Below are 71,777 nucleotides of genomic sequence, written 5' to 3'. Positions count from 1 at the left end.
ACGTGCATTTCCTGCGGCCTATAGACCTTTTCTGAGACTCTCGTCCCGAGCCACCCAATAGGCGTATCCGGTATGGGCGACGAAAAAATACTAAAACGTTTCGACACGTAACTAGTAAAAAATAAGGGGGAGGCAAAACGATAATGTGTGACGGTTACGCTTATATCGTAAGTGTCTTCTATTGGCGTATACCGACTGCAAAACAATGTTTTCGCCCATACTGGAAGTGACGACAATTCAAGATGGCGGTGCCCTTGAAGAAGGGACGACTTTTTCAGAGGTCGATACGGGGCAGAGCGAGGAGACATAGTAGTAATTTGATGTCTGTGACGTCACGAACAGTTTTCGTCAACATAGAGCTATTTGTACATACTTTGTTACCCTGACATCTTCACCTCCTTACTCCGCGCACTCGTCCGGAGTATGCTCCCAGCTCGTACCTCCGAAGTCAACACAACTGTCATAGGTAAAAGACGGCCCGTGCCAGTCGTTTGCAAAGCTACGTAGATGGAGACAAATCGGCGCGGCTTTTTTCGCGGCCTCGGAGATGCAGGAGCGAGCCGACGTTGAAAAAATATACGTTTCAACTACGAGAGCAACGCGTGTCAATAAGAGCCACGTAAACATACCTGTGCACACTCGGAGCGGACGCGCGCGTTTGATCGAAGTGCTTCGAGACCCATCTTTTACGATTACCACTCGATACTGACGTGGCACTCGGCAAAGGAGGGTGGGACCGGCATTGCGTAGCTCCCACGAGCTGTTATAGCTCGACAGTGACGTACAGTTGTCAGAATAAAAATGGAATACTAATAAGGAGTTTTCGTAGATCGTTTCCGCTGTCCCGCAACGCTCTCCGCAACCAGCTACGCTAGCCGGAACTCTGCAGTCAAGGCCATCGGCGCGCCGGCGCAGTAGCGGCTGCTTCGTTGCGGAGGGCTTAGCGGAGGGGGAAACGCGGTCTACGAAAACTCCCTATTAACAAAGTGTATGAACATACCGTGTTGCGAGGGTAATCCAGACGGCGTTTATTTGAGCTCCATATGACACAGAACAACGAGATAGCATCGGTGAGAGTCCCTTTGCGACGACAGCGTCCGTCACCGATGCCTCGAAGACAAGGAGATGGCAAGGGAAAGAGATTGATTTCTTAATCTAAAACTGAGGTCAGCGATCAAACTATAATACGGAAAGGATCGACTAGGGTCGCGCGGGCGCGTATTCCGTTCAGCAAGCCAGCCGGTCGTGGGCAGACGGTCTTGGCCAAGGACCGTCGGAGCAACGCTGCTCCGAGTCGGAGTGTCTGCTAGACCTACATTTTGCCGAGCTCGCTCGGTCGGTGTCACCGTTGCCGTTTTAGCTTTTCCGGGTGTTTGTGGATACAGCGTTCGCGTTCGTCGTGGCTGGTTTCGAGTACTTCCTTCTTTTTTCTTGCTGCTTGAAATCGGGACCCGCGAGAAGAGCACGTAGAAAAATAAATGTCCGTTGGTCGTCGCGACCAAGTAACTGAGCGACGTTGTCGGTCATGTTGATCGTAGAAAAACGGCTCCGGAGCTGCTGTCGTACGTACATTTTTGGAGTAAAATCGTTTCGTGAATCTGGCCTCTGTTCTTTAGCGCATGGCGCTGCAACAATAACACGCCGCGACCACCGCCTCCCCCAGCCCGAACACTGGACACAACAACCTGCAGAAAGCTCTCCACGAAACGTAAAAAAAAAAAAAGAAAAAAAAAATAGATAAAAATATTTTTTCGCTTCCTTTTTACGTTCAGTCACTTCAATCCGCTTGCCGTTGCTCGAAGCGCCATCTAGATTTTCGTTTCATAACTGTGCGTTCCAAAGAGCTAAAGTTCCTGTATATAGGCAGGCTCTCTACGGGAGCCAGAGTTGCGCGTTCATCCCCGTAGTGTCGTCTTTCCTGCACGGCATGTCGATCCCGCTCCTCACGTGACTGAATTCGGCGAATTCGGAGAGGGCACGGGAGCGCCGTAACGACACCGACGCTCACACACGAGATGCTTCCCTTTGTGCAGGTCTGTAAACGTTTCTCGCTACATACCAAAAATTCAAGCTACGTATTCATCTTATGGTTCCCGTGCCCCAAAGTGCTGTTTTGTTTTGCTTGTGATTGTTTTCATGTTTTTGGTAAATTACTATTACTCTCTGGTGACGTCGAAACCAACCCCGGCCCTCCAAAGGTTGATCCAAAGCACATTGAGGATATGCATGTATTGCTACTAAGACTTGACACCAATATAACGAGCCTGGCGACGGGCCAGGCTGCTCTAAAAACCGATGTTGAGAGGGTACTTCATAAGCAGACGCAACTCGAGAACTCGGTCTCTGCCCTCACCACCAAGCTCAATTCTCTTGAAAAAGAACAGGCCGGTTATTGAAAACAGGCCGGTTATTGTATGCTTTTCCTCTTACAAGACGAAAAATCAACTACTTCTTTGTGGGCCTAAATTGCGAGGTACACCCATTACTATCTCTGAGGATTTCTCTGCGAATATCCGCGTCGCACGAAAGAAACTTTACTCGTTCGCGAAACCGCAGGGTCACCCATTTAAACCTCGGTTTGACAAATTGCACATGGGCCCTAAGACCTTCAGCTACGACGCACGTTTGGATTCCGTGATTGAAACTCCCCATAGGACCGGGCAGGGAGTAGGAGCAGAAATGTTGCCGCTACTAGCTCCCCCATTGGTGTTGTTGCCGCTGTTACATCCCCAATTGTTGCCGCTGTTAGCTCCCAAATTAGTGTTTTATAGTTAAATGCGCGTAGCCTAATGCCAGAACGAGAGGAACTTTGTTCTCTTATTTCCTCTTGTGATGCTAAAATTGTACTCATCTCCGAGACTTGGCTTCATTCCGGTAGACAGCAATAAAATATTGCCGAGTCACCCTGAGTTTATCATTTATAGGCGAGATCGATGCGGCCGTCGTGGTGGTGGCGTTTTAATATGCGTGCATGAAAGTATTCAAAGTTCCCTTCTTCGATAGTGCTCGATCACCATCGAAGCAATCTGGGTATCAATGAAATGCGGTTTTAAATCAATCTTGCTTGGCGTCTGTTACAGGCCACCCGATGCGTCATCTAATTTTGTGCCTTCTTTGCATGACGAGCTGTCCGCTTTATGTGTGAAACTTCCTGGCCATCCTGTTCTTTTATTTGGCGATTTTAATTTCCCCGATATTAAATGGAATTCACCTGGTCAAGATTGTGTTCATGGTACCAGTGACTGTCGTGAGTTTGTTAAATTTTGTTTAGATTTCAATCTGTCCCAGATGGTTTCTTTTCCAACGCGTGTAAATGACGTGTGCTCAAATATATTAGACTTGGTATTAACGAATCAACCTGAGTGTGTCTCGTCGCTGTCTGGATCCGAAGGCATAAGTGATCACAAGGCAGTACATCGTGACCTAGCATTTGAAGCGCCTGAACGTATAAGACTTGTTAAAACGATAAGGCTATATAACAGAGGAAATTATGAGCAGTTTAACATGGACCTCTCAAATTACTTCTCAGTCTTCTTAGATAAATTTGATAGTAGGGATGTGAACGAAAACAGGTGTAAATTTAAGAACAAATTATTAGAACTTGTTGAAATACATGTCCCAAGCACCGCCATAAGTTCCCGATCTTCTAACCCCTGGTACTCGCGCTCGCTGAAAATACTCAACAATAAGAAGAAACGCCGTTTTCGGACAGCCAAAAATAATAACACCACTGAATCTTGGGACAGGTATAATGAATGCGCAAATGAGTACAAGCGCATGCTTGCGGAACAGAAACATATTTTGGACCAGGAAACCCTCCCATACCTGCTCCTCATTAACCTTCGCCAATTCTGGCAAGTTGTTAACCATACTCCACGCTCGCCACTTAACCTGGAAGATGAATTTAAAAACAAAACAGAGGTGAGTCAATGTGCCTCAGTTTTAAATAACATGTTCTCTGCTCAGTTCACCATCCCACGTCCTTTAGCATTGTTACCAACCATTGTTAACAACCTCCCTTATATGGATCCAGTATATGTTGATTTTGACGGTATTGTAAAAATTATTAAATCTATGAAACTGTCTTCATCCTGTGGCGTCGACTACATTAACTCTAAAATACTGCAGGGCACGGTGTGTTCGTCGAGTCTTGTTTTAACCAAAATTTTCCAGCAGTCCTTGAATACAGCGGCAGTTCCTGACGATTGGAGGATCGGAAAGGTCATTCCGGTTTACAAGAGCGGTAATAAATCACCTCCCTTAAACTATAGGCCTATCTCTCTTACTTCTGTACCGTCAAAAATACTAGAGCACATAATCCATAAGAATCTATCCATTCACCCCGATTCTATTTCCTTTTTTAACAAGGCACAGCACGGCTTCCGTAGAAACTTCTCTTGTGAAACACAGCTTCTTTGCTTAACCCATGACCTTTTTTCTAACCTCGACTCCGGTTTACCAAACGATGCTGTATTTCTTGACTTTGCTAAAGCTTTTGACGAAGTACCGCATAACCAACTGCTACTAAAACTTTAATCGTTAAACCTTGACACCAACGTACTATCATGGATTAAATCTTTCCTCTCGCAACGAAACCAGTTTGTTTATGCTAACGACTCTTCATCTGCCTTGGCCCCTGTAACATCCGGTGTGCCCCAAGGAACAGTCCTTGGTCCCCTACTCTTCCTTATTTACATCAACGACCTTCCACTTCAGGTGTCTTCATCAATGAGTTTGTTTGCAGATGACTGTGTCGTTTATCGTAAAATAGCATCTCCCTCTGATTATGCAGCGCTACAAGATGACCTTGACTCTATTAATAAATGGTGTAGTTATTCGCAAACGTCCCTCAATGTTAACAAATGTAAACACATGCGCTTCTCTCGTTCCATCTTCCAAACTTCCTCTCCTCTTAATCTTAATGATGTTCCTCTACAACGAACTGACACATACAAGTATATTGGTGTTCTTCTAACTAAAAACCTCTCTTGGGACAGCCATATTAATTCAGTGGTGTCTGCTGCTAACCGAAGCCAAGGTTGCCTCCGTCGCAACTTCAGATCTGTCCCAAGTAACCTAAAGTGACTCCTTTACATTTCCTTAGTACGATCGAAATTAGAGTATGCATCCTCCATTTGGCACCCTCACTTTTCTTCACTAACAGACAGTATTGAGGCTGTCCAAAAACGTGCTGCCCGGTTCATTGCATCTGACTACTCACGTTTTTCTAGTGTTACTCGAATGAAATCTGACCTTTCTCTTCCCTTACTTGCTACCCGACGGAAAATGTTTCGTCTGTGCCTAATGCATAAAGTCTATTATTCCCCCCTACTACATCAGACTCTTCTCACTCCGCCAACCTATTCGTCTTCTAGACTAGATCATCCTAAAAAAATAGCCCGGCCGCGATGTTTTTCCACAGCATATCAAAGCGCCCTTCTCCCATTCCCGGTGACATCGCAGCCATCGAGGACTCCGCCGCATTTCGCGAAGTGATTCAGCAATATTGTAATGCCCACTCCCCTCTCTAACGCCTCACGGCCTTGAGGGTATTGTAAATAAATAAATAAATAAATAGCGGCGCCGCGCGTTCGAGGTGTGCGGCGCGCTCAAAAGCTAAAGGCGATCACAAGGCCGCCATTTCTCCCGCAGCGCCCACTCGAGGAACTGCACGTGACGTCTATTTTGGCTTTAATCGGCCATCTCGGAGCCGAAACAGATACGGTGGAAGGGTGCCGGCGGACGCGCCTCGAAATACCACCGAAGTTAAGATGCGCCTAGGTCGGGACGCGCTACCTGAAATCACCGCTGAGGCATGGTTGTATAAAAACAATAGTAATTGTGCTGCAAAACCTTGCACACTAAAAATATTAGAAAACATCACGCGCCCCTCATTTTGTACTGAACTCCAGTAAAGGTTACTCGTTTTCTTTTTTTCCGTTGGTTTTTACGCAAAACATGCTTTTTAAAAGCTCAAGGTTATTACAGTAAAGACAAATGATAAAGAGTGGCGCTGTTGTCGCATTTTGCTTGGTCTCGGTGGACGCCAGCGGCAGAGGTTTCAACGGTAAGTTTCCCAACTGAGGGTTCTAGTAACGTTTGAAACCTGCGTATCCCGATTCCTTTAGAATACACTGCAGTTACCAAACCAGCTGTCCGGCGGCGCGTCGGGCGATATATATATATATATATATATATATATATATATATATATATATATATATATATATATATATATATATATATATATATATTAGAGCTGGAGAATTGATCGATTAACCTTCCGATTAATCGATTAAGGCTTTAACCGCGGTCAATTTTTTTAACTGGTCAGTCGGTTTTTTATTCGGTACCCAAAAAGAGGTCGATTGGACGCACGCACGCACGGCTCTATCCTGGATGACCTGCCCTAACAAAAAGTTTGGGCAGGTCGTCCTGCTCACACTAAAAGTAACGACACTTGTCCATATTGTGTCTTAAAATCATGGTTGCCAGTTATCTGAAGCTTTATCTGAAATCACAGGAAACGCCTTTTCGACATACACAAATGATTAAACAGTTCGTGACACAGCAAATCAATATTGCGTGACCTTCCTAACACCGAATCTGATGCTGAGAAAGTAGCACTTTTGAATCATGACGATCGGCAGTTGCGTCTGCTCTGCACAAGCGCCAACATGGCGCCCACAACAATGGCGGGTAACAGAGTGGTGATAATCTAAGCGCAGCTCATTTAGTGGCTCTAGGTTGAACTATATGTATCATCAATTGTAAACGTGCTTTGCGTCGTGTACCAGAGTGTAAAATAAGTCTTCAAAGGCAAGACGAGTTGTTGCATTCTTTTTAATTTATCATAAAAATCAACGCAACCGATTAATCGATCAATTAATCGATTAAAGGGTGGCGATTAATCGGGTTAAAATGTTTAATCGACGCCCAATATATATATATATATATATATATATATATATATAGGACATCTTGGGGCTAAGTAGGCTGTAGGCGTATTTTTATAAAAGTAGAAGCCACCGAGGGTCAAACAAATTTGGAAGGTTTAATTCAACATGTATAAGTTAGACAGAAACCGCGACGTTTCGAAGGGGGACCCTTCTTCCTCAAGCGGGACTTGAAAAGTGAGACCTCAAATGTTCTATGTATATATATATATATATATATATATATATATATATATATATATATATATAGATAGATATATATATAGATATATGAAGAGCGGTCCCCGCTCGAAACGTCGTAATAAACTTCGAATTAGTAACTCCGACAGTAGGCATCTTTGACTTATATATATATATATATATATATATATATATATATATATATATATATATATATATATATATATATATATATATATATATATATATATATATATAATATTTCTTTTTCACATCGTTTAGCACGGTATATTGCAAAATCGAAATACCTCAAGAGCTGTGCTCTAGTTTTGCATCACAGAGATTTGTAAACGTCTTTAAATATTTCTCTGGCTTATTTTTTTACGGAAAGGGAGCTTCGCTTTGTATTTTTACAAGATAAAACCGACCAGTAAAATACATCCTTGACAAAAGGTTCAGATTGCTTTGTGCAGGTGCCGATTTTTACGGGTCATTTTGGATCGAACCTGGTTCTTTCATTCACCCTACATATTGTCACGAATAAAAACATAAGCTGTATTAACAAATCTTGAAATGAACGTTTAATGCCACGAGCTTGTACCGAGAAACAAAGTAACAAAGACCCTCTGACGGCGAGGGAAGGACGACTGCCTCAAGCAGGCCATGCGAGGCTACTTTTGTACGCGCGTGGGTACCTAGAAGTTTTCGGGATAAAAAAAAAAAAAAAAAAAAACAACAACAACAACAACAAGATTCTCAAGTCATCGGGAACATTCCAGTCATCCAAACAAAAGAGAGATAAAAAGAATAACCACTAGCGGGTGATCAAACCCCGGCCAGCGGTGTGGGAGTCGAGCGCACTGCTGACTCAGCTATCCGCACGCGGAAATAATAGCACCACAGGCTTCAAATCTACTTAAAGGGTACTCTTTTGTGGTGAAAGACTTGCATATTATAATTTCAATCTACGACTACTGGTACTATCAGGTTAATATTCTACGTTCTACGCCACAGCTCCATTCGCGACTCCAGAAAAACGGACGGTTCTTAGCGGGAAAACACGGAACTGTCCGCGGAGCAGGTCCTTTCGCAATCTCTGCTCGTCGCGTGTGACTGGCGTGATTGCGTGCTGTCGCGACAGCACGCAATCACGTCGCAGAGAGCCCGAGTTGAACCTGAGTTGGCGCGGCGGTTGGCGCGATGGACACCAAAGTAAACCAGGGGAAGTTGGGTTGTTTGTACCGCAGCAACAAAAACAGCAGCAACGACAGAGCCTCGAGGACAACCGCGGGGAAATAGCCCAAAAGAATTAGGCGCGTCTTGTACGGATTCTCGTGGTTATTCTGTAGAGCGAACAGCCGCCCCGGTGAATCTGTTATTACTGGCGCATTGGTATAGTGATGGAACGGACAAGTGGTGTTTTGGAGCAGCTCTTGTAGCAGGGAAAAACGGGTTTTGGAGCGGAGATTCCCACTTTTGAAGCACACAATTTTCAACTTTCATGTGAAAACAAAAAGATTTTTTTATAATCTCTTTGAAAGTTAGCGCCTGTGGAAAATACTGCAGTTGTTGGAGTGTCGGGAGACTATTTAATCGAAGTGTCATACCTACACGGTACCTGGCCGCTACATATTTATTCATTTATTGAACAATCATAGGGTGGTAATTTTGGAGATGTATCAATTAACCTGTTATGAGCACCGTCGGTTGCAAGCTAAGAAAAAACCGGAAATGCCTCTCAGAGGAAAATGTAATCCTACGCCGAGGAACGCCAGCCAATCGTTTTCTTGACGTCACGATTCTGTGGACCAATCGCGATCCTTTTGAAAAAAAAAAGCTCAACATGGCTGCTGGCCTTAGCAACGCGACGCTAGTTTCTCGTGACAATTATTCTGCTTTTTTGCACCGTGTTTTACGTGCCCGAGGTTACGCCACGAAATCTTAATGGTATCGGCTTGCGTTTGCAGCAGTTTTTGCGCGACAACGTGAGAATCCAGCGACGCTATCGCCAACGAAAATTTCGAAGCGGGCGCGAGACTTAGCACTGCCGAGAGGTGAGAAGCTACGCCGGACGTCGTCTGCTTCGTTGGATTGTGCTTCTTGAAGAACCGCTTTGGTGTCGCCGGTAAGGCTGCACCAGGCTGTTTCGTCCAAGAAGAATCAGGGGAATCGCTTTCCGATGTCACCTCAGTGGGATCCATGACGGAAGACAAGGAGAGCGGGGCGCGGTGGTGGTGTCGATGACTTGGGAGGGTGCCGATTTGTCAAAACCCGAAAAGTATAATTATTCTTGTTTTCTATTCATCCAACAAAATAAAGGCACACATTTCGTGCGCAAAGCCCACAAAACTAAGTAAATCACTAAATATTTATTATTTGCAGGAACTATAAGTGCTTCGCTTTCCCCAGCGGCTTTCCCTCAATCGAAGGCGCTGGAAGACGGTATGTTATACCCTAGTAATACCCTTGTTACACGGGCACACTTAACTGCGGTTACGCTAAGCCACAGTTAGCGCACAATACTTGCCGACAACATTCTGCGGCGATGCAGTCAGAGCTATGGGCGAACGTGCGCTCGAGCATCTTGAGCACCCATCAAAGCAGTGCACGCGCTCTCTTCACTTCTTTTGAAATAGCTGTCCGAGGGTATAGTGCGGCACCTGTGCTGCCACGTAACCGCAGTTAAAGCTGAGTTAACCGCGGTTAAGTGTGCCCGTGTAACAGGGATATTACACGGGCGCTTTCAACTGCCATTGAGTCAACGACAGTTGACTCAATCGCGATCGGCCGGAGTTACACGGCGGCGCCAACTGTCATCGAGCCGCTAATGACAGTTGAGTTCAACTGAGCTCCCCTACCTCAGTTCAACTGAACGGACTTCCCCAACTGAGGTAAAATGGCGCCTGTCCGCGGGACCGCTGCCGCCGACCATCGTTTCCGAGGCACTTACTGTTTCGGAATGCAGGGGGAGGCGTCTAAAAAGAATCGTCGCAGCAAAATATCCGGGAAGGAATGGATTTAGGCGTCCGAGCTGCCGCTCAAACGATCCCGGCTAGCCGGCAAGCCACCAAACGAGCGAAGATGGCGGCGGAACCAGCTGTGTGAATGGACAAATAGTAATGGGTGCACCCATTGTAGCGGGTGGTAGCTAGCCCCACCTAGCCTAAAATATGCGCAACTTAGCCCTGAGTCTGCTTTGGTACTGATGTAAATGCCGCTAAAAAACAACAAGGTATTGAACATAATGTACGATATAGTTATAGTAAATAAAATATGTTTCTCCGAGTAGATTACTTTAACAATTAGACTGATCACGAGGCACAATAACTAGTTTCGTTTTAGCTTCAACTGGGTTCTAGAGAGCCGTGTAGCACCACCTCAGTTCAGTTCAGTTCAATGACAGTTGGGGCCGATAACTGTGATTGAACTCAACGACAGTTCAAAGCGCCCGTGTAACTAGGGTATTAGACAGTATCTTGGACAGGAAATGAATTGGGAAGACGGTACATTGGACATGACTTTCTTTCTTTACTAAACAGCTATTTCGTTGACAAAAACGTATTCTAACTTATTTAAATGTCCTGAATGAATTAAATAAATAATGTAGTAGTTTAAGACACGTTTCCTGGAGGAAGAAAAAGCAACGTTGCTAGCGAACTACTCTCTCGACGGCGGAGGCACTTCAGATGGGCGAATGCGCTTGTGGGTGGAGCTAAAAGATTGTTCTTAGGTTGCATCCGACTATAGTCTGTTCGTATCACGCTGCTTTCGCTCATATTCCACCTGCTACTGTTCGTAGAGCAAATAAGCGGAGCATGTAGCTACTCTAACTGATCACAATGAATGGCGCTAGCTATTCATTGCGATCGATTTGAGTACAGTTCGCACAGAAACCGATGACATTCGTTAGGCATGTGAAAATAAGAAATTTTGGGTTAGAAGCAAATTCAAAGTGAATAGTGTTTTCGCCGAATATTTTTTTATCAAATATTGAATAGTTGCTGCGCCTTTCTCCACACCTTTCCTACTGTTACACATGCCTAAACGAAAGTTCAGCTGAACTCGCGAAGGTTGGTCCCAGGCTTGAAATTGCCCACTTATGAGCTCATTTACATTTAATATAGCTATATTTATAGTCTGCGGCCTCGGAAAGTCCAATACCTACATTGGGATGGCAAGTAAACGACACACTTGATATAAAACTAAACCTATAAAGGAGCCCAGTCATACTTAATTGAGGGATATCATATATCTTCTTGCAATATGCAAATCATTTTTTATTTTCTGAATTAAAAAAGGAAAACAATCACTATTAATGAACACAGGTTGTTAGAACATCGGTGCCTAACATATACCCTCGCATAATAGCCACAGTAAAACTTGAATGATTTTACTGCAATATAAATATTAACAATCACAACGTTCCCTGATAATTTTTTTTTATACACCAGGCGCGCGCGTGCACAAGACCACTTTGAAGGTACAGTGCGCCGCAATATGAAAGACCCACTGGGAGCGCGTGGCCGACGCGGTGGCTGGCGGGGGCGCTGCAAGCTCTCCGGGCACATCCCGGCAATTCCATTCCGCTTCGAGGGGAGGACGCTCACTCCTACACTCCGTTTCACCTTCTGTTGTACCGCAGCGAAGGTTAGAAGCGCGAGCTCATAGCGTTGGCAGCTGCCCTTGGTGCGCGAGAGCATGTGCCGCCAAGATGTGCCCTAGAGCAAGGAGCTCGCGCATGTAGCCTTCCCTACGGTACATCATAAGGTGAAACAGGGTATAAGCACAAACTGGTAAGCGCGCGCTTTAGCTGCACCCCGAGTGAGCGTGCTCCCCTCGAAGCAGACTGGAACTGCCCGGAGCGCTCGCAGCGCCCCCGCCAGCCACCGCCTCGGCAACGCACTCCCAGCGGGTCTTTCATATTGCAGCGCACTGTACGTTTTTCGCCTAAGCGCGCGGCTCCGCTACAGCGAAGCGAGTCGCGAGATCGCGTTATGAGCACCGTGGCTATTGCTTCTCCGCAGTACACCGGTGGTTGACGAAAAGCCCACTCAAGAGGGCTAACCCGCCGCGATCAACATTTCTAAAAAAGTATGAATATCGCAGTTCATTTTGAAGAGAATATCAAATTGCATATTTATTTAAAACTGCTATTTGAAAATTCGAATTCTTGCTGAACCCTACTCTTCGCACATAGTAATTGGGTGCCCTTAAAAAAAAAACATCCGTGCTTAATTTCCTCATTTTCAGTGGCATTGCCAACGATATGACGTGCCAGACACTTTCAGTTTTCTTTTCGAAAACAACTCCCTTTCGGCGCAGACATGGCGCAAATTGTGCACAAATACGGCCTTTGGAGCAGCACGCAGCAGGTTGTTAGTTCTGGCCAAGTTTGGCGCAAATGTCGCAGCAGAACGCAACCCGTGTAGCCGTGTGAACCAGACATTGCGCATTTAGTAACGTTCATCAGCACGGTAGTTGGTAGTCGTTCCATCGTTTTCACAAAGAAGGCTAGGCTTTTGGAAGCTCGCGTACGCTTGCACACCGCCGCACGTTCTGAACGTTGTGGGGAAAAACCGGGGAAAAAACATTTTGAGGCCAACGCTCCCCTTTTTCAACCTGAGCGTTGAGCTGACACATGGCACGGCACGACCGGTTTTCGGCCACCATTCTTGTCAAGAATGGCCACCCCTTTATGTCGCTGGAGATGCGAATAAGCCCCCTTTTCAACAGAGAACGAATGAATGCGCTTGTGAATGTATGTAAAGATATTAGGTTGCACACACTTTTAACCGCATTTTTATTTCCTCTTTATTAATTTGCGAAACGAAGATGTAAATAGCAAATTTGTCCGGTAGCTAGGAAACCTGACGGGGCTTCGTTGCCGAACGAAAATTAAATGAAAGTTGAATTTCGTTATCGTTTATTCATTTTGAACTTACCGAGACATAAAAAAAAAAAAAAAAAACTCGTCCACTAGGCAACAAAATAAAGATACTAATATGCCTTTCTTTTTATTACAGGCAGCTAAACCTCTGTCGAAGTTCCCGTCAAAGAACCCGAAAAAAAAAAAAAAGGCCTTGTCACTTTAATGTTTTCGAAACAACAGTCAGACAGAGCGAAAAATGAAAATGGTTCCTAACCTGAGCTAGAGGAAACCTTCAGTAGCCAGCATGGCATCCGTATACACAACATCAGACGCGCCACATGTTTCAAACGCCTTACGCACTTGCCCGAGCGCACCAAAGCTGGAACACCTGCACGCACAAAGTGTTCAAAGGATCAAACCTTCCGGGAACTCAGTGGTCACGATGTTCGTCGAATTGACGGTGGGGATAGAAACATTCGTCACACCGCCTCCTGTAGCTTTCTCGGTGGTCGTCGGCGGCTCGGTCCTGAGCGTATTGGGTTTGCTGCCGGAGCTCACCGCTAGCATGACGACCGTGCCCAGCACAAGCGCCAGGACAGACACTGCCATGACGATCTCGATGACGATGAACACCCTGTTCTTGGTCCTGTACGCTTGCTTGGGGTCGTCATGCATCCCCTGACTCTGGTCGCCGACGTTCTGGATCTCGGACGTGAGCGTGTCCGCGAAGTCGTGATAGTGGCCTTTGACCGGCGGTACCGTGGTAGTGCCCACCACGGTGCTGGGGCCCTGGGTGGCGGCTCCTTGGCTCGCGGCCCGTTGGCTTGCGGCTCCTGGCGCGACGGCTCTAGCGGGCAGCGGCTTGGGGAGTCGCCCTGGAGGCTCTGGGGGTGCCTTGGTCCCGCGGGCCGCCGGCACCGCCATGACTGCTGTCGGCCGGAACTTTCGGTTGTCGGGATTTCCGCTTCTTTTCCGGGGACTTGCGAAGCCGCCGCGGGGGGTTTCGGTGGCCCGCAGCAGGCGATTTCGTCTTCTTTCGCGTCGATGCGAGTCCGCTTTGTTGGTGTTGATATGTAATATATATAGACCGAGAGACGGTTCTGACGTCACGCCGCTGTGGTGGCGCTGGTGTTGGTCCGGCGCATGCGCGGTTGCTTCAATTCATAGAAATTTCGTTTCTGCGCACGCGCAGAGCCCACAAAAGAAAGAAGCAAGAAAAAAAGTAAAAGTCGAAGATGGACGGGACCAACGCTTGTTCTGTCCAGTCTTCTACTTGTCCTTCCTTTTTCACGCTAAGTGCTTTGTGATGTTTGTATGAGCGGGGGACGTCCGGACCAGAGGTGTACTATAGGCAGATACAAGTCAAGGATGCCCCGAATAAAAACCACCACGAAACCAGTCACGGCATCGAATCGCTCAGCGGACCAACCAGGAATTCGGCAGCCAGCTGAACATAAAAGAAGGATTAGAGAGAGAGAGAGAAAAGGCATACACACTGCTGGACTAGCAACTGTTTAATAAGATGATCTTTCTCTCCATCTATATTGAGTTTCGCTTCCTCTTTTTCTTTATCCACATTTGATTTATATGAGGAACTTCTTCCTCTTCTTCTAGTCTTATACCTGAGCGTCTTCCTCGTCTTTCATTGGTCCGCCATGGGTGCGGCCTTTCTAAGATGCTCAACTTCCTTGTGGTGTAGCGCGATGGAAGGCGCACTCGCACACTTGTCCGCGTTTGCGTCATAGCAAGGGCCCCCAGGATTTCTCGAACGAACTTGTGGCGGTTTCTTGCCAGGATGTTTAGGCTAGAAAACTCTGGTACACACTGACACATATGACAATGGCCGGGTAGGTGCCCTGCTGCTTTTCTCTCTCTCTCTCGCTCTCTCTAATGCTTCTTTTATGTTCAGCTGGCACTATATATAGCAATAGGCCAACTAGTCCAGCCAACGTCAAAAGTCAAAGTCAAATTAGTCGTTAGTGGTTTATACAGCAGGAGGTTAGTCTGCCAGAACATGGCAACATTGTTACCCACTGTAGATAAGCAAAATAGCGAGTGAAGTACAACCGCTAGTCTGGGGTCTTTAACATGCACCACGCAGTAGTGATACACGACCGCTCCCTGGTACGATGCTCATCCAGATCGAAACGGGCAGGGGTGGGGATTGAACCCAGGATACCCTGGTTTTGCAGCGCGAGCTTTCGCTCCACGTGCTCCGAGCTGGTGTGCGGACTTTTCAGGACTCCAGCGACCTATAGGGGACGCCACTATCGGGCAAATATGGCGGTCGAATCCAGGTCCTGCCGTGCCATGTGCCAGCTGAACGCACAACACTGCGGCAACAGAAAGCAAGCATTCGACTCAAAATGGCTTGCCTCGCGTTTTATCTTCCACGTTTCGAACCTGCGGCGATGTGGTGGGATAAGCGAACTTCCAGAGACTTGACTTTCTTCAAGGAAACGAGGAAAGGACTGCCAACTGTTCTTCCACTGTGCTGATGAACGTTGAGAGACGCAGAATGTCTGGCTCACGCGGTTACATAGGTCGCGTGCAGAGCAACCTTGGTCACAAGGCGATACTACGGTTACGACACAGTCACCGGTAGAACTGTTCTGTCGCGCAAACCACCGACAACATGTAATCACGGAAGCCACAAGAGACGAGCAGAAATCGCAAAAGGACCTGTTCCGGGAACAGAATTTTTTTCTTTTTGAGAAGCCGCGGTAGGTAAACCTCTATCCTGCGGCTTCTTGATGTGGTGTTCCATTAAAGTTGTTTCTCTCTCTCTCCGGCCAGTTCAGTGTTTTCCCGCTAGGTGCCGTTCGTCTTGCTGGAGTCGCGATTAGGTGTGCGCCAGTGTGCGCTAACCCGCTCGACCACCGATCCCCCTAACTAGATCAGCTTCAAGCCGTGGCAGTAGCCATCACGCTTGGAAAAGAAAGACGCTGGCATATGGTCCACGGCTCGCGAAGGGAAAGTTGTTGTGGGGGATCGGTGGCCGGGGGAGAAAGAAGAAGACGCCGTTTCGAACGGCTGCGTTTTCATGTTCTCCGCCCAAGAAAACACATCGACCTCTGGCCGAGGTAATCCGTCTACTGCTGCAACTGCTACCGTTACTCCGATGAATGACTACCGAGTGCTGATGCCACGCCTGCCTACAGGTAACCTCGTTCTGAATTCAGTGTTCCTGCATGGAGATCTCACCGCTCGACCCTACCGAGCTCCGGACTTTCGCGACGCTCTAAGTGGCGTCATTGACCGAAAGGACATCATCGCCATGGGACAATACCAAATGTCGCATGTCTGGATGGTTGTGTGTGCGACTTCCCTCGCGAAATCCAAGCTCGTCTCCTGCGAAGAGCTGAAAGTGAAAGGCAAAAAATGCCTCGTTGTTGACCCAGAGTCAAAAGAAGTGAAGCTCAGGCTTTTGTGACTACCCCCCCACACGGAAAACCGCAGAGTCGTTGAAGCACTGGAACCTTTCGGTACCGTGCGCTCTATCGTACGAGAAAAATGGAAATGCGAAGGAATGGAAGGAATGGACACTCTCAACAGAGAGGTTCAGCTGACGCTCTGAGACGACATAAGCGTGAGCAAGATCCCTCACCTACTGACTATCTACGGGTGCCAGAGCTTGCTACTGATCCCCGGTCGGCCTCCCCTGTGCCTGCGATGCAACCGCGTGGGCCACATCCGCCGTCAATGTCGGACTCCGAGGTGCACGAAGTGCCAAAGGTACGGCGGACACAGCCTCGCTGACTGCGTCCTCACCTACGCCGACAGGCTGAAGATCGGGACAGTGGACGAGTCAGCCACAGAACACCTGATAGATGCAAGCGAGGTGGTTGAACCAAGTGGGGATATCCCCATGATGACTGAGCCTCCAGACCCTACACTTCAGCCACTCCCGCCAGAACAGCCAGAAGGAAGCCTCCCCTCTCCCGATGCGTGTACAGAACATCCCGCCAGCCCCCCGACCAACCCAAAAAGTACACTGAACATTTCTCAGACACCAGAGCACAGAGAGACTCTCACAGACGACCAACGGAAAACAACCACCACCGAGGTTGAGGATGAAGGTAACTCAACACAAGAAACTGACGATGCAGCCGATCCCATACTCACAATTGAAGCCCTTACAAACGCGAAATTGAATGACGTCCCTTTAACTAGATCAAAACTGTCCGACAGACGACAAGCTGGAACGCGGCACAAGCCGTATTCGAAGCCACTTTCTGGCCCTAAGCTTGTCGAAGACACCCCAGTGAGCGAAAACGCTCAACCATAAGCGATTGCATGTCCAGCGCCCCTCAGCTCCGTGTAGCTACCTTAACTGTGAGAGGTCTTAACTCTAAGCGAAAGCAGTGTCAGCTTCTTCAGCTCATGTCCCTACAACAGGTAGACGTGTTAGCTGTACAAGAAACAAAATTATCCGGCGAGGAAGAAACCAAGATCGCTTTGAAACCTTTTCTGAATGATTTCGAAGTATGTGTCACCCACGCAACGGGCACCTCGGCTGGGTGTTTTTTGTTTCTAAAACAAGGAACGGGTCTGACTGCTAAAGCTCTCACCACCGATCGGGAGGGGCGCTTCATCGTGTGCGATCTTACTTATGGCAATGACGAATGGCGCATAATGTGTGTTTAAGCTCCCAACGCTGTGAATGCACGTAATGACTTATTTTTACTTATAGAACCATACTTTAGCACCGATAGAAAATTACTGCTACTTGGAGATTTCAACTGTGTGTTAAATTTTAATGATCGTTCCCAATTCACGGCCAGATTTGACCCTAGTGCAGCGTTACTACAGTCCCTTGTCAACGAAAACAACTTAGCTGACATTGGAGAGCACAAAGGCAGCAGAGTTCATTACGCACATTTTCAACGCTCCTCTCACGCACGACTGGATCGAATATACATTTCTGGAGAACTCTATGAGGCTATTTCAGATTACACAGTGAAACCTGTATTTTTCTCAGACCACTGTCTCGTCTCAGCTATCCTTGGTGAAAAGAAACGGCATTCAGTACGTCCTGAATGGCGCCTATAAAAACTAAACACAACTCTTCTAGATGACGAAATATTTACTGACCGTATCCCAGAAATCCTTTTACCAGTGCAACAGATACCCTCACTACACATATTTTGCAAATGGGACATGTTCAAACAAGACGTTAAAAATTGGGCAATCGAACGCGCCAGTACTATCACATCTGAAAAAAGGCGAGAACTAAAGACTCTCTCTAATATGCTGTCAACGCTTTATGAGCTTGAAAGTAAGAAACCCGGTGAATACACAGAAGAAATAAACATGACTAAAACACAGCTCCAGCGATACGATGCTGAGAAGCATCGAGGCGCAGTGATTCGATCGCGCTCACAAACATTTCTACTCGGAGAGACGCCCGGACGGAGGTCCTTAGAGGATGAGCGAAGGTATGCTTTAACAAAAGAAATAGTTGAAATTGAACATAAAAATAGTACGAGAATAGATACACCAAATATTTCAGAAGCCTTTGTCGACTATTACACTAGTCTTTTTGGAAAGAGTATTCCAATCGAAGAAAGTACAGATATAGAAGAGCTAGTTCGCCTCGTGCCCTCCTTATCAGACGAGGAAAAACAAATAGTCGATGGTTCTCTGACCTTGCAGGAAATTCAAAGTGTCATAAAAGCTCTTCCTTCAAACAAGACACCTGGACCTGATGGCTTAAGTGCTGAATTCTACAGGAAATTTTCTGATCTGTTAAGTCCATTACTACTTGATGTCCTTAAAGCTTCATATGAGCACCAAACACTACCACCAACCCTTTATCATGGCCACACTGTACTAATTCCCAAAACAGAAGACACATTAGCTTTAAGAAAGGTCGAAGCTTATAGACCCATATCACTTTGTAATGTGGATTGTAAAATCTTCGCAAAAGTTTTAAACGAGCGCTTACACATCGTAATACATAATCTAATTGGAGAACATCAAACTTGTGGTATACGAGAACGAAACATTCAAACAAATATTCACGTAGCGAGATCTGTGATTGACTCTGTATCCGATGAGCAAGATCAAGTAGCTATAGTTCAACTTGACTTGTCCAAAGCTTTCGATAGAGTAAGCCATTCATTTTTATTCAAACTACTTTCTCACGCAAACGTAGGGACCATGCTTCTAGAGGGCATTCGGCTCTGTTATAAAAATAGCAGCACGAGACTAATTGTAAACAACTCTCTTTCCGATTCCATCCATATCAAATCTTCAGTTAGGCAAGGTTGCCCATTATCCCCGCTTCTTTTTGCTTTATACCTTGAGCCTCTATGCATGAGCATTATTACGAATCATAATATCCGTGGCTATACACTTTGCTTCACTGAGGTAAAGTTACTGGCGTATGCTGATGACGTGGCCTTGTTCTGTTCGAATAAGGAAAGTGTGGAAAAAGCCCTTCATGTAACAGAAAAGTATTGCGAACTAACTGGAGCGAGGTTGAATGCTGAAAAATCTAATGGCTTCTGGATAGGGGAGTGGGCAACTATGCCAGGGCGTTTTGCTGGGTTGTCGTGGAATTGTTGTCCATTCAAATATCTTGGCGTTCCACTAGATCAAACAAGATCCAATAATCTATACTGGAATTCTGTTATAACTGAGATCAAACGAAAATCCTTGGCATGGAGGGCGCGAGATCTTTCCATCTTCGCAAAAGCAGCAGCGTGTAACATTTTTTTTTAATGTCAAAACTAATGTATGCCTTACAAGTATTACATTGTAGCCGTTCAAAAGTACAAGCTTTCCACAGAATTTTTGCGACCTTCATCTGGAGCTCACCTTGGGAACGGATGAAGCGTGACAACTTATTCCTTTCGTTGGAAACTGGCGGCTTAGGTCTGGCACATTTATTCATTCGACAGCTCGTTTCGCGACTATTTTTCTTTAGGAATTTATCCCATCCTTTTCTGCTTACCGTAGTTCAAAGAAAACTAGCACATCACTTGCCCTTCATGATCATTTCAACAACAAATTCTACCCCAGGCAAACTCTGGGGATTTTGGAAGGAGATAGTCGATACCTTCATGTTTCTAAAAGTCCGCTTCTCGCTAGAATTCCTTTTTGAGGTATCAAGAAGAAGACTATCACAAGCCCTAATTGAAAGTGTCTTTCCTGTTCCCCTATACAGAACACGGTTTAGCGATTGTGAAGGACGCAATGTTATAAAACGAGTGAAACGAATGTGCGTATCTCCAAGTGCTAAAACATTTTTCTTTAAGTTGCACACATCAACGCTTCCAGTAAAATGGTGGCTCCAAGAGCGTGGTTTTTTCGTACCGTGGTCGGTTGATTGTCGTTTATGCCACCGACCAGAAACCATAGAACATTGCTTTATCTACTGTACAGATGCAGTTTTCTTCTGGGATGTCCTTCAACGAACTCTTAAAAAGGACATAGACTTTACAGACCATAGTATTCGCTTTCTATACGTCCCCACCGAAACAAACATTCCTTATGATTTATTCATGCTGATAGGCCTACACAGCCTCTGGAGATGCCGGATGATTGACAGGAATGCAGACACACCACGAACCACTAAATCCATTTTTCTAGAAGAAATATCTAAAGTAAGAAGTGTTTATGAAGCTCACCAACCGGTGCCTGACTGGTTTCCTCTTTTTGATGCGTGCTTAAGACTTCCAGATTTTCAATATCTGGAAATGTTTGAGACTATTGCGTACCTGAAACGTTGTTTGTTAATGTTTGTGAAGTGCCATGAGTGAAAATGTGCTCCAGGACTGTGGTTCAGAAAGACGATCACCTTAACTTTTCATCTCATTTCTATCACTGTGTGCATAGTCATCTTTTCACCTTATGCCCTTGTAACCTGAATTTTTAGCGCAACCTTCCATGTATTAAAGAAAAAAAAAAGGGGGATCGGTGGCCGAGTGGGCTAGCGCACACCAGCTCGGAGCACGTGGAGCGAAAGCTCGCGCTGCAGAACGCAGGATCCTGGGCTCAATCTTGGCTCAATCCCCACCCCTGCCCGTTTCGATCTGGATGAGCATTGTACCGGCGCGCGGCCGTGTACCATTACTGCGTGATGCAAGTTAAAGACCCCAGGCTAGCGGTTGTACTGCTCTGGCTAAATTTCTCATCTACAGCTGGGAGGCTCGTCACCCGTTGAGGCAGACCAAGTTCTAGGCTGTATAAACATACACACAATCCATCTTTTGGACATTTGTTGCTTGCATGTACCTGTTTGGATGAGGGTGTGTTCTTTCTGTGTCCAGCCTGTCTTGTACTTCATATGAATGTGGCGAAAAAAAAATATTCAGAAAACGGGGCTGTGTAAACTAAAGTCGAAAGAGAAAAATTATTTTTCAATGCCGCCAAGCACCGCGGCAGCATATAATGGCGGTACGAAGATGAACGCCCGTTTCGCCAGGGTGTGGATAACAAAATCTCTGTATGGAAAAAACTTCTCTATAAAGCCGTGTCACACTGCTGATACATCGTACAAAAAACAGCCTGCAAACAGATTCGAACGCGGGTGACAGCGAGATCCGTGCTTCGAACGCCGCATGGCAATGAGTTCATGGACGACACTTGGCATGCGGCATTCGAACCACAGACATTGCGGTGACTCGTGTTTGCAGACTGTCTCTTGCGTGATGTATGAACAGTGTGTCTTCAGCTTAAAGCTACCCGTCACCAGCAAATTTAGATCGTCTCACGAAGAATGGTAAAGTCAAGGAGGAACTGCACATTCAATAAACCAAAACGGCTACTACACGGAGAGCACGGCGGCACTTTCCCAGCATTCGGCGACTTTAGTGTGAACCAGCCTGTAGGGAAATAAAAAAAAAAATGATTAAAAGAACGAAACAAATAAAATAGATGTTTGTCGTTGTAGTGGGACGTCCACTACAACGGCAAACATCAAGGCACATGTAAGCGAGTGCTGTGTAATTCCCTTTCTTAGACCGCATTGCTGTAGCTTTCATACTCTTTTTTTACAAAATATTCCACACATATAAATTAAACAGTATTTTATCAATAGCCTACAGCATATGGCGCTTCGGTTAACTTTGACACAAAAGAAAAACTAATTAGCATTCATATGACTTAGGAAGACCTTAACATCTAATGATTCACAATCAAACCGGGTGTTCCAGTGAGGACTCGAAAATTCCGAGCACGAGGTTTCGAAAAAAAGAAAGCAAGAAAAAAAAAAATGAAAGTTGCTTACAACTGTCTTTAACACCGAATTAGAGCGCAGCTCTTGAGGACGAGGAGGGAAGAGTACTGAGGGGAGCGTATACCCCTCCTCTCTCCTCCTCACCTCCTCATCCTGCGTGGTACTCCTCCCTCCGAGCGGCGTTGGCGTCGCCATCGGTGTAACAGTGAGGTCACGTGACGCCGGCGACGTCACATGACCCTCCTGACCTCACGGGGGTCACGTGGCCTCACCGAAGTCAGGTAAGATCATGGGAATCACGTGACCTCACGGCGGTCACGTAACCTCATAGCGTTCACGTGACGTCACCGGGGTCACGTGACCCCCGTGAGGTCACGTGACGTCATCGTCGGTAATGACGTCAAACGTGACGATGACATAATCGTGATGACGTCATCGGGACGTCACAAGTGGTTACGTCACCAGTGACGTCATCGTGATGATGACGATGACGTCACTGATGACGTCATCAGTGACGTCACGCGTCCCATAATGCACCGCGCGGTTACGCAGACGCCGACGGCGACGGCGACGGCGACGCCGCTCAAGCCGGAAACGGGCGCCTAAAGGCCCGACCACACTAGCGTGAACGGCGCCACCGGGCGGCGCCGCCGGGCGGCACCGCCGTCCGGCGTCCAAACGCGAGGAGTCCACATTGGCCTCCGTTTTGCAGGCGTCACGCGACAGCACTGGTTCCCGCGGTCGCGCCTCCCGTCGGATGTCCCGCTCTTTCGTCGTCTGCTCTTCGTTACATTCTTCCGTTCCGCACTCGCTGCCACACATGGTAGGAATCCATAATGACCTGGTGATCAGCGTGAATGTGATTATCCTAGCCTGTTTGTTGATCTTGCGACGTCGCCGCGCTCTGAAGGGAAGGAGGCGCAGGTTTTGGGTCCGGCCGAGTTGGTTCTACCGAAACACCGCGGGACAGGACACGTCTGGCGCGCCGCCGGGGCTTTGCTGCCGCGGCGGCGCGCCAGAGATGAAGGCTACTTTCGAAAGTGTCACCAATTCAACACGACATCCGCCACAACACAGACGACATGCAACAAGTGCCACGGAGAAACTCACTCGTAATTCCGAATTCCTCTCCTATAATTTCCCAGCGGTTGTTCTTAGCGTCCTTACCTAGGTAGTCTGGCTGCGTCTTGTCATATAAAAAGGGAAACAGTCGCACAGTTTCAAGGAACCGCTCCGTTGGGGAAGGCATCGGGGAAAATAGGAAGAGCAGACGACGCGAAACACGTCCTTCGGAACGTGAAAGACGAGCCGAGGACCGGCTTGAGCGTTGCCATGGCATCGCGACGTCGCTATCTACGCCACTTCCATTGGCTCCTCTCTTCTGCGGCGTGCGGCGCCCGGCTTTGAACCGCGCACGGAGCGGTTGACTCTGCGGCGCCGTACGTCGCGTTGTTGAAGCCGAAAACTGGTTTGGGTCGGCAAACGGCAGCGCCGACCGCCGCGCCGCAGGCCTCCGCGACGCCAATGTGGTCGTGCCTTAAGAGCTGCGCTCTAAAAAATAGAGGAATTCTGTTTTAGGCTGTCACGACTCAGATCGTATCAAATGCGAAAAGCGGAGTGCGTGGCCTTCGACACATGCTGCGCTTCCCGGAGGCCTCTGGAAACTGATAAAATTACGGGTTGGAGAGTGAGGCGCTGCCAGCGTGTGCGTCGTATTGGGGAGGGGGGCCGACCGTCACGCCGTTAGCGGCCAAGTGGGGAACTGAAGCGATGGGTACAACAAAAACACGCCTCAGCCATTTTCAAAGGATTACAGCCATGGACGAAGGCGATATTCGCCTCGTGAAAGGTATGTCATCGGTATCTTTTTACTAGAACGTACATATTGTTCTCTGTCTTATCATAAATGCGTGTGTTGTAGCTGAAAGAAGAGCCCGCGGGGCTAGCTCGGAGCAACGCTCGGAGCAACGCCCGGAGCTTCGATTGCGACTGCCGGCGTGGCCGCCCGTGCGCTGCGCGCGTCGTTAATCGCTAGGTGTTCGCGCTTCAAACTTTGGCTTCGCTTGCACTTATTGCATGATGTAAAAGACATGCTGCAGAACTGCCGAAGCACCAAAGAGCTTGGTAGATTTGCACGTACACGCGCAGCGCGGGGCGGGTCGCACGCCTGTCCGTCGTCACTTTATTTGGACTGTTTACTTCGAATCTCTCTTACATACAAGGGGAATGTGTAGCGCCAGTGAAGAGTAGCTAAACTCGGAGCATGCCTCTTGGTGCTTGCGAAACACACGAACGGTCTATCGCATCAAATGTGGGCAAAGCGTCCCAGCGAAAAGGGAGGAAACCATTGCTGGCAGTGTTGCACCTACTATGTGCAAGCCCCGTTGTTTTACCGTCCTATAGACCCTTTCCGGAATTCAGTCTGGCCACTTTGATCACTATCATCATCATCTGAAAACGGCATATGTGCTATACTAATGGCGGCCTTCTGTTCACTGATGAAGGAAGAAGTTGAAGATGCTCCTAAGCAGATGATTCGAGGCCTGAACATTCTCGATGTTAGCGCGGCGTGAAGCAGGAATTGGACGTAAGAGCTGCGTAAGCGTTCGTTTCTAACTCGGTCCCAGTCAATCTGTTAGTAGCTCTCACTCGGCCTCAAAGCCCCTTGGTGTATAGAACTCTATCAAGGCGTCTATGTGGGTTGGCGCTTCGTTCCGACTGGCTGCCCTTGTTTCGCCGTTGACACTAAAAGAGATTGAAAATAATTGTAGTGAAGTGCACATTCTCGTTTACCGTTGACCTTTAAGTGATGGTGCCCCATTAAATACTGCAGACCACAGGTTCATTACCGCCATTAGTATAGTAAAATATTAACCGCCATTTGAGTCACCAGATGGCACTGAATTCCGGAAAGGGTCTATTAGATGCTCGTAGTAACGTACGCATTATTTACTGCTTTTCAGTACCCATCTCCCTTGCAACGATCCTGGAGTATGTGGGAGACTGTAAGAGGTGTCTCATTGAAGGCGAAGATGTTCTAAATTGCGAGCACGTAATAGAATGCAGCGTCGCGCCCGGGCCAGCTTTGGGTGTCCTTCGCGTTGTAGGCTACGTGCTGCAATCGTCAGCGCTCCACGGCGAGCCACACACCGTGAATTTGGATCTTAATCACGGAGAGATCCTCAGCATTTCCTGTTCATGCGTGGCAGGGTAAGTGGTCATTTGTTACTGATTATTTGCTTAAACTAGATTAGAAGAATTCTTTTGTTTTCAGTTTGCTTTGGGGGGGGGGGGGGGGGGGGGGGGGAGTCCTCTCTAATTCAGGTTCACCACATTTCAGTGGTGTCTTATTGATGATGGGTGGCTTTTGGGTTGTCATACGGTGTGCCTGTTACTGAAATTTAAACCTGGGATTGAACAATTGGCTGTTTACTTTGGTGTTGCTCCCAGGAACTCAAGCCGGTGCAAGCATTGTGTAGCTGTGCTGCTTAAGGCAAACCGGATGCGTGAACTACCGCAGCTCTCAAGTACTGATTTACCACAGGCGTGGGGTCAGCACGCCAAAGAGGTTGTGAAAGTCAAGTATGCCCCAACGACGCTGAAAAAGGTTCCTTTCTGTCCAAAGGTAAGTTCCAGCTCTCATGACATTGTGAACAGAAAGACTCACCAATCTTCCTCTGTCATCTCGGCGCAAAGCCCAGTTTCCAAGTATGTCATCTGTCGCATTTTTATCGCTAGTTTTGTTGATCCAAGGACCACTTGTTGAGAAAATGTTGAGTGGTCGTTGTCATTAGCTGCGGTGTCTGACTTAATCGAGCATTAATTTACTTGTCAACATCCAGGAGCACGTCGCATTTTGGCTTCTCATATCACGGTAAAATAATGTGGGCTGAATGGCAAATACAGATCACTAGTCAATATTTTAATGCAAATAGTGACCAACTTTTAATGTCCCATGGACTAGTTGCAAAAAGGATACATTACGCTCTTTTGTTCCAAAAATGTTGTCGGTTCCGGTTACTTTAATCACTGCCTCAAGTCTTGTGGTTGGGGCATAGTTGTGGCACATAAGAGCCTCTTGCAGTTTGTGTACGTGAACAACCTTTTTCCCTTGTAGTGTCGTGACCTGCAGATCTGAATTTAAATAATTTCAGTTTCAACGCCCTGCACTGCCCCCTGTGGAACCTAATATTCTTGGGCGACTGAAGAAAGACCTCCCATATGTGTGCTCGATTGCAATCCACGAGCGGAAACGGCCACACGCAGGTAAGATATGGTTTACTTGTCGAATTCATGAGGGCAACCTTTATTCCTTCAACCTCGTGGAACTTTGCAATGGCATGACATAACCATAGTGCAGTGCCAAACGATGCTGCATCATTACAGAGCTTTTCCACATAAAACTAAACCTGGGTACACACCTGATGTAAAGCCTGTTGACATCTCATAATGTGAGCGCAACATGTGTTGCTTTGCATCGGGTCATGCATTTAGTGCACCTTCCTGATGTGTTTTACCCATACTCCTGGAAACCATTCAGGCGGATAGAACTAGGACATCCAGATTGTTGAAAAGAATCTGCCAAGAACTAGATAATGTCCTTGAATAAATGGCTTGGCACAAATAAAAGTGTATACTGCATTTCAGGACAGGCGAGTGGAGCATCATGCTCTTCTGTGGTGGCATCTCGTCCACCTAACCTGCTGGAAGTACTGCGGCGAATGCCAGAAGAAGAGCTCCAGAACGTCCTGACAGTGCTGAAGCGTGTACTAACCAAGGACGTCATTGCAGAAATTGAGCGCAGAACAAAAGCACAATCTGCAGAGCCCGAGTGGATGCTGTACAGGAAGGGCATGGCCACGGCATCAATCTGCCACTCATTCCGCACATGGGTGACGTCTGTAAAAAAACCGGCGATACATCCTAGACCACACAATGTCGGCGGTCTGCTCGATCTAGTGCTCAGGTTGAACACTTATCAATCTGCCTCCATGAAGAGGGGTCAGGAGAACGAAGGGAAAGCCAAGTTGAAGTACCTTAATGTACTAACTAAGGATGGTCACTGCGCCAGGATTGACAACATGGGTTTCATGGTATGGGAGGAGATGCCCTTCCTAGGATGTTCCCCTGACGGCATAGTCACGTATAAATGCCAGTGCTGCCCAGGCAGAAGAAATCTATTAGAGGTGAAATGCCCAAATGTATTGAGCAACTCTTTTCTTAAAAATGGAAAGGACCCCAAATCATGCAATTACACCCAGACACAGATCGGTATGGGAGTCACGGGTACCGACAGCTGTGACTACTTCGTCTATGTGTCGGATACGGTCTGGAAGCTGGTAAACATTAAGTTCAGCCAAAAATATTTCGATGAATGTGTCGAGGCGGTCCGCTTCATTTACTTGGAGTACTTGTTCCGTGCTCTGAAAGGAGTGGTATGATAAAGGCCGTGTTTTTGTGTTCACTTTTGAGGCATTAAGCAAGAACACCTCACACATGGTCATTTTCGCAAGTGTAACAGGTAGTTTAATAAAAACAAATAGGTGCATGACAACAGGAGAAACAATGGGACTTGCAGTTTTTAGTATGTTCTTTCATTAGCTAGACATGGCATGACATTGAAAGTGAACATTTTGAGAGAAGTCTCTGATTGGGGTGCTACAATAAATAAAGCGATAACACTAACCAAATCCGTAAATAGGAAAACCCTACGTTTCGAAACAAACTCGGTTCCTTCGCCAGGGTTAGACTGCGGTTGTGGTCGTCGAGGAGCAGCATTTTTTGTTTTCTTCTGGTAGGGTGGTTTAAGAAAACAAAAAAATTATGCTCCTCGCCGGCCATAGCCGCAGTCCACCACTGACGAAGGAACCGAGTTGGTTGTGAAAGAAAGGGCTTCCTTATTTACGGATTTGGTTAGTGTTATCTCTTTATTTGTTTATGACAAACAAGGGTGCTATTTAGTGTTTACATCCCCTTATTTCTTTTAAAACTACAAAAACTTGTCATGGGCAAAAATTGGAGGCGAAAGGTTCACAATTCCTGCCACCAATTTCATTACATCGTCAAAGAGGGGCATCAGGTGCGTTGGAAAGCGCTGCTGGAGTATTCTGAACACTTTCAAGCGTTGAATAGCACGTTCAACGTGTACCCTTGCGCGGGCTATGTCTTGATTCAGCACTGCATCTGTGCGCGACATTCGTTGTTTGTTCCTCAGGAAAGGTGGTCGAACGAGTTCTACTCTGGCATCATCGCACAGCTTGTCAATTAAGAACCCTTTGTCCACCATGACTTGCTCAAGTGGGGAGCACTTTTCGAGAACTTTCGATTCCTTTGTGATGAAGCAGTCGGAAGTTCTTCCTCCATAAGCGTTGCTTACAAAGGTTATCATGCCAGTTGGGGCACACCCAATCAGCACTTTTGCAGTGTATGTCTTTTTGTAGTGGCTGTAAGTGATTACTCGTGATGTCAGGTCAGCTGGCCTCTGTGTGGCTATCTCTGTACAGTCAAGGATGATCTTAGTGTGAGGAAATTTTCTAAAATACACTGTAAGGTTTTCCTCGATTGACTCGTCGGATGGAATGAAGATGGCAGCACCAAGCACGTGACTCAGGATACAGATTGCCGTTTTCAGGTTTTCGGATGCAGTTGTTCTGTGAACACCAAAGCCAAGAAGCTAATAGAGACGTTGTGGTAGAGCTTCACCATAACCATCAAAACAAGGTCACCCGAACACAGAAAACGAGCCTTCAAAGTCATCTGCTTTCTCACATTATCGAATTCCGTTACAATGTTTTTCATCAACTGTAGTGAACCAACACCATAAAGAATGACAAGCTCTTTGTCGGACTTTACCATCGACAACGAAATTCGGGGCCCTTGCTTCTGCTTCAGTAGGGTGTCCACTTGAATGCACGAATCTACTTGGAAGGGTGATCCTGTGGTAAGCAGCGACTTCTCGGTCCCTAAATAAAATGAGAGCAAATATTATGTTAGCATGGAAACCACAAACCTGGCCATCTCGACTCGTGACGGCTGTGAAAGTACACATTTGATCACAAAACATACTGAAAACTGATGATATAGGATGGAATGGAGAGCACATTTATCAACAGTGTTCCTGGGTCAAGCTTCAGCGCAAAGCACCGGTGTGCTCGGAGAAACAGCGGGTGCGGCAGTGCATTTCGGTTTGCTTGATGGGCTAGGAAATTTTACTCGTTGTTAGAGGTCAGGTTCAACTAAAAAAAAAAAAAAAAGCAATGCCGAGAAAATATGTCTGCGTATTCAAATAAATAAATTATATTGATAGAGGCCCTTGGCACAGAAGCGAGGTGTCCGTTTTGTTGTAGCCAAACCTATGCTTGGTAGCCTCGCCTAACAGAAAGTGGCAAAAAGTATGACATAACTCTTAGTCACTGGTTTTGGGACACTTTGGTTCAATATCACACACTGTTGTGAGATGCAATGAGATTCAAAATGGTGCATTTTGATTACCAGTGGAATTGCTGGTAAACGCATAGTCGAATCTTTACTGACGAAAGACAAGCTATGTCGCCCATTCTTGCATCAAAGCCGAAGTTTGAACAGAAGTGCAGTCTAAACTAGTTATAAGAGACCTTGATAGTTATCAAAATTGCAGTTTGTCGTAAAAGTATATGTAGTGTGGAGATACGAAAGTGAATCAATGGCAAGAATAGTAAAAGCTGCCAAATTTCAAATGTCTGTCGTAACCACATCAAATGACTGTCGTAACCAGATTTATTTTAACGATTTTAGACTGAATTTTGCACAATGGCAAGTGTAAAAGAAAGTTTGCTTTGCCGGCATGAACAATAATTTTGTCTGAGTGTACTTCATAAAAGGCACAATGTGACAAATGTTATCGCTCAACTTAAACTTGCTTTTAAGTACAAACAAATGAAACAAGTTATATGTTTTAAGGCAGTCAGATATCAAAATAAACTTGAAGGATAGAACAACTACATTATATCAGTGTAAATTCAAAACCTACACTCTGCATCGTAGTCACTGTCGTTGAGCTCCTCGCACGACTCCGCTTCTTCGCTCCACTCTTCACTGGACATTGTCGCTTCATTCTGATCATCACCGGTCAGTGTTGCTTCGCTGTCATCCTCACAGGTCAGAGTTGCTTCGCTGTCATCCCCACAGCTCACTGTTGCCTCGCTGTCAGCTCCACAGGAGGAGACACCATCGTCACCTGAATGTGTTGCGAGTAAATGAGCAAAACGTTGAATGTGTTTCATATGCGTGCAAATGGTTATCCACATGAATGAAGGGATTATCTCGAACACACTCCATACAGCAGTTGCGGTAATGATTTATATACAGTGCTCACTCACTGGAATGAGTGAATACGGTTTAAACGAGCTTCACATAAAATAACACGAAAGGCTAAGACTAGCTCTTCAACACCGTAGAAACGCATAGGAACAAAAATAAGAAAACGCACAGAACGGTCTCGAACTGAGCTGCGACATGCATGTCATCCAATATTTGTTTTTAGTTCTTTTGTTTCAACAATGTTGAAGGATCACATTGTAATCACATTGCTGTCAAAGCTTTTTGTTGAATGGCCAGTGCAATAAAACGTTTGCCGAAGATGGAACACCGAAATAAATTAAAAAGGGCTGAAGGAGTCCTGCATTGCCTTGACTTTCTGCAAATATCAAGACTGAAGCAACACTGAGCTCGTTCAGTTTATGTGTACCAGCCTCCAGCAGTGCAGAAGAAACATGGTCTGGGTGGGGACTAACGTGACGTGTGGTGTCTGATGGTGTGCTCCCGTTGGTATTTAAGTTTGTGTTTTTTCCTAATAAATTCAGTTGAGAGTGCGCCCTCTGTCGTCGTTATTCTACTCTTTGTCCCTGTTCTTTTGGCGCTTATTTCCCATGATGTACCAACTGACCCACCTAAGCATTTTATTGCAGGTCAATGTATTTCCTCAACGTGTTTTAAGATAGGCTGCTATTGTTAATCGAATGCGCTGAGTGTAACCAAGTGGAACTGGTGTATAACGTGCTGGTTAAATCAAACAAGCCTACAATGTAATGCAATAAAAGTGCTGAGAAATGCAAATGGCCCACAAAACAATCCTACGATTGATTTGAATTGCAAAACCAGTTTAAGATTGATTCTGCAATTGTAAAGTGCCACTGCACCATATTGTTGACCTAAACAATAGCAATTAAGTTAAACATAATCGCCATAAGTACCAGCATTTCCTTGGTACTATGACTAGCTAGATGCCGCTGGTACACGTGAGTCCATAGAATGAGGAATGCTAAATATCCACATAACTGCGGAAAAGAAATTTCCTATCCTTTTTTTACCCTCTACCACGCCCCGTTTGAATTTTAATAAATCGTGTCGCCTTTCTATAAGCAGCCTAGCCATTGTTCAAATTGACTTGCGTGATGCTAGACCTCAACAGATGCAGGCCCAGGCATTTCTGCGACATCATGATACGGTGGAGCTACCTGCCGTTACCTTTACAAACTGGTATTCCATGACTGTAATCACTTGTGTAAGCGATTACAATATTTTACAAGCTTTTTTAACAAAAATGTTATTCCAGTGGTTATTTATTTGTTACTGTTGCACCATCTAAGCACTGCAATAGGAGGAAACAACTATTTTTGATGTGGCATGCTATGTCACAAGAAACTACACATGCTTTTAATAAGTTGTTTAGTTTGTTTATGTGCACACTTCTCTCGACCGTACTCACAGTCTTCTTGAACAATGACGTGCTCGGCCCTCAGGCGTGCTCCGTTGCAGCTTTCATGGTCAACCTGGCTGAGAGTGCTGGGCCTGTACTCATCGAGGGATGGGTTCTCTCTGTCACCTGAAATAAATTCTCACTTAGCCTTTTCTTGACCACTGCCCATAATGACTAGAGCATTAGGCATGCACATTAAGCATAAGTTTGTTATCACAGCAACCATAAACATATAGTATCATCTGCTAAGTATGAAGAGAGTGCCCCATCACAGAGTCCCATACCATTTCGTTCAGCGAAATTTCGGCGACAACATTCGGTTTTTTCCAATATTAATTGTAAAAAAAATAAATGCCAATATCGCCAAATACGTCGGCAAAATAAGATGTTCGAAAAAACAAAAGCAAAAGAGTACGTCCCCACGGAGGATCGAACCCGGGACCGCTTATTTATGAGACGGGCATCTTAACACTACGCCACCGCCCACTTCGGAAAACTCGTTTTGAGAACACGATTTATACAAGACTTTCCGACGGCACTTGATCGTGTGGGTAGAGGGCTGTCGGACGGCACTTGGACGCCCTCGGACGGTACTCTAGACACTACGATCATTGGCTCGGTCATTTTATGTGACATTAGACGTACACGACCGCCGTAAGCTACGTCTGGCGTACGAGGCTGGCTCCGCGCACTGTGATCAAAATATCGAATGAGGACGCACTTAGTCACGCTTCAATAATCACGAACATGTAAGGACGACCACTGGCATATGAAGATATCAACAGCACACGTTGCGGTAATAATCGTGCCCTTCATTTGACAACAGCGTACCTTTAGGCGGCTTCCGGGTCTTCACCACACGATCGTGTGAGCCTTTTGAAAGGTTCTCCGACGGAACGGATGATGGCTTCAGATACCTGTTCTTCCAGTCTATGACAAAATGCAAAGCGATTTTAAAACGGGAATCATTGCTAGCCTTGTCTTCGAACACATACCTTTTACGTCGGCTCTTTTCACTTTAAAAGCATCGGCCGAGAAATGCCGACTGCACACCATGGCATGGGACGTCAACTTCTTCCCCATTTTTAACTTCCACACCCAGCGTGCCCTTAGCTTTTTGTCGCGCGGATAATGGTGAAAACTGACACCTTGTTCGAAAGCGTACGTCGTGCATTGTGGCACGGAACAATAACGGACCATTGCGGGAAGTAATCGTGGCGATCACGCAGTACACACACAACACTCAACGCGATGGCGGGCTTGTTGTTCCCACAGCGCAATGTTTATTTTGATGATGATGTCGATGGCGAAGATCACGAGCGCCCCCTATATTTCGATTTCCTCCCCATACCCTCACCGAGCACAACTCAAGCTTCCACGCTGCGCCGGTAGTGCGCTGGAAGTTCCGTCGCAGCACGTCACAGCCACTTTCGGTGGCTCGGCACGAGCCACGTGAGGAAGCTCGCCGCTCGCACCAGGAGCAGGCTGCTTGCGCGCGTCCGTGATCCATGAACGTCGCGTCATGCTCCCTCCTAACTTGCGCAGACATTTTTTTAAGCATTGTGTTTGGGTCCTTAATTTTTGCCGGTTGCAGCATTTAGGTTCCCTTTTTGTTCATTAGTTATATTTTGCACAGAGGCTCCCTGGCATTAAACGTGCCATTTCCCGTCCATGCGCTGCTTGTCTAGTTTGTAAGAGCCAAGTAGCTCTCGGTCCTTCACGAGGACAGCTGCGTAGTTCTGATAACTGACGTCAATTAAGCTCCACGGGTCTTCCGCGCACGAACGAACTGCTTTAACTTCTATTCCAAACTTTTGTTTCACACATCTTCTACCTGCATGTTGGCAATGCCATCGCCACACGAGACACAAAAACTAGAGAGGACACGGGGCGGGCGCTGGGAGCTGATATATAAAAGTTTGCAGAGTCATTGACTTCACATAGGCGTCAACAGCCGTCTAGGGTGCCATCTTGTTCTTTCTCGAATGTTGCACAGTTTTTGCTATACTCTTTACGAGAAAATGACAACCCGTATTAAGATAAAAAAAACTACTGCGCAGGTTAGGAAAGAACATGACATTGCGAAATGATCTCATCTGTACTGACAAAGCCTGGCAGATCACCACGAGAAGCGGCCGCCGAAATTGAAAAGGTAGAACGGCAGACGACGGATGAGAGGAGAGCCAAGTGACGGGCGCCCCGCTGCGGCGAGACGCCGGAGTACACTTCTCCCGAGCGATGGAATGTCCTCTCGTGCTCCTCGGGTTTCTCGCGCTACCGCTTCTTTTCTCGTCGCCGTTTAAAAAGCATGTTTTGGGTCCTCGCCGCTGCAAAAGCTGTACGCTGACGTACAGGTTCCCCGAGAAATGCTCTGTGCTACCACATCCTCGCGCTCCAAATCTGCGACCGCCCGGTCGCAGATTTGGAGCCTTGGCTCCGTCGTCAAACTGCCAGGCTTTGGGAGTATAGAGGAGGCTATGGCTGCGGTCATGCACCACAGACGCGCGCGCGATTCGCGCACGAGGCGCTTGCGCAGGCAGCCTGGTCCTTTGCGAGAGGCGAGTTTCCTCGCGTGGCCCGCGCCGAGCCAACGAAGTGTGTGTGACGGAATTTTAAGCGCACCACCTGCGCAGCGTCGATGCTTGGGTTGTGCTGCATGGGCGAGGGTCAAAAACATCGGAGTAGGATGTAGTACACCTTTGCAGTGCCCTACTCTCCACCCCGCCGTTTTATCAGTCTCCAGAGGCCTCCGAAAGGCGTGTGTCATGTGTCGACTGCCACGCGCTCCACTATTCGGACTTAACTCAAAGCCGGTAGTGTATACGTGTTTTTTTTTTTTTTCTGAAGGCACTTTCTTTTGCTCGGAAACAACATACCAGCCACGGTGTCCTTCAGAGATTAAAGAAGCAATTGGCCCCGAGCGGGACCGATTGGAGCGGTGCATTCTCTCGACCATGACGTAGGACGGGGGATCACGTGATAAGGCCAGCTATTCCGCTTTGCTTTGGGCGGGGTGTACGGAAACCGTTCGCTCGGTACTTTCGGATGTTTTTTTCCCGGCCTTGAAGCCTGACCAGTACACGCGGGGATCGGCTTCGGCAGCTGTTGAGCTCAGGGAGCAATGATAAAGTACTGTTCGGTGCAGCAATGCCGCAGTTACTCGACCAACGGGGGGATCGGTGGCCGAGTGGGCTGAAGCGCACACCCAGCTCGACGCGCGTGGAGCGAAAGCTCGCGCTGCAGAACCCAGGGATCCTGGGTTCGAGCCCCACCCCTGCCCGTTTCGATCTGGATGAGCATCGTACCGGCGTGCGGTCGTGTATCACTACTGCGTGGTGCACGTTAAAGACCCCAGGCTAGCAGTTGTACTGCACTGGCAAAATTGCTCATCTACAGTGTAAACCAGTGTCGCCCCTACTGGCAGAGCAACCTTACACTGTATAAACACTAAACGTCCAATTTGACTTTCGATTTTTTACTCGACCAACCCAAACATCAGCTTCCGCATCTACCTCAAGGAGAAGCAGCTGCGCTCGGAGTGGCTTGTGAAACTGAGAATGGGAAAATTAAATTCCAAGAGCTCAACAATGTGCAGCAAGCACGTTTCAGATGAAGCTTCGTGTATGTGGTTGGAGCGAAGATGTTCGGCAAGTGCTCTGAAGTTATTTTAGTAAACCTCCACAAGAAAGGGGGTGGGGGGCGGGGGCTGTTGGCGCACGTCAGAGATCGACGCTCTCTCGCATTTTGCTCGTAAGCGACAGACCCGAAAAGTTTCCGCAGGGAGTGATGCCGAGCATCCGTGCATCACATCATTCTTTCATTCCGTGTTATCTCCAGTTCGTGCGGGTCCGAAAGAGTGCCGACGTTTGGAGAACTAATCCAATCAACGTGTAGCAATCCTTATCCAGCTTCTTGATGCTGCAGGAGAACACCTGTCCAACTCTTTCGCCCTCGAGCAACAGCCGGGATGTTTCTTGGCCCTTATCTACGAACGCAATGATGCTGCTTACAGACAGCACAACTGAAAAGGGATACACAGTTGCAACAAAGTGCCCGGTCGAATAAAAGTAAAACAAATGAAACACGTTTACAACTTTTTGTAACACCGATTTAGAGCGCAGCTCTTGAGGAAGAGGGGAGGGTACTGAGAAGAGGGTATGCCGCTCCCCCTCATCCGTACCCTCTCCTCCTCCTCCTTTGACGCACGAAACGCGCGTCGTCACGCGATGTTTTGGCGCGGTGCCGACACGTCACGTGACGTTTTGATGAAGTCAAGGTGACGTCTCGGCACCGCGAAACGTCCCGACGGCGACGTTTTGCGCGGTTACGCTGACGGCGACGGCGACGCCGACGCTGCTCAAGCCGGAAACGGGCGCCTAAGAGCTGCGCTCTAATATTCACTTACCTTCAACGGTAGGTCGCACTTCGTCAGCATCCATTGCGGTGCGCGAGACAGCCGCCGAAAACGACAACAAGTTTGTTGGCGCGACCGGATTCCTGCTCGCTTGCAATCGGCTCCCCGGATCCCCGAATATCCGGCTCCGCGGAGGCATTCGTACGGTAGCCGATTTAGGAACTTGACGGGGTCGAGTAGTGAAACGAAAAATTGGGTTAAAAGAAGCCTTAAACACTCGTAGTAATAAAAAAATAAAAGACCGAGACACTCCACCCTTGGTGGAGAGTGCAGGAAACGGTCACGTGTTTCCCCAGTCTACGTCACGGCGATATGCCCGTCAGGTGGCGCCGCGCCACGTTCTCGGGGCTAGTAGAAAACGTGCTATCTAACTAAGTTAGCAAAAAAAAAAAATTTAACAAAGAAATATATATATATATATATTTAAGTTCCTGACCGGTACACCATGGCACTTTTCTCACGGACAGAATTTCTTATATTCTCAACGGCCCAATAGCTAGGTATTTTAGAATGTTTTCGCTGATAAACCCAGTATATTGCCGCGCGCAGTGCCGGGAACGCAACGCCCGGTCACGGAGCTCTAGAAAGTTCTCGTTTATTCTTGTTCCGGACGTAACTTCTATCCTTTATTCCTGCTTTCTTGTTCTAGGAGGAGTCTGGCAACCTTGCCGAAAGAAGCGACCGTGCTGTTATGAGCTCCACGTTCGACTCTTTTTTTTCGCCGGATCGTCATAACGTAAGCCAACCATCTCTAGTGTACGTTCTCATAAGGTCATCGCCCCTTACCCGGTGAACTGTTTTGGACCCGCGACGCCCAATTTGAGCCGGTTCACGCCTTCCTCTCTGTGACTGGCTGACTAAGCCTAACGGAAGAATCAGCCTGGTCCGCTCACGGCTGCGACCCAGGCGCGATGGCAGCGCCATCTCGCGAAGAAGATATGCAACACGGAACCGGAGCTGGAGCGCCCGCCGCCCTCGCCTGCGGAGGGAGAGAGGCCGCGCCAGGTCAGCGCAACGCCGACAATGCTTTGCCTGACGCTAAGAAGCGTCGGCACGACAGCACATCCGACGACGCAACTGACCACTGCCACTTTCAAGCGTCGTGGTCCGCAAGGGACCCCGACAACGACGACGACGGCACCTGGAACATGGCCACAGCGCGACGAGGAAGAACCAAACAACGGCCAGACGCCATGAAAGAGAGACGCGGCCTGGACCAATATGTACTATCGTTCCGCCCTAAAGGGCGTCGAGCCATGGCAGACATCCCTCCGAGGGAACTTCACCAGCAAATCAGGGCACTGGCAGTGGCACCGGAGACCATCAAGCATCTAACGGTACGTGTGAACGATGTGTCCAACACTATCACTATTACCACCTATGATCGGCTACACGCCTCAAGACTACGCCAGCTCAAAGAACTTCGGGTACCCGGACAGCCCCCTCTCGAGGTGACCGTCCACCAGATCCCCAGCCGCGGCATGTCTCGTGGGGTCATACGGACACTTCAAACAGAAACAGAAGATACCCTTAAAGAAGCGCTCGAGAGCGAATCCGCCACCATCCTCGCTGCCCGCCCCATGGGCAAGAGCCTGATGGCATTGATCACCTTCGCGGCACCCAGACCACCGCGCACCATAAAGTACTGGAGCCGACTGACTGCCGTTTCATTGTACGTGCCACGAACCTTGGTGTGCTTCCGCTGCCACGGAACGGGGCACAAACAGGACATTTGTACTAAATCGGCTGTGTGTGAGAAGTGCGGAGTGGGGCACGGCTCCGAGACTATCTGCGCCGGCGACAAGCTACACTGCGCCATTTGCGACGAGGACGGGCACCTTGCCACAGAACCCAATTGTCCTGAGAAGGCCCGACGCCTGGACAAGCTCAAGGCACGTACAGGGCGCAGATCGCGCAGCCGAACGAGATGCGCTCGATCCGACACATCGAAACGACCGCCAACACCTAGCCCAGAAAGGCTAAGAGGCGAGGACTACCCACCACTGCCCATCAATAACAAAGATTGCCAGCAAGGACAACGAAGTCAGTCGGTATCCTTTACGCCTGCTGCAAGCTATGCAGAGGCAACCTTACCAAGGAAAAGAAGTAGGAGCCGTCGACGGAATCCGTCGACCCAACGACCCAATAAGGACCCTATCGCCGAACTCAAAGAAGCTCTGGCAGACTTGGACAAAAAACGCGCAGAGCTCGCCTCCTTGCACTCGAGGAAGCTCGTACAAAAGAGGCTGAAGTAGAAAGGCAACGTAGAAAAGACGAGCAGCAACAAATTGAAGACGAACAGAGAAGGAAGACTGAGGAAGCACGTCGAAACATGCACCGCCTCCCGTCACCATCCCCGTCATGCCGCAGGCCCAGTGCGCCCGCCGTTAACACACAACAGACACAGGAGATTATGCCCGACTCCAGAAACGCCCAGGACTCGCACGCACAGCTGCTCAGTACACTACGGACCTTCATGGAACAGCAGCAGCAAATGTTCCTACAGACGCTCCAACAAACAATGAGCAACTACCAAGCCCAGCAGCAAGCATTTTACCAGCAGCTACTGCAACAGAAAGCACACCCGGAACACAATGGCCACTCAGCAAGCACCATCTAACAGCGCTAGTCGCCCCCCAACCCCCCAGGGAGGCGTCCCCACTTCGTGCTTCCCCACCCGACACCCGCAACCCATACCTTCCACCACTGCCAACCTCGCCACAAACTCCTCCCCCTTGATACCGGACGTCCTCCAGTGGAACTGTCGCAGTCTCGGAATGAGCGCCAATGAGCTTGGGGAACTGTTTCGTTATGAGGGTCAGCCGACAGTCCTGCTGCTTCAGGAGACCAGGGGGACCACACCGGGCGTCCCAGGCTACTTCGGTTTTTTCTCACCGTCCATCAAACGCCAAGGACGCCGCGGCGAACCGGACCTTGTGCAGGCCCAGGCCGCAGTGTTCGTGCGCCGCGATGTTCACCACTTTCAAATTGACACGGCAGAGTACTGCACCGAATTCCAGGAGGTTGTGGCGGTACGGTGCCGCCTGGACAAGAATAGGGAGGTCATTTTCGCCTCCGTTTACTTACGCCCCGAGACCAGTCGTCGGAGTCGAGGGAACTTCTCGTGGCTGCGCCAGCTACGAGTGCGATACCCGAAGGACCGGATACTTGTAGCCGGCGACTTCAACGCCCATCACCCCCACTGGGGCTACAAGGAGGCGACGCCAAGAGGCCGCCACCTGGAAGAGGAGGCCGAAGCGGCAGACCTGGTGCTCGCAAACGATCTTGACTACCCGACGCGCCACGCACTCCACTCGAACCAAAAAGACAGCATCCCGGACTTGACATGGGCCACCGCTGGCTTCGTGACGGACTGGCGGTGTGACTCGGACCCGCGTGGAAGTGATCACTACCCTATTTGGATCTCACTCAACGTGAGGGCCAGAGCGAGACATGCGCGCACAACCAAAGTGACTGACTGGACCCAGTTTCGGCTGGCCCTTGAAACGACCATGGAAGAGGATGAGCCCGTAGTAGATCGCATTCTCGGGGCCGCCAAGGGAGCCACAGCAGAAATCGAATTGACTGAAAACACGCCTAATCCAGACAAACACTTATTGCATCTATGGGAGGACCGCTCCAAGCTTCATGCCGAGTACTTGAACAACGGGCGCACCCACAAGGACCTAGTCAAGGTGCGCAACAAAACTGCGCAGGCCAGACGACATGTCAAGCAACTTTCCAGGGGACGATGGCTCGATCACTGTGCCTCGTTCGACGAGCGGACTGGTCTCCACAAGCTGTGGCACACGTTTACAGCCATGTCCGACCGCGCCAAGACACGGAACATTACAGGGAATGCGCTACTCGGCCTACAATGCACACAAGAAGAGTTTGAGAGCCAAGCAGCAGCAACATTCTTTCCACAACCACCAACTGAACAGTTACCATCACCAGACATCTACACGCCCGAACTACCTGAGCGCAACGATGGTTCCGAGAGCCTATTCACGATGGCCGAACTCGTAGCCGCCCTCGAGAACGTCAATGTCCGCAGCGCACCCGGCAAGGATGGTGTCACGTGGGCAATGTTACGCAACCTACCCGAAGCCACGAAACAAACGCTGCTAGATAACATAAACGACATTTGGGTCAAGGGCGAGCTCCCAGGATGGTGGAAGCACTCCGTGGTAACACCCATCCCGAAGCCGGGTAAACGGCCAGACAACATTTCCCACCTACGTCCAATATCGCTCACGCCCACAGTATGCAAGCTGCTCGAACGGATGTGTGCGACGCGACTCAACTACTATCTGGAAGAAGTCGCCGACGGCTACTTTCACCCGGGACAGACCGGCTTCAGACCAAATCTCTGCACACACGACAGCCTATTCCTACTCAGGAGAATTGCAAACACCCGTAAAGGAAGGCAGAAGAAACCTGGAATCCTTGTCGCTGTGGACCTCAAGAAGGCCTTCGACACCGTACGCCACGACGCCGTGCTAGGAGCCCTGAAGGAGGCCTACCCGGGCACCAGGATGCTCAATGTAGTCAAGTCTTTCCTCAAACACAGGACCTTCGAAATAAGATCAGGCAATAGAACACCCCAGCAATTCGAAAACAATACAGGAGTTCCGCAAGGCGCGATCCTCTCGCCCATCCTCTTCAATCTGGTGATGAGAGAACTGGCGCAACGACTTGAGCGCGGGGGTCAAGTGCGGTTGACCATGTACGCGGACGACCTCACAATTTGGACAGAGCCCTCCGACCATCCAACCACAGAACGGGCGAGGGAGGCTATTCAGTGGGCCCTGGACACTATAGCCGAACATCTGGAAGCCACAGGAATGAAGGCCTCCCCGGAGAAGACCCAGTATCTTATCCTAGGAGGGGCAGACACTGAACACAACAAGATTGACCTCTCTCTTGCGGGGGTGCGCCTGCAGCGTCCGCCGGAAGGCTGGATGCGCATCTTGGGCGTGCCTCTCCACGAAAAGGGAGGTGCTGGTACCTGGCTCAAACAGCTCGGCCCGGTATGGAAACGATTCGTCCACCTCATCAAGCGGATCTCTCACCGGTTTGGCGGTGCTGGCACGCAGGTTGCCCGAACACTCGTAATGTCTGTGCTCACATTGCGAGCCTGCTACGGCGCGACTTGTTTCGACTTGACGAAAGCACAACGGGCCAAACTGGAAAGCCTCTATCGCGAAGCGCTCAGAGTTGTCACGGGGCTTCCCAGACATACACGGGTGGAAGAACTATACCGTTATGCAGAACTGCCAACACTTGACAGCATCATCCGAGACCGGAAGAAGGGTGCGGCCGAACGCCGCGAACTCACTCAACAAGGCCGTAGGTTGCTCGACTATGACGGGCAGACTTCGCCTGCAGTAGATATCCCACCTCGCCTTGCGCCGTGGGAAGACGTGCTCGTTCTGGCCCCCAAACCAGTACCTCGAAAGACCAGCAAGTTCCGCCACAATAGGCAACGCCAGACTGTTACAGATAATGCCAAACCATCAGACGATCCATACGAAATTACAGGTTACACCGATGCATCCTGGAATCCCGAGAACAGACGAGCGGCCCTGGCGGTGACGGACCTCCACCACCCACCGCAGACGCTGCACCTCCGATACGAGACCGACCCCTCAGTGGCCGAGCTAGAGACGCTCGCCGTCTACCACGGCATCGCGTGGGCGGCCGAACTCAAAGATGACACTCGCAAGATTACAATATACACGGACTCGCTGGAAGCACTCAAGGCGTTGTCCAGGGCACCACGAAGAGGAACTGCGGCCTACGACGTCAAGATGCTTTGCAAGCAACTACAAGACACAAGGAATATAAAAACCCAGGTGCTTTGGGTTCCGGGCCACTCTGGCAACCAAGGCAACGAGGCTGCGCACGACCTGGCGAGCGAGATCACTTCCAACCGCTCGCAGGACACCGCCACGCCTCGCCTCGCCAGACCGCGACCAGACCCCGAGGCCGAAAAGCTCCGACGCAAGTTGGAACGGCGCAGAGAGCTCCGAGCACAAATACCACAGAATGAGCATCCCCTACCCCAGGGGCTCCCTCGAGGCGCGCAGGTGGTCATCCACAAGGCCAGGACGGGTGCCGCCCTAACCGAGGACGTCTTGGCCAAATGGCGCGCTTACACTAAGAAGCACCAAAACCAGTCACCGGTGAACGACGAACTGGAAGAGCCCTCTGCGGACCCCAAACCTCGTACTGTGACATGCCGCACGTGCGACATTGGAGCCCGCCCTACGATCCAGCATTTACTGTGGAACTGCCCCGGTCTAGAACGGATAAGGGCGAAGCACAGAGGTCCCACCATTGACTCCCTCGAGGCGTGGACTACCCCACAGACCGACGCCTGTCAGACTTTACTCTCGCTCTGGGAGTTTGTCCGCGAAGCCGGGATAACCGGAAGGATATGATGCCCTGTTCCTTACCCTTTACCCTTCCACATCCTCAGCATTAGGCCATAGAGCCATCCTTGTGCAATAAAATGTCCTCCTCCTTGTTCTAGAAAGTGCGTGTTCATTCTCGCCCCGAGCGCGCGATGCTCGAGTCACTACCTCGAATCTTCGAGATAGGGACGCACTCTAGATAAGAGGCCGCCCGCGACCTTGTCGAGTTTTTTTCGCCTCGGCGTTCGATTCTGCTGTCTCGCCGACTTCGACGACCGCGACGCTCTGTTGTTTTCTTATTTTCCTTTCTATTTTTTTCGGCACAAGTTCGCCTCATTAAACGTTTCGTTTGCTTCAGTTTCTGTCGCCTCATCACTTGTCATCTGTGACAATATACCTTTCAATATATCGAGTGTCTCAAGGAGCGGCCAGGCTCTTTAAATCGACCGCAAAATTCGTTTTTTTAACCTATCGAGCTACGATTTTGTGCAGTGTTGCCCACAGGTGGTGCATTTTTTTCTATAAAATTTGTAAAGAGCGAGCTTACATGGGGACAAAAGTAAAGAAAGAAAAAGACTTAACTCCTCTGGAAACCCAGCGAAGCTACCTTTCTCCAATCAATAGGGTGCCCTGTTGTTTGACGATCGGTGAATTCGCTGCGTTTCCATAGGAGTTAAGCCTTTTTCTTTTTTCACTTTTTCCTCAGGTAAGTTCGCACTCTGCACATTTTATAGAAAATTTGCACAAAACCGTAGCACCAAATTTTGCGGTCGATTTTTTTTTTGCCATAAAAGTAATTTATGCATTGCCTAAAGCTCATTTTCTACCCAAATGAATCTCTAGAGGTCTGAGCCAGATGCTAAAGTTTCCGCATTAAGCGTTGTGTTTTCATTCAAAAGTTAAAAGTGATTTTTTGAAATTTTCAATGGGAAAATGGGGCCAATTTTAGCCCGTTTGCCGTAAGTGGCGCCATAGAGCTTTATGTACTTTTTTTTAGAAATGCCTGCGCGGCTACTTACCCACAAAACACTCGAAGAGCCAATTTCTGCGATCTACGAAATCAGCGCTGCGAATGATAAGGCGGGACATTTGTTGAGACTTCAAAATTATTGTGGCAGTACGCAATGCAAAACGTCATGCTTGCATTCCGCAATGCCACAGGGCAGACTTCATTTTTAGGTGTAAACGGATGTTCCGCCACATCATTTGCTGAGCTGATTTCGTAGATTGCAGAGATTGGCTCTTCGAGCGTTTTCCGGCTAGGTAGACGCGGAGATATTTTTTAGAGTGTAATCGAGAGATCTGTGAGCCGCGTTTTCCCATTGAAGATTACCCGATAAGCCCGCTTGCGAACCAATACCGAAGTGTGAACGTAATAAGCCACGCCTTAAGTTTCTTAGCCTCTCGGAGACTTTTCGCAACTCCAACGCCCTATAGATGGCGGGGCGGTAGTTACAAGATGGCGGACGAAATGGGGATAGATTCCCCAGGATTGCCGGGGCGCCTGCTCGCTGAAGCTGGTCAGTGGGGTTAAAATAATCTGTTTGGCTACAAATACGAAGCGGACAGGGCATGATCATATCACGGGTGACGGAAATGTTGACGTGCGTTAAAACAAACAAAAAAAAAAAAACATATTGATTTCTTTCTTTTTTTTAAGTCGCGGAGCGGAACAAACTTGTTTATATTTTAACTTACTTGCTTTTTCTTTGTTCTTTTTTTTTTCGTTTAAAACTGCACGTTGAACGATCACCCCGACCAGAACAATGCGGTAACAACAGCACCAAGGTCGACAATGCGTGCCCTCCGTCTCCGCCGACGTCCCCACTCCTCTGGTTCTTCGTTCATCCGCGAGAGGGCGAGCGACGGGTTTGGAGTTGCGAACAGGGTTATTCGTGTGCACGCGTTACTGTATGCGTCTCTCAGGGACCCCGTAAAATACGATCGGAGGTGAACGCAGAGTGTTTATTCCGCCTGCCCTCTAGAGCAAACATCGCATATCTGAAACTGCGAGGGGTCCTTGAAGCGATAAACAAATAAACGGATTTACCCGTTCAAAAACATCGTCGAGACATCCTTTAAAAACTTCATCACTCGTGGACCAACGCAGCGTCACCAAGCTAGCGTCTGCGTCTCCCAGCGAGCGCGACGCTATGCGGAGCGCAAGTTCGTCTGTTTCTTTTGCAGGGGCTGTGGTGACGTCAGAAAAAGACCGAGCTCTGATTGGCTCTACTTGAAGGATATAGTGGGTAGACCTCAGGGCAGCTTGCTTTGAGGTCTACCCACTATTCTTCAATCGGAGCCAATCAGAACTCTGCGTCGTCTTGACGTCACCACAGCCCCTGCAAGAGAAGCAGACGACTTGCCTTCTACTTAGCACGCGCGTCGACGCCGAGACGGACGCGTCTGCCCCTCTGCGGCGTCTCCAGACGACTCTGGGCGTGTTTGCCGCTTGGGGGCGGGTCGGGGAGCCACCATAGATGACGTCGCGCGCGGGCCTCGTCTTTTTGAGGCGGTATTGGTCGAGCTCCTATCGAGCGAAACGAACTGGAGATGGAAATAAACGAGACACAAAAAAGGTGCGTCGAAGCAACTCGTGATCCCGAGGATGAATGATGGCGCACTTTTCCGCAAGCTTTTAGCGTCAACGTTCGGCCGGGGTTCGGGCTTCAAGTACCCCCATTTCAGCGGGAAGAGTGCCCTCTTTTTTTTTTTCTTCTTTCTTTCTTTGCGCATCGGTTGCTCACTTATCCCGGCAAAGGTTGATCGAAGCTCGTTCACCTCCTCCACTTTGGAAGAAGAAGGGAAAGGGAGAAAAATCACCCGATTTACGCGATCCGCAGCAGAGCCCAGTTTTCGTGTTTTTGTTTTTCGAGCGGTGGCAGGTTGCCGGGGTGAGGGCAAAACAGCGGTTCCATTGATCGGATATCGAAATGACCCGCCGGGTGAACGTTGCTGGAAAGCTTTTTTATTTATTTATTTATTTATTTTTAGTTATTTATTTTTTTTAGGGGGGGGGGGGGAGGATCGGGGCAACTGGTGCCTGGGGAGCCGCGATATCGGATCCTCGCAAATTCGAGGGCAAAAAGAAAGAAAGAAACGCGCGAAGTCGCTGTTTCAATGTTTACGAATAGACATGCCCAGCGTCCGATTTCCACGGCACGGCACACCACGCACGTGTTCGCCGCTTCGGAAAGCGAGCTAATCAGGCGCCAGGCGCACGAACGCAGAGAAATGGCACCTGTCACACTCTTTATTTGTGGCTTGCCCCGTAATCACACTAGGTCGCAGACTCCGTTTTCACAGCAAGTCCAAGCGCAGGCCACGCTACTTTCTGACGGAGCCAAACAAACAGTGCCAAATGCGCACGGTCACGGCGCACATCGCCTTAGTGGAATTCGCTATATCACCGACTTTGCCGAGAACAAAAAAAAAAAAAAAAAAAAAAAACGCCGAAGTGAGTAGAGACAGGCCATTTCTTGGCTCTATGCGAACGAGGTTCGCCAACATCGACCTCGTTTCGAACATTATTATCAAAGCAGCGCGGAAGAAATTTACCACGATGATTTTAAGTTTTAACCCTAAACTAAACAGAAGATTTTTTTTTTTTTTTTTTTTTTACAATGAGAAAGGAACTAACACGGACAAACAGCCACTTTCATGGTAAACTTCCAGCTCTCCTGGCGCACTGACCTAAATTAGTGGAAGAAATGTTTACCGAACTCCTAACGGTCGAACAGTGCGAGCTTTCCAGGGTCGCTAAACGCGTCAAGCACAACTTTGTGCCCGAAGTTTGCGGAACGCGCTAATTGGACTCTCGCGACGCTGACGTCGCGCCGAGCGAGGTGTCAATCATTCGAACGCTCATTTCTTTCAGAGAGGCAGAATGTAGCAAAGTTCATCGAGGCGCGCGAGGAGCCCGCCGATTGAACGGCTTCGCCGATGACTTAGCACCCATTTGTCCCTACATCCCTACGCCAAGCTAAAATTAATGCTTTGCAGATTGTCCCTAGGCGACCTGCTCACGCTCAAATTCCCTCCGAAGTTTATGTAAAAAAGAAACCTCGTTTGTCGAAGTTGTCGCTGACGTCAAAGTGACGTTTCCGAACTTTGCGAGAGCCGTGGTTTGAGCTCGAGATCTTCGCTTCGGATCGATGCGAAGTTAAACTTTGTCAACATGGCGCTGCCGTACGCTGCGGCCGAGCTAACCTTCCGCCACCGTCGGCGTCGCTACTGAGACCACCGGGGACAGTTCTCTGCGCGCTCCGGTTCTTCGGAACAGGTAGCTTTCAAGGCATGGTGGCAACTGACGAGCACCTGTCAGTCTCCCACATGACTGTGAGCCGGGCTGTCAGAGTTTTTGCGGCTGCCATGTTTTTCTTTCTGTAATACTAATAAGCTGGTATACAATTCAGATTGTTGCGAAACAAACAAGAACCGGGGTAATTCTTGGGTAGGGTTGAGTCTCCCGGCAGCCGACAGAATTATTTCCCCGAAATTCTACTGGCAGTCGTCACTCGTTGGCGGCCGAATCAGTTCATCAAACGACGTGTCATCGACAGATCGTTTCGTCGGCACGTGCCTGCTTCTCTTCAAGGTGTAATTACCACAGTAGATTTCTTTTTTGGGGTGTACACAGTGGCCCAAGACCCAATAATATGGCTGAACAAATAAATTACACAAACGAGTCGCCGAAACAGCACGTTGCTTCTTGGCGAGTGTCGAGGCAATTTCGGCCGAAAACCGGCTTCAATATTGGCCGGATGTACGGTTTTGCGCCTCGTTCCGACATTCGGCAGGTATGGGTGTACCGATGCAAATAAACGATTTATGTCTAATAGCACTGGCACCACTGATTTCTTAGGAGGCTAGATCGCGGATAGAGGCCTCTATTACTGGGGTCGAGCGGCACCACCGGCAGTCATCGCTTGACACGATGTTATGCATTCTATAGGAGAAACGGGAAAACTCAATTTTATTACATTAGTAGATTGTTCGCTACCATGAAACTTCTATCGTGTTTCCGCAAAGAACAGTTAATATAATCGGCAAGAATATTAAACGCGTTAGAATACCAGTCTCGTTTAACTAAATGTTGTGTGGTTGAGGGTCGAGGGCGACTTTGTTGGGCGTTAACTGTGATGTGTTCAATGAGACAAGGGCTACCGAGAGTTATTGTGGTGTCATTCGTGATTTCGGAGTCATCAAAGCTCAGCAAACGATAAGTTAGAAGGCCTTTACTGGGGACATTCGCATCATTTTAACCACTTGTACATAGTACTTCATGGTGAAAGCTTTTTCTTTGAACTCCTGTGAGGGCTTCCGTGACAAACTGAAACTCAAAGCGTGCCGTTCAGTCGCTGAACGTGCCATTTATTTAGCAACCGAAGCAAGCGACGTCGGTAAAGTCAATGGTGCTCCGGCCGATTATTTTTTTAATCGATGTTCAAACGCTTGACGAATGTCTATTTGATCTCCAAGAATCCGACATAATCATCGCAGCACGTCATAAAATGCTCGCCCTCCAGCACCGCCTTTGAGCTTCGTAGGTTGCTGTTTTGGCCAGGGTTGCTCAGAATACTCCTGATTAACAATGCAAAGACGGTCACAGACAGAAACGAAAAATCAGCTGGATATGTGCCCACGCCCTCGACGAAGCACTTTAGTCTGTAATATGCACTGTGCGAAAATTGTACAGACTACTACACCCTCGTCTGGAGCAACTGACCGACTTCATGTGCGGCCTATGAAATGGTGATGCAGGCCACTGCAATAGATAGATTGGGCCTGCTTACATTTCACGAGAGTGTACGAATTATTTATCATTTAAAGTTCCTCCACGTAGAAGGGGTCCATCTTCTGCTGTTTTTGAGTTGCAACAGAAGTCCTGGAGGAAAGGCGAGTATAGTTTTTCCGCAATTGCATTCGCTGTCTCCACTTACTACTTTTACCTCCCGAATATCTCGGAGATGTGCGTCAAATATTCACCGTTTTGGGCTCATCAAAAGCGCATTAGATAGTGGCAGAGGGTCTAAACGTAAGGAAAAGGATCAGGTGTCAAAGGCTATAAATATCTCGGCCGCAAGTTGCGACAGCGCTGAGATACACTGTCCGAAGCACTCTGTGCAAACGGCAAAGGGTAGCCCAGGGGTTAAAGCCCCTTGATAAAAGCGTTTTTTACAAGTACCGCCAACCATTGTTGTGGAAGCGCTCGAGACACGTGCTATGAGTGGGTGCTCCGCCGCCATTCGCTTCCAAGGCCCGCTCATTTCAGTGCTGCGCCGCCATTTGCTTACAAGGGCCGCTCGAGACATGGGTCTCGTGCACTCCCGCATTTGACGCTACTTGCAAGACAAGCGCAAACACATCGAGGGGCTTTACCAGGGGTTAAAGCCCCTCGACCAGGGGTGAGGTGACAGCGCCCCCCGCGAATTGCGGCGGGAGGGAAGAGAAAGAGAGCGCGCGCTTCCAGTCCGGCCGTGGTTTGAAAACCAGGTTTAGGATCCTCGCCGCTACAAAAGTTGTGCGCTGAATACCAGACTTCCCGAGAAATGCTCTGTGCTACCAGATCCTCGCGCTCCAAATCTGCGACAGGGCACTCTACGGCTCCGTCGTCAAACTGCCAGGCTTTGTGAGTATAGAGGAAGCTATGGTTGGAAGCTGCTCTTAAAGGGGCCATGAAACGAATTTTAAGCTAGGATAAATGATTTTAAATTGGGACTTTACTAATCGCATATCGTTTACTTGGCCAAAAGGAAGAGGGTAGAAAGTCAAAAGCCAGCTTTCCGGTACGAACATTTGAAAACATAGCGGACTATTTTGTACCTTCTTTCCTTCGAAAGCTCCTCGCCTTTTCACTATGATACATCCGCGGTTCACAAAGCGCGTCAGCGGTGCCAACCTGACGTCAGCTGAGCCCAGCTCACGCATTGGACACGAGAACTGCGTCACTCGGACGTATGCGCTCGTCAACAATCAATCCGTCGACGAATATTTGGATTCGCGCTCGTGACCAGTGAGTGCCCTGATGGAACTTATTGTCACCGGCGAATGACAAGTTCTATGGTGTGCATAAAAAGCACGGTGTAAGTTAAGAATCATCGCACCGGTGCCGAAGAATGTCACGACGACGTGATTTCACAATTCGCGTTTGAAGGGACCATGAAGGCAGTTTCAAAGTTTTATTCGACGATTGAAATGGATGTCAGGCACGTCTCAGATACTGTTGACCAAGTTCTAGCCCGAACAGAAGTTTGGGTGCCGCACCAATCGAGCAAACAGGCGCGGTAATAATAGCGCCGGGAACGATGCCTGAGACCCCACCGAGGCGGCGGCAGAAAGGTGAACTAAAGTGCGCCGAAGCGTGACGACAACGGGCTCCTCGTCTGGCTATTGGTTCAAACGATAGACGCGCTCTTGGTTTCGATTTCGGTGGTGAGATGTGATGAAAAAAGTTTATTTGAACGTTGGATAATATTTTGAAGTTGTAGTTGGGAATTAATAGTTTCATACCGTGTATAAAAGCACAATCTGAAGCGAGCTCTCCGTTTGTCACTGGTTGAACGCATGCCGCACTGCTACCTCGGGCGCGTAACAAGCATCGAGCAACCATGGACAAAAAAAAGAAAAAGAGGTACGAGCGCCGGGGGCGGCGGACTTTTGGTTTTGGTTTCGTGCGTCGTCTCGTGTTCGCTTTGCGAACTGGTGTCTCACCAATCATGCCGCGTTTATGTGCAGTAGTAGGTTGCGCGAAAGGTCGGCTAAAGACGTGCGGTCGATCGGGCGACGTTAGTTTGCATAAACTGCCGACCGATGCAGCAATGCGCAGCATTGCTGCATCGGTCGCCAATCCAGAGTTTTGCGTCCTTAGCAGCATCTCCCGTTCAGTCGGCGTGAGGTCGCTGAACGGGAGCTCAAACTCGTTTGCGAGCGCGGCGTTGTCGTCCATTTCTTCCAGGTTTTCTTCACAGACCGCCGTGCACTAGAGCGAACCACGGGAAACACACTGAGTGTGCACTAAATCCTACCGATGCCGACAGTGCTCCCTGACGTCACTTCTCTTTCCAGAGGCGAAAAAGGGAAGAAATCTGAATGTTTGTTTCGGTTTCGCAAATTTATTTGCAGGTACAGAAATAAGAGTTACAACGTTCTAGAAAAACATTGTGTGGCATGCCAGGACCCCACTGCTTCCGAAAACACCTTCTTTAAAAAAAAAAAATTAAATTTCCTTCATGGTCCCTTTGAGTTGAGTATTTAAGCTAAGGGGGAAGGAGTAGGAAAATCGTTTCATGACCCCTTGAATGCACGAGAGCATGTGCCGCCGAGATGTGCCCTATTGGCGACGTGAGCTATCGAATGCGTCGCTGTGGTCGGCCCACCCCAATTGGCCGAATGCTGACTATGACGTCAGCAAAGCATGTCTCATCGCCGGAAATAAGAGGAGTGCAAGAACTTCCATTTTAACGGTGTTGGCAGTGTTGCTTTGAGTTCGCTATGATTTCAGGCTTCCACCATGCCCATTACAAACACCATCGAACTTGTTGTTCACAAGGTAATGACGTCACGAAAGGTAACCGAACGAGGGCGCAGCCGGAACATCTCGACGCTAATAGAGCAAGGAGCTCGCGCTTATAACTACAGTGTTCTTATAACATTTCATGCGATACTTCATAAGGTGAAATAGAGTATTAGCGGCGAGATGTTCTGTAGAGTAGATTGTTGGGCTAGTTAGTTTTGGAACTTGGAATCGGGTTGGCTAGTGGTGGAGCGAAGTCAGAAACTCGGATGGTATAAAAGTGTCGTTTCATGTAATAAAATCAGTTGTTAGTAGCGCACTGTGCTGTCTGTTTCTCGTCTCTTTGTCCTTGTTTTTTGAGCGCTAAATTGTATTCCGAAATGTTCTGGTGGCGCCCTCCTATGGTTCCCTCTCGTGACTTCATTATCCTGCGAACAACAGTTTTGATGGTGTTCGTAATTAGCATGGTGGAAGCCTGAAATCATTGCGTTCTAAAACCAACACCGCCACAATTGAAGTTCTTCCATTACTCTTATTTCCGTCGATGAGAAACCCCTTTCTGACGTCACAGTCAGCATTAGGCCAATCGTGGAAGGGCAACCACAGCGATGCTTCCGATCGCGCACGTCGCCAATAGGTGCCCTGCGAGAAATGCCCACGCTTCCGCGGAACTCTTCTCGGCGAAGGTACTTCAACCGCGAGCCCGAAGGCTAAGCGCTGCTCTGAGAAATGTGTCTTCGTTCGTCGGGCTGCGCTACACGTATTGCGACTTGCATTCAAGCAACCTCCGCGGTATGAGAGAACACGGGCTTCCTTTCGCGTCTGGGTTCTAAGGCCGTGCCTGTTTTCAATCAGAGCGACACGAAAAGGGCGGTCCTCTCCTCGCTCGCAAGCCTCAATGCCGAGCTTCATTCTCCAGCGGCTTGTAAAGCCGCCCGAATACGAGAAGACAAGTAACACATAGAATAAAGCAGACAAAAAAAGGACAGCGTCAGGAGTACGTACTACGTACTACAGTCTCCAGAACTACGGTTCTGCCGTTTGGGTGGAATCCTTGAAGCAGTGCGTTGTAATTCCGAGTGGGACTTGGGGCCTGATCGTGAGCCTCGTTGTTTCGTTTTGTTTACAAATAAGATGCCTTAGAGTTTCGTTACCAGCCCCTCAAGCAGAGACCAAGGCTTTGCGATTCATCTGGTCCATTTCGCCCTTTCCTTTCGCACGTTTCTCTTGTGTTCTTGGGTAGAGGCGCGTGCTGTGTTTTTTGCAGAACGTACTGTCGCCCTGACATATATCTTAGGGTGACAGTACGTTCTGCTACTAACACTGTTAATTATATATATAATTAACAGTGTTAGTAGCTCGCGCTGCCACTTCGAGAAATTATTTCAATGGCGCTCACGGAACGATATTGAGCCTTTGCAATCCCTTCGTTAAAACTTCCTGATAGGGATTTTTAACCACCTATTAGGGGCTGTTAAAACGTAGTTTTGGCACTTCGATAACGTTTCGTCAAATCAAGACTCCGGAAATGGATTACGTTGACTCGACCGAGTTCAGATTGCATTCATCTATCTTGCATTCTGGATCCTTCCTTTTACTTGACCATATTTTTTTTTTTTTATCGGGTAGTATTAACGGAGAGTACAACTATGTGCCTCAAATGCGTCTTCGACTGGTGTGTTCACCGCGACGAAAAAAGTGGTCCCTCGATTTCCGCCTCATGACGTCATAGAATTAAGTGTCATGTTGTCGCCAGTCGCGATCCTGGCGGCGTGACAGCACAGGTAGTTGATGTGGCAGACGCCTGTTCTGCTGTTTGTCGCTCTCCAGTGTGGCAGTCCACGGAAACTTTGGCCGCCAGGAGTTGGGACGCCACGACGAGAGCGACACTCGCATTTACTCGTGCTTTTCGCCAGCATTTCTGAACCAGGCGCCGGGATCGCGATATTGGACGCATAGAGTTATTATAATGTACGCTAGTGGTTCAACTGGCGCTAGTGTGCTCCGGAAAATTGAAGCAGACCAGTCGAAAATTGACTTCTGGTAATGAATTTCTATGAAAAAAGAGCGAGTGTATTTTTTATCTGCGCTTGATTATAAGAGCAAGTATGACGAATAATTTGTACGTAGTAGGTAGATTGAAACATTTCTCAGTCACGCAGACGACCAAATTAATCAGTTACGGCGTTTTTTTTTTTTTTTAATACGTGGCATGAAAAATGGTGCTAACAAAACTTCGCACATGCACTGTCGGATACTGTTAGCGCGAACACGGCGTCGGCGCTTTCCAGCATGGGGGTATACGTGCCAAACGAACGAAGGTCGTGTGGAAAACCAAAAGAGACGGCGAGGACTACGCAGTAACACTGGATAATTAGCTCCTTGGCACGGTGAAAGAAACACATTTAGGTGATGACTCTCTGTCTGATGCGGCGGCCATATTATGTTCGGCGCACCGAGCGCTTACCTCGCACGGGGATAGATGGCGCCCAAGTATGGTTTCCCTCCCAAGCCGACCGCTCCAATTGTTTCTCCCAGCCGTGATCCCGCATTTCCTCGCTCACCGCTTCTTGTTGTACCTAGGGTGCCTACATGTTTCCGCTCCGCTTTAGGGTGGCGCCAACTTCTTGTTACCCTTTCCCAGATCCTCTCCCACCGCCATTTTGACCCACTTCTTATTTGGCTAAACGTACACAACGTTGAGTTTTCGTAGTTTCGACACACCGGCAACACTGTGAGGCCACTTCCGTTTCCGTTCATAAGAGGAGTCGGACGAGTCGGAGGCTCAGCGGGATGGCGGTCGTCGTGGCTATCGCTCTCTTTATTCGGGTGTTTCATACTTTGAAGTTGCGAGCAGGAAGTGTGCGTTGCGTTTACCGAAACGTGAGTCCCCTCGACAAAATGGAACGCAACAGACCGGCATCGCACGCCGAAACCTCGCCGTCGGAACGAGAGCGGTGGGCGCTCCCTAGCCTTAACGAGGATTAGCGGAGTAGCGCGAGCGCACGACTGGCGAGTATGACAAAATGGTCGACGAAACAGCGGAGGCTGCCATGGTAACGAGGTAGGCAACACTGGTTTGTCGGCAACAGGTATCACAAACGTTGTCGCCACCCTAAACAGCGGAGCGGCGGAAACATGTAGGCACCCTAGTTGTACCTCACCGCCGCCACGCCGCCACCAAGTCGCCAGAGTCCGTAAATCTGTGTTCTCTTCCTTCTTCTTGTTCGGGTTAAGGGTCACCTTCGCGCATTATGGTGGCACCTGTGATAGGCACAGCACCAAAGTAAGACACGAGGCCAGCCACTGGCCGCACACCACCGCCTGACCACCACACCGCAAAAAAGGCGAGCACGCTACGCCGCCGACACCGTGGCCGCTGAGGAGGGACCAGTGAACAGGTGCCCGTATACATGGTTAAAGTCAGCGAGCAACGTGAAGATACCGCAGAAGAATACAGGAGACAGGATAGACCCTATCCTGTCTCCTGCATTCCTCTACAGCTTCCCTCGTGTTGCTCACTGAACTAGCCCAGCTCACCACCCTTCAACAGGTGCCCGATAAAAGCTGCCTGAGATAGGAAATAATGAACAGACACACCTTTCATAGCTCACGTACTTTATTCTTTACGTTTCGAATTTGTTTTTTTCCTGTTCTCCTGTTCTCTAGATTCCTCCTATATTCAATAATTTCGAGCGTGATTTTGATGTTTTGAACGCTTTACGAGGGACAAGAGCGAAAAGTCTTCTTGGAGGTATACGGCGCCTCCGCCGATCCTGGCACAAGTAACGCCATCCCATGGTTCATCGTCGAACCGCGGGTTTTGGTACCTTTCGTGTCGCAGGTTTTCGTGCCTTTCGTGCCGCTGTCGAGTTTTCGCTCAGAGACTTTGAAGGTCGACTGAACGATGGAACATATAAGGCTTTCGCCTTAAAAACAAAAGTTATCTACGGTTACTTTCCGCCGAAGAGACAAAGAACACGCTCGTTTTCCCATAGGAATGCGCAGGAGCACCGCAAAAGTTACTGGTTACTGTCTACTTCAATTTGCCTCCCGGAAGTCGCATGAACACTAAAGCAAGCTGAACCTCTAGCTAGCGTACATTATAATAACTCTAACAGCACGACGTAGAGAGCCGAGATTGAAGAGGGTCCATTTCAAAATATGGGCAGCGTTTGCAATTTCATGATGGATGCGGAGATTAGTCGCAAGTGCGCATGCGCTGCGTTTTCGCGTGGTGAGGAGGAAAGCAGGCGGAAAGGCGGAGACATTCGCAGACGATCAACGCTTTCGGCACCTCCTCGCAACTCGTACTGCAAACGCGGCCCAAAAACCACTTGAGCCCAATCGAGCAGTTGGAAGCTCTCTCAGATACAGGCTCTTTACATCACACTTCGGCTTTTGTGATGTCATTGGTTGCCACTTTGGGACCGGCTTCGGGATTTGGAAATAGGGACGCTAAACACACCCATCGGAGACATGTTCCGGACATCGTAGTGCAACGATCTACCAAAGCTTTCTATCGGCTGCACGAGATAGCTCACTTAACTCCAAGGAACGTCATTGTGGCGGCTTTCCATTTTACTGCAAATAACGTCACGAGGTTGGTCCATTTTGTAAGATGAGGGGAGTCAGTAGAGGCAGCGCCATTTAGCGTGCATGCATACCTGAATATCTAGAAATCTGAAAAGCTTCCAAAATGGCCGAACACTCAATAATAACATGTAAAAAAGAAAAACAAAAAATTCACGGATGCTTTTTTTTTTTTTTTTTGACACGCGTTTACATATTGGTAATTAATTACATCGTGGACGTGTAGTTGCAACGAAAACAGTGTGCACTGCCCGAAGTGCGTTCTGGCGGCCGCATTCGTAGAATTGCGAAATGTCGAAATTAAATCCTGCGGGCGTTAAAAAAATCCCCTCCCCAATTCATCCGCGTCAGGTTTCCAAACTTTAAAAAGGGACATCCGAGCAAAAACAAAAACTTAGAAGACGGCTGCACGGCCCCCAATCGCAGTGTCTCCAGCCTCATCCGTTCCTGCTTTTTAAAAAGAAAAAAAAAAAAAAAAGGAGAAAGTTAGAATAATTGCTCGCCATCAATTTTACGCGGGAAATCGGGATATATATATATTTTTTTACATTAGATTACTTGTATGCTACCCATACTAACGTCAAGGGGGACCGAAACATCAAGGCGAAACAACGCAAGACAGAAAGCAACAAAGAAAAAGCTTGTTTCCCTTTTTCTTGCTCCTCATCTGTCTATCTTATTGCCCAGACCACGGAACTGAGAGAAGCTGTTTTTCTTTGAGTTGCCAGGCTTCTTGTTTAATGAAAAGGAGCTCGGTGACACAAATGTATAGACCATACAGAAAAGCACGTCGTTCAAAAGGAAACCCCATACACCACCGCGGGGTTGGTTCGTTTATCATGCTGACGACGCGCTTAAAAAAGTATTCTCTTCGTATATCTGCTTGAGTTTCTTTTTCTTTCTTTTTTTTTGTAGCAAATGGGACATTTCCTTTCTATTATCTTCGCTTATTTTCGATGTTTTTTCTCTTTTCGTTTGTCAGGGAACTTCGTTACGGCAACCACGATTGTCTTCGTAGGCGTGAAAGTCTTCTCTTTACTAGCGAAGTCTCGGAAGTGAACTGCTATACTCTGTTTCACCTTATGATGTACAGCAGGAAAGGCTACAAGCGCGAGCTCCTTGCTCTGGGGCACATCTCAGCGGCACAAGCTCTCGTGACTTAGGAGCAGCTGCCAACGCTATGAGCTCGAGCTTCTAGCCTTCGCTGCGGTACAACATAAGGTGAAAAGAAGTATAGGAGCGGGAGTGTTCGATATCCTGTCGTATATTTTTCACAGAAATAGTGAGGTCCGTTAATAAAACTAATTTTCAATATCAAAGTTTATACCGTGGACACGCTCGAAATAAACAAATATTTTACCATCGATTACTTTAAAAATCTATTGCTGCTACAGGGAGTATTCACTGGCGGCCATAGCTGTGTGCGCGAGTGCTGAGCGCGTGCTGATGGCGAGCTTCCACAGTTCTTTCGCAACGTGCATTCCGCACCACCAAGAGTGCCGTTTTTAGCAGCCTATACACGTTTGCAAGTCCGGTCTCAGGGCGCCGCCATCTTCCTCAGTGGGGTGCGCTCTCGGGAGCGGCCATAATCCGATTACGACGCCATAGCAAGGCTTCGTAATCGGATTATGACTGGTCCAAGCGCACCCCAGACAGGCAAGATGGCAGCGCCCTGAAGCCGGACTTGCAAACGTGTATTGATGTGAGCTCGTTCCGAGCATGCGCTCTAGACAGTACCCACAAATATGGCGCCCAGTGAATACTTCCTATATTCTCTTTCACTTTAAGAGCGAGCTATAGTCTAAACAAGATAAGCTTTAAAGTAATGATATTTCAGTCAACTTGGTGTTGAAAAATATTGTTCGCAGTTATTTGAAACCTTATCTGAAATGGCAACTAAGAGTTTAAACAAGCTAAACATTAGAGTAACAACATTTCAGCCATCTTGGTGCTGAAAACACTGTTGTCAGTTTCAAACCTTATCTGAAATGGCAATAGTCTAAACAAGCTAAGTTTGCTTTGTTAAACATCGTTGCCAATTATTTGAAAGCTTCTCTGGTGTGTGCGCGTTTGTACAGCCTAGACTTGGCCTGCCTCAACGGGCGACTTGTTTCTCAGCTGAGCAATTTAGCCAGTGCGGTACAACCGCTATAGCCTGGGGTCTTTAACGTGCAACACGCAGTAGTGATACACGAACGCACGCCGGTACGATGCTCATCCAGATCGATACGGGCAGGTGTGGGGATTGAACCCAGGGAACTTAAGTTTTGAAGCGCGAGCTTTCGGTATACCTTACCTGAAATGGCCAACAAACTGTTACCCGTCCACTAAAAATGTTAAAACATATTTCGAATCATAGCGATCGCCTGACGCGCAATCTCTGCACCAAGCACCAAAATGGCGGCGTTCGCAACAAAAAACTGGGACTGGGCTGCCACTACCCTATGCTGAGCTTACACTAGGTCATGCTGAGATGTATGCTGTATGCATACCACATAAACTCAGCATACCTGCTGTATGCTTAGTTTACCGTACGTCTCGGTCGTACCGATGACGGCCTTCTAGTGACTGATGAAGATGTTAAGGCTGCGGTCCCACGGCAGCCATCTTGAACAAGGCGTTAGTTCAACCAATAGATGGCGACACGCACCCGTGGGGTGGCCGAAACATTGGTTCACAGTGGGATGGCTCGAGCACCATCACGTTCCCCTCGTGGCCTTGCTCGCGCCGCTGAGCAGGTTTAATGAGCAGGTTTAATGTATCTCCTTTTGTGAAAGTAATTGCAGTCTTGGTATTTATATTGTGGGCATTTTCGGCAGCTCGATCGGCCGCTTCATTTCCTTGAATGCCACAATGTGCAGGGATCCATTGAAAATTAATTTTATGTCCAGTTTCAATAGCTCTCGAAAGGTGGAAACAAATATTAATGGCAATAGATGAACTTGTTGGTGATATGTATTTTATCATGTTCAGTGCGCTCATTGAATCCGTGTAGAGAGTCCAACTGGTAATACTTGTTTTCTGAGTAAAGTAGAGAACCGCTTGCAAAATAGCAAATAGTTCTGTGTTAGTTGAGCTTGTCTTGTGTGAAAGTAAGAAGCTTTTTTCTATATTTAAAGAGGGAATTATAAACGCTGCTGTAGATGATAAATGGCTTGTTGACCCATCCGTGTAGACCGCAGTAACGTCATCTGGGGCTTCAGAAAGCACTGAAAGTGTCATTTGCTTCAACGTGGTTTGGTTTAAAGTCGATTTTTTCACAACTCCAGGTACTGATGTAGAAATATCTGCAGAGTAAAATGTCCAAAGCGCAGCTGGAGGTTCATATGGGAGTGCGAAGTTTGCGGGAATTATATCTGCATTAGCCATTATTACCTTATGTACACTGGAAAATGTCCTACGGCGGATAGTTCCAACGAGTGGGTGATCATGATGTCGCGTAAGAAGGCGAATGAAATGTCGGAGAGTTTCCCGTTCACGTAGAATCGGTATTGTGAGGGCGTGAGCTTCTGCAACCACCAAGGAGCTTGCTGCGGCTCTTGGTACTCCCAAGCAGATTCGGAGGCTGCGGGCTATCAGATGTTTGAGTCGCGTTTCAAGAGTCCCGGAGAGCCCACATAATGCTGGAAGTGAATACAAAAGGGACTGTGTAACGAGTGCTCCATGGAGAGTTAAAAGTGCTTTCGAAGAGCCACCCCATCTGGTTCCAGAGCAGCAGCGTAAGATATTGATGTATGGCGCTATCTTACTTTCTAAATATTTTACATGAGCTGTCCAAGACAGGCTTTGGTCTATGTACACCCCTAGGAAACGATGAGCCTTCACCAAAGGCAAAGGTTTCCCTCCAAGCACGAGTTCAAGGTTATTGAGTCTTCGTCGTGTAAATGGAAGGACCGCAGATTTCTCAGCAGAGATCGACATACCTCGTTCAATGAGAAATTGTTCAATTATTAGAAGTGAAGTCTGGAGACGAGTCTGAATTGCACTGGGATTAGCATCTGATGACCAAATAGATATGTCATCAGCATACATGGAAATTGATACATTATCTGGTAATAGACCAGGAAGTTCTGTCAATACAAGGTTAAATAATGTGGGACTTAATACGCTTCCTTGAGGAACTCCTTGTGAAACATAGTGCTTTGATGTAAAACCGTTGGGCGTCCGTGTGTACACCGATCGATCATGGAGGAAATCACTCATCCAGTTCACTAGGTGGTCACCTACTTCTAGTCGCTGAAGCTGTTCGATAACATGGCAGTGGCTAACAGTGTCAAATGCCCGCTGAATGTCTAGAAACACTGCTACTGTGATTTTGTGAATGCTGCGTTCGTGTTCTACACAGGTCACAAGATCGAGTACAGAATCCATAGCTCACATATTCCGCCTAAAACCGGTCATTTGGAACGGCAATATTCCACTGGAATCTAACCACCAATTTAGTCGCTGTAAGACCATATGTTCCATCGTCTTCATCAGCACGCTGGTGACGCTCACTGGACGAAAAGATGAGATGCTTAGAGGGGATTTTCCAGGTTTTAAAACAGGCACTAAAATTGCTTCTTTCCAGACAAGGGGTATACAACCACTAGCCCAGCATTGGTTATACATATCCAGTAAAAAGGACATTGCGTGTTTGCCGATATTCGTTAGTGCAGCCGGAGTGATACCATCAGATCCTGGGGCACTTTTTCGCCTGAGCTTTCTCAATGCCCATTTCAGTTCACTTTTGTTAAATGGCAGATTCATGATATGGTTGTAAGCTGCTGATAGCCGCGGGGATGGGGTTTTCTGATCCGTGTTTGCTATCGCTGTAGAAACGTGTTGCGTCACTGCTCTGCAAAATTCTTCTGCTATATTCATATCGCTAACAGCTCGATGAAGTGCCAGCGCGCGCAATGGTTGGCGTTGTAACACCGGCGATTTTAATGAGCGAACTATGCGCCATGCTTGTATTTTCGGGGTGTTCGGTAATATTGAATCCCAAAGACTCTTCCATCGGCGTTTTCCCAAATATTCGAGCTCCTGTTTTGTTTTCGTCTGAATTCGTCTGGCTTTCATTTGATCTTCAAGTATTCCGCTCCTTCGAGCTTTTCGTTCCGCCTGTCGGCATTGAGCACGCAATTTCTGGTACTCAGGATCTACCCCTAGATGTCCTTGAGGGACTTTTAACGTTTGTGATGATTTCTCAAGGTTAATTTTTATCCCAGAAACGAAGTCATCTAGTGTCTTCAAATTTGTCATTGCGTCAGCGTTCAGTGCACGAAACTTGGACTAGTCAGTTAAAACTGTATGTCTATGTTTCACAAATGGATGTAATTTTCTGTGACTTATATAGATAGGTAGATGATCGCTTCCCCTGGTGTCGCAGTCGGTATACCAATTGGCCTGAGCTACCAAGCCTGCAGAGCAAATGGTCAAGTCCAAGCAACTAGTGTATCCGTCTCCTTTAAGGAATGTCGGAGATCCGTCGTTTAGAACACAAAGGTTGTTTGAAATGAGTATTGTGTATTGAGTTAACATTGATCCTCTCTTTGATGTATGCGAGCTGCCCCAGGTTGGACTATGTGCATTGAAGTCTCCACACAGTATGTAAGGTGCATCCAAAGAGGCAATGAGACCTTCTAGGCGTTGTAAGTCTGTTGTGCTTCCTGGTGGTATATATACGCAAGCAATATTAAATACCAGGCCACGAATGCGTACCTTACAAGCAACAAATTCTCCAGAACTATCAATGTCGCTCACAACTTCTACTGATGAAAGATCGGATCTTATACCTAACATTACTCTTGAGGAACGGAGCTGAGCGTTTGAGGGATATAGCACGTAATCAGGCAGGCGAAATTGTTCGGATACGTGGCCTTCACAGATTGCTAAAACCGAGAATTTGTAGCGACTAACAAAATCCTTGAAATCGCTGCGCTTTGGCATTAGGTGACGTGCATTCCATTGTAATAAAATGGAAGTGGCGTATACCTCAGTTAGATGAGTCATTGAATGCCGTTGAGAAGTGGTTCCATGGCCAACAGAGCTTTGATGGATGATTTGGAACCGATTTTCGGGTATTCTTTAATAATTTCTTTTATGACTTCCATCATAAGAGGTAGGAACATGTGAAGGATGGCTTTTGCACTGCTTTCTTGATCTGGACGGGCAGACTCAATGTGATGCGCGGTTCTAGAACTAGGACGGCGTCGATTATCCACATGGGAAGGTGCTTCCTCTTCGGTATCTGCAGTTGCTTTTGAGTTTGGTGGTATGACATGGGAAGTTCCTTGTCTTGTCTTGTGATCTGTTGGTGTTGTGTTGGTGCCGCTTGGAATTCCTTGCAGAACGTCGGAAAAGGTGGGCCGTGATGCTTTATTTTGCGTGGTCATTCTGTCACTTGCCTTGATAACATCCGGATTAGGAGCTGGAGCTTTCCGTGGAGTAGGTTTGCCATAGAAAAGCTCGCTTTTCTTAGCAGCATGCGCCGCCTGTTTTCGTATACAGCATGCATAGGTTGATACATGGCGCGAGCCGCAGTTTGCGCATTGCGGTTCACGTGGTGTCGGGCATTCTTTGTGGTGATGAGGACCTGCGCAGATCTTGCAGCGACGTGAGCTGCGGCAGTCGCGAGCCAGGTGGCCATATCGTTGGCAGTTGTAACATTGAGTTGGTGCCTCGCAGTGTTCTTGCATGGGGAAACTGTGGAATCAAATTTGATTCGTGCATGTAGTTGTAGGTCTTCGCGGAATTTAAGGATTACTGTTGTCAGTGGATGTTTTGTTACGGGACCATCTTCCCGTCGTGTGAACTTCATTTGTCGTTGTGCAGAAATGACTCCGTCGTCTCGTAGGTATTCACCGAGTCGATCATCACTGTAGTCAAGTGGCACACCCCAGATTTTCCCCAGATTTTTCGAGTACGACTGTGGTACAACGACATCCACCTTGATTCCCGCGAGGGCGTTTAGTTTTAGCAAATTATTCGCTGCTTCGGCGGACGCCACAGTGACAGTTAGTCCTCCATTTTTGTCAATTCGTTGAGACAGGACTTTCTCTTGGGATGTTGCGACGATTTCTTGCGCCAACTTATTAGGGTTGACCTTCCAGAACGACTGGGATGGATCATTGAGTTTGAACAACACCGGAATGCCAGCCTTGCGAGTCTTCTTGTAAATCACCTCAGTGAAAGGTGTCTCCTCATCGGTGATGGATTGCTGATGTTCCATAGTTTGAGCAGGTGGCTCTTGATATTCATCAGCGCGCCGTCTTCTCGGAGGTATGTCACTTGTTTGGGCAAGGCTTGAACCCGAGTCATGGGATACTGCGGTTGGTATTACCACAGGTTGGGAGGTGCGTAGAATTGTTGAGGAGGCATGTTCTTGCGGTACAGCGCCAGCGGGGCTGATGACAGATGTCATCGCCACAGCGGCCGGTAGCGGTATACCGATTAACTGTCACTAATGGGTATAAATGCTGAAAAGCTTGCCGAATGGTAGAAAGAACAGGTTGCTTCGATCGCACTTCCAGGCATGAAGTGAACTCGGGTGTATTCTTTTCATCTTCGTCTTCATTGTTTATTGATTTTAATCATACCGAATAATGAACACATTATGTCACACTACGCTTGTGTAATTATTTGTCTTGGATTTATTAGCCTGGCCCAGTACTTAAACCATTCAGTTATCGATAATAAATCTTCCAATATATTTTTTAAATGTGGGGGTAAAAAGACACGGAGATTGATGATGATACAGACGCCAACGCCGCCCTCGGAAATTTTTCGAACATTAGAAATCAGCAGTTTGTCTGCCATCCGCCAGGTAGCGCAACAAAACAGCCAAACAGTTTTTAATTGTTTTTAAAATTAGCTAAGCTCTACACCTATTAAGAAACCAAAGCAAGATCATTGTGAAAGGTTAATACATCGCAATTTATATCTATTCCAAACAATAAATATTATTAGATGCCAATAAATCGGTTTGATGTCCAAAAAAGATATGCGTCAAAACAGGTAAGTTTGAAACTCTCCTGGAGCGTTATGACTTTGAAAATAAGAAATATCCATCGTCCACCTCTTGGGCAACCATTGTAGCTCTAAATGTTATAAAATATTTTGTCATAGTTTAATTATTTCCTCAGCGGCATTTGAAGTACCATGGCACGAAGCACAAAAAAGTGCTACGTTTGATATAAAATATCTAAACAAAAAAATTTTACACAACATTAAATTTTTCTCTGCATATTACCAATTATAAGCACTACATCTGTAGCTAATTTCATTGCCCTAGCGCGTCTCATTAAAAACATAATTGTGCTGAAAAATGTCAATTTTAGGGCAATATTTGGAGGGATGAAAAAAACAAAGTAGCGCAAATACCAAAAAAGTGTATCGTTACATTCTGCTCCGACATCATCTTAACAAAACTGCTATATTGGAACCGTGCTATCTTTAATGGATCGTTCATAAAACATGAACTAGCGGAGCAAGTGAGGGTCCGCGCCATCATATTCGCAACGCTACAAATGCGCATGAACAGTATAAACCAACACAGACATAATATCAAATGAAAGAGGATTGCATTGCCTTTCGAATGACATCAATCCCACAAAACAGTATTTAAAAGGAGATGAGTAATGACCTGCCAAAAACTACATAAACTGCCGCATTCAGTGGGACCGTGGCCTTAAAGATGCTTCTAAGTGGATGATGCGAGGTGTATACATTCGAGTTAGTACGGTGCGACGCAGGAATCGAACACGAGTGGACAAAAGCTTCGTAAACGTTCATTTCTAACTCAGATTCAGTCTGTTCATTTCTAATTCAGATTCTGTAAGCGGCACACAATTGGCCCTAAAGCCCTTTGGGGGTATTATTTTATCGAAGCGCCTACGGAGGTTGGAGCATCATTCTGACCGGTTGTATGTTTGTCACCATCGAAACTGAAAGGGATCGAGAAAGAACTGAACACTGAACACTTCCTCGCCAACCGTTGGTTTGCGAAAGGGACGAAAGGGACGCTGCCCGATAAAAATGCAAGTTAATGACCGACATTGGTATGGCAAAAATTAGACTTCGCTGTATGAGCCACCAGTTGGCACTGAATTTCGGAAAGGGTCTATTATTCTAAAGAGTGAAATAAGTGAGGCTTGACGTAGACAGCGGTGAAAAAAAACAGGAGCATCTGAGTAAGGCGGGAAAGGGGACTGACCTTTCACTCGGGCTTCGCGCACCTCCCGGCAGAGGCGCTGTTGATTTAGGGCTCTCGCGATGGCGCGGCCTTGAAAACCTGTGCGCGCTTAAGGACGGTTCCTCAAGGCCCAATAGACCTATTGGCGACGTGAGCGATCGAAAGCGTCGCAATGGTCAGCCTTCCACGATTGGCCGAATGCTGACTATGACGTCAGCAAAGGATGTCTTATCGACGGAAATAAGAGTAATGTGAGAACTTAGATTTTGATGGTGTTGGCAGTGTTTCTTTGAGAGCGCAATGACTTCAAGCTTCCACCATGCTCATTAGAAGCACCATCGAACTTGTTCGCAAGGTAATGACGTCACGAGAGGGAACCATAGGAGGGCGCCACCGAAACATCTCGCCGCCAATAGCTAAATTACCCAAGCATCAAGGATAATGCAAGGATTGTTGTTCCAAGCGCCACACGCGCACACCTTCCCCGTATAAAAGATTCGAAGAACCCAAATAAAGCGTTGACGAACGCGCGTGCAAGATGCCATTTGTTTTAAGTATTTGCTTTAGAAAAGTCACTACTGCTGAGGCCAGCACGTGCGGCGCGTGAAACACCGATGCCTGCATTCTCCTTGATGCTTGGGTAAGATAGAAATAGGTATATTAGGGTGCCTCGATGTGCGTCTGTCATAGGGTGAAGACACCCATCGTTGTATTGAAAGCTGCCTGCGCGTGCCAAATGGGCCTTAAAATGGCGCCAAACCACCGGCGGAGCTAAGCGCTCGCTCCGAACGAGATCGAAGCGCGTGCATTCTGGGCACAGAAATGGCCGAGAGGCCGCCACCCTAAGACCACGGTGGAAGAAATACATTTAGGTGATGACTCTGTCTCGCGCGGCGACCACATTATGTTCGGCCGACCGAGCGCGCTTCACTCGCACGGGGATAGATGGCGCCCACGTATAGAGGGGCTTGTGAAGGCTTGTTTATAGGGCTTGTGTAGGAAATTATGCATTCTTTACTCGGTCCCTGTGTACTGTGTAGTGAAATGATTGATTTATGTTGGCGCACTGGCACTGACTGCCTTTTCCCCGTGCGGTTCCTTTTTTTTTTTTTTTAAACGAGAACATTCCGATGATGACTCAACGTGGCAAAGATACTCGTATAAATATATAATTCCCCGGCATAATCTACTGGGCCTACAATAATTTAGAGTAATTTAGAGTAAACACCTGGGTCGTACTCGCATGTTTTGTTAATCAAAAACTTTGGTAACAGTTCCGTAACTTGTTTACACACATTGCATGGCGGGTGATTTTTCCCCCCTGCTCCTGCCTTATTGAAAAAAATTAATTCTAATAATGTTACACTGTGGGGCCTAAATAATTATTTACATGCGCATAATGGTTTTAGCGCTACAAATGGTTTACACATAAAATAAGCATGGAACATACCAACCTTGTGAGCTGAAAACAATCTTATTTATGATGACATAGTGACTGAAACGATGACACAGTATGATGACATACTGATTGACATGATGACATAGTGATTGAAAGTCAAACAATAGTAGCGGTTATAAGACATAAATCACTTTTCATCTATACTCTCACAATATGGTGGCACTCCGTCTTACTGGTAAAAAAAATACCTGACAAGTATTTTTGCTTTAAAATGTACATAAAAGCTGAATTCACTGCATACTACCAAAGAACGCTACCTCCTACATCCTGTGTTTCTCGCCCATGCCCTTAAACTAAGAAGAGCGCTGCTTCGCTGATTTCTTTACTTCTTGAGCTTGTTTGTTGATTCTCATCGTAATATATGCTTACAGTGTTGTCGCATTCGCATGCTGAAGTAGTAGTGGAGCAGCTGGGCAGTTGTTTCTTTGTGTTCACCGCATGGAAACGTTATTGTGCATGTGTCAAGAACACTGTCGATTGTGTCCCAGTAGACAGTCTGGTGGCTTTTATTTTTCACGAAGAACTGTTCCGCTTTCTTCAGTAGCTGGAAAAGGTTCTTGTTGGGGTGTATAAGGCTTCCTCTGTTCTTCACGTTTGTCAGGGCTGCTTCAGCAGAAGTGTTCTTGTCGATGCTGAAAGCTGATCGGCATGCAGAACAGCGTGTAGTTTTTTATTTTTTTTTTTTTTATTTTCACGCTCAAAAACCCAGTTACATAATATAGCATGCAGTCCACAGCCTTGGTTTCTTGAGCCTTTTCTGTCCAGACACCTTCGCATTCCCAGTCTTCGACAGAAATTAGACTGCCAAGCTTGGTCTTCACTTGGTCAACGAGATGAGGAGACTAGGTAGTAACTTGCGATCGGCCCTCGGGATTGCACGACGCCATTGCTCTAGGCGAGCGCCATTCGATGGAGCTTTAAACAAGGACACTCGCTCTGCGCAGTTCCGGTACCCCGAATTGCAGTTGGGAACGAAGCAAGTCTTTCCCATCCTTATAGCATAACTTGTTCTTCGGGTTAAGGTTCATCTTCGTGCACGATGGTGGCACCGGTGATTGACGCAGCACCAAAGCAAAAAGCATGAGGCCAGCCACTGACCGCACACCACCACCACACCGCGAAGAAGGCGAGTCAGCTACGCCCCCGACACCGTGCCCGCCGAGGAGAGGCCTTATACCCACGGTGCTTAAAGCCCCTCGATGTGTTTGTGTCTGTCTTGCAAGTAGCGTCAAATGCGCGAGTACACGAGACCCACGTCTCGAACGGCCCTTGGAAGCGAATGGCGGCGCAGCACTGAAATGAGCGGCCCTAGGAAGCGAATGGCGGCCGAGCACCCGCTCGTGGCACGTGTCTCGCGCGGTTCCCCAACAATGGTTGGCGGTACTTGTAAAAAAACGCCTTTATCAAGGGGCTTTAACGGTGCTCACACCTCAGCGGCCTCTGCGGCGGCGCGGAACAACTACACCTCGTTTCACCTTATGTTGTACCGCAGCGAAGGTTAGGAGCGCGAGCTCATAGCGTTGGCAGTTGCTCTTAAGTCATGAGAGCTTGTGCCTCCGGGATGTGCCTCAGAGCAAGGAGCTCGCGCTTGTAGCCTTTCCTGCGGTACATCATAAGGTGAAACAGAGTTTTTTTTTATACTCCTTGTTCTAGGCTAGCCCCGAACACGATCTGGCCGCTCGCTCCCCGCGTGAAGAGCGGCCAGAGGCACCACCGAAATGTATTTCTTCCACCGTGCCTAAGACAGACGTGGCGAAAGGTATGAAGGCTCCCTAAGGTCTATTGTCATACTCCGCCATCTCACGGCGATTGCCAGAAGTGCGAGCGAACCTTCGACACACCCGTTCCACGTCGCGACGCCGTTCAGACGCTTTCTTTCTTTCTTCCGCCGTGGCCGTAGACATTATTTTCTCACTGCAACAAAATAATTTTTTTTTTTTTTTTAAAGGGCATAATTTTGCATTTATGATTTTCGAGCAGTTCAGTGGACTAATATTCTGTTCTGATGTTTTGAGACGTCGGCAGTCCACACAAATGACTTGGAAACAAAAAGAAAACAACTTTTATTTTCGAAGTTCTTTTCGTCAGACCATACTCGTTCCCCATCTAAAGAAACGCCTTCTAGCTCTCCATCAAAAATAACGACGTGCCATTTTATTTTTTGCTTTGTTTATCTTTGTCGAAGAGCACTTTCGAGCACAAGTCTCAATCACGTCGGTATTTTGAGTTTCGACGGAGTAGCAAGAAGGAAAGGGCACGTTCACCAAGAACACTTAAATTGTCAGTGAAAGATCGGAATGGTTCTTGTAACAAGATCAAGTGAAAGTACTACGCACCCTGTACCAGCACGTGAAGTACCACAAGCACACACATGTACACAATCGCAACTCTTTTAAGGAAAACAATCTGTTCTAAGATGAAAAAATAAAACAAAGACATAAAAAATAAAGAGCGCGAGGAAAACGATGGCCTACGGTGCGACGAAATCACTTCCGAAACGTATCACGGTCCCAGCCGAATGAGAAGCAAAAAAACACCTTCGCTGAAAGCATCTTTAAATTACAGAACATTTTTTCTATAGTCAGTGACATGTTAAGGAACGCAGGGCGTGGTTTATTTACTACCTTCTCGCTTCTTGGTTCCTGGTTCGTTCTTCAACATTCGTACTGTCCATTGCCACAATCTGATTGGTCGCGAAAAGATAATAGGCTAGGTGGCGCAAGCTACCGCCCGTTATAAAAGATACAGCCGTTAGCATCCATCCATCCATCCGATGATAGGGAATCACCATGCCCTGCGTTTCTTAAGCATTTCGTAACTATAATATTAAAAAAAATCTTATTAAAGGATTTACAGGATCACGTTGGTAGTAAAAGCAAATTAAGACTGAGATTAAGACAGCTGATATTTTAAACATTAATATCTCTGTCCCTGTTTATAGGTTCGTTATCTACACTTTAGAGTACGCTAGGTAGTTTTCTTTGTGAGCCAATTGGACGCGACAATGGTCGACTTGACAAGCATGCAGGTTCTAGGAAGTTAAGGTGTGCATTGTTTGATAAACTCACCCGGGTTTATGCGAAAGCATGACAATTTACTTGACTTAGAGCGTTCATGTACCACCGGAGCTGCATGCCGGGTCAGGCTAAAGATGACTCATCTTTAATCTCCCCTGAATGGCTCGTAGCATCGGCTGCACTCTTCATTAGAGCGACGCAGTGTACAATCAATTTTGGCCAAAACGCTACCCTAACGAGGAACCTAGTCCTCATAACCTTCCAGTCGCACATCTCTTCATTCACAACAAACACAAACGATCGAAGTTCAGCTCTCGTACGCCCCGTATTTGTTTATATATATATAAAGACACAACCAACACTTCAAAAAGCACCAAGGCATTTGAGCTTCGTGACTAAAACCGAAAGGCACGGACCCAAAGTTTCGAAGAAAAACAAATTTAGAGAGAAAAAAAAAAAAGCTATGGATTGCTGCGCATGGTGTGAATGGGATGCACAGCAGATTCAGTCCCAACGATGGGCGGTGAAGCGGCATACCAGGGACATGAATACTGGGACAGGCATGCCAGGAACAAGCATACCTAGAGAGGCATACCTCCACATGTATACCAAGCCCAGGCACACCAGGCACCAGTATACCAGGCACAGACATACCAGGCCCTAGCTTACCAGTCACTGGCATACCAGGCGCAGGCATACCAGGTATACCAGGCACAAGGGGTCTTCGTAACGGACTAGACCTTGCCCCTTTCGAATGTTTTACTGCTCTTACGATGAGTGCGCCTTAAAAGCGGAAGAAAACGTTTTCCGAGAGACGGATGGCTTGAAAAGTTCGAAGAAAGTTTCGGCTCATTCGTGGAGTGGCCATCGATCATGATTAACGTTGGATGGCTGAACGGCGGACTTCAGCATGTTCGAAGTTGTAGTCACTTGAAAAAAAAAGTCACAGACAAAGAGAGAGAGAGAAAGAAAGAAAGAGAAAAAGATCGAAAAAAAAGTTCAAAGTTCGTCTCGGGTTACTGAAATACCGATCGTAGTTTTGGGTCTGGCGCGCAAGTGAAGCAAAGAGTCGTGGACTTGGCACGCGACGAGTTTTCTTGTAGTTCTGTTCCGTCTCGAGATCTTTTGGCGGTTCAAGCGAGACGTCCCACAACGTACCAGTGGCATTAGTTACTCACGAGAAGCGTATTTAAGCGTCTCACAAACCGTTACGCACTTTCTGCGAGATACTGCTGTAGGAATGCTTACATACCTGGCCCACAAGCACGGCCACTTATAAACTTCACACGCGTAAAAGAGCGCGCACTTGTCCAGCCGCGAAGGCGAAAACTGTCTCGACGCATCGGCCGTCTTAGTCAATTGGAAGAGTAGACACACATTTTGACACACATGAAGTTCCCAGCAGTGCAGACCACAGAATCACATTGCGCGGAGACAACGCCGTCTTACTGCTATCGTCGACGTATTTCCGACAGATCCCGCGAATGAAACTGGAATAACTCCCTCGCGAAACTGCCGACAGCATCCAGAAGTAACTTGGGCTACCACTTCAATAAGTATTCGGGACGTTCTCCAAATCCACTTGGGGAAATCCTGGACGACCCTCGAAACACCGTTGGGACATCCCCGGAATGCCTTATAGAACACATGGGTGCGTTTTTTTTTTCTCTCAAAAGCACCGTCCCGCCATCCTTGCTGAAGAACCCGGCTTGGTTTGCTTTCAGTTCGAAAGCCAAGGATGGACCGTCATTATGTCACACATCGCTGATTTTCCAGGGGGGGTACGACGGATCACCAGTTGGCCAGGGCTGTTTCGTTGACGTGTTCGAAAAGCCATCGCTGCGTGCGAACGTCACTATCACATATACTCATGAAGACTTCGTGACTTTTCGCGTCACAGTCCAGGCAGTTGGCGGTGATTGGATGGAACAAATGCTTCGTCACCTGCGAACAAAGAGAAAGACGCGTGCACCGCGTTATACAAGAACTGAGAGTTGTGTATAGACTAAAAACGCTGTTTACAAACAAATTCCCGCTGGCCCACACAATGGCGCCTGGAGCGCGTCTTCGACCGGTGTGTTTAATAACATCCTGTGCTGCCCATACATCGAAAGCGGTCCCGAAGTTTCAACAAAATGACGTCACGGAAGCCGGAGTGTCAAGCTGTCGGATGATCGCGCATCCTGGCGGTGGGTTCTAGAAGTGCTGGCGAAAAGCACGAGCGAACGCGTGTGTCGCTGCTGTCGTCACGACGTCCCAA

At 47.8% G+C, this 71,777-nt stretch overlaps 3 protein-coding genes, 1 long non-coding RNA gene and 1 pseudogene across 4 annotated transcripts in view; 3 read left to right on the top strand and 2 right to left on the bottom strand.

The window, feature by feature from the left end:
* LOC120838757 overlaps nucleotides 1-3,870 on the bottom strand; it is a 111,905-nt gene extending 108,035 nt beyond the window's left edge. Inside the window, 1 exon segment of the mRNA XM_040208813.2 lies at nucleotides 3,826-3,870. Coding sequence (XP_040064747.2) covers nucleotides 3,826-3,870 — 45 coding nt within the window.
* A 15,158-nt stretch (nucleotides 3,871-19,028) lies between these two features.
* LOC120838876 lies at nucleotides 19,029-20,771 on the top strand. Its single transcript, XM_040208997.2, has 2 exons — nucleotides 19,029-19,044; nucleotides 19,720-20,771. The coding sequence occupies exon 2, from the start codon at nucleotides 19,731-19,733 to the stop codon at nucleotides 20,769-20,771; it is 1,041 nt and encodes a 346-aa protein (XP_040064931.2). The 5' UTR covers nucleotides 19,029-19,044; nucleotides 19,720-19,730.
* Nucleotides 20,772-25,318: 4,547 nt separating this feature from the next.
* Nucleotides 25,319-27,706, top strand: LOC115315228. The gene is made up of 4 exons (XM_040209020.2): nucleotides 25,319-25,399; nucleotides 25,640-25,814; nucleotides 26,344-26,455; nucleotides 26,837-27,706. The coding sequence occupies exons 2-4, from the start codon at nucleotides 25,692-25,694 to the stop codon at nucleotides 27,628-27,630; spliced, it is 1,029 nt and encodes a 342-aa protein (XP_040064954.1). The 5' UTR covers nucleotides 25,319-25,399; nucleotides 25,640-25,691; the 3' UTR covers nucleotides 27,631-27,706.
* Nucleotides 27,707-60,154: 32,448 nt separating this feature from the next.
* Nucleotides 60,155-60,628, top strand: LOC120838901 (annotated as a pseudogene).
* Nucleotides 60,629-68,544: 7,916 nt separating this feature from the next.
* The window catches only part of LOC121835535, a 5,867-nt gene continuing 2,634 nt past the window's right edge, over nucleotides 68,545-71,777 (bottom strand). The window contains exon 2 of the long non-coding RNA XR_006077657.1: nucleotides 68,545-71,461. This is a non-coding gene — a long non-coding RNA (uncharacterized LOC121835535). The remainder of the gene's footprint in view (nucleotides 71,462-71,777) is intronic.

This window comes from Ixodes scapularis, unplaced genomic scaffold (genome assembly GCF_016920785.2).
Source record: "Ixodes scapularis isolate PalLabHiFi unplaced genomic scaffold, ASM1692078v2 PGA_scaffold13__105_contigs__length_92229423, whole genome shotgun sequence".
Taxonomy (NCBI): Eukaryota; Metazoa; Arthropoda; class Arachnida; order Ixodida; family Ixodidae; genus Ixodes; species Ixodes scapularis.
Note: the sequence above shows the minus strand (reverse complement) of the source record. Positions and strands in the feature narration are given on the sequence as shown.

What these genes read in the sequence shown, in the direction of transcription:
- LOC115315228 (XM_040209020.2), top strand. Translation starts at nt 25,692, where the DNA reads ATGCGTGAACTACCGCAGCTCTCAAGTACTGATTTACCACAGGCGTGG. An exon ending in AGGTTCCTTTCTGTCCAAAG is followed by an intron (nt 25,815 to 26,343) that starts GTAAGTTCCAGC and finishes AAATAATTTCAG; the next exon opens with TTTCAACGCCCTGCACTGCC. An exon ending in GCGGAAACGGCCACACGCAG is followed by an intron (nt 26,456 to 26,836) that starts GTAAGATATGGT and finishes ACTGCATTTCAG; the next exon opens with GACAGGCGAGTGGAGCATCA.
- LOC120838876 (XM_040208997.2), top strand. Translation starts at nt 19,731, where the DNA reads ATGTCAAAACTAATGTATGCCTTACAAGTATTACATTGTAGCCGTTCA.